The sequence below is a fragment of the Gastrolobium bilobum genome, unplaced genomic scaffold (assembly GCF_033153095.1).
Source record: "Gastrolobium bilobum isolate Gb01-03AN ecotype WA unplaced genomic scaffold, APGP_CSIRO_Gbil_v1 utg3150, whole genome shotgun sequence".
Lineage (NCBI taxonomy): Eukaryota > Viridiplantae > Streptophyta > Magnoliopsida > Fabales > Fabaceae > Gastrolobium > Gastrolobium bilobum.
In genome coordinates, this window is record NW_026897600.1 from 103,582 (window position 1) to 164,529 (window position 60,948).

The following is a 60,948-nucleotide window of genomic DNA, read 5'->3' on the forward strand; positions in this document are numbered from 1 at the left end:
TGGAAAATGAGCTCCAATTTGGGTTAAGTATTGCCTGTACTTTACATCTATTCGACCTCACTGATGCAAATAAAGTCAAATGGTTAAGAGTCAGCACCTTCATGTTCATTGAAGCATTGTACTTTTTTTTAGGTCTTGAGTTTCTTTACAACAAATCAGGGACACGCTACTTTTTTTCAAAAGATGCGTGTTGTACATCCACACGTTACGACATGCAGTCAATATTTTGGGACATGCGATTAACACTCTGATATATTTTTTTGACACGTAGTCAATTTTTTCCACAACGCGGTCAATATTCTGACACACATATGACACATTTTTTTTTTACTTCTTAATTTTATTTTATTAACTAAAAATAAAAATAATAATTTATAAATCAAATTTTTTCTGTTATTATATTTGATATGAAAAATTAACAAGGTACGAAAAATTATTTTTGTTTATATTTATGTTATGAAATTTGAATATTTAATTGGTTATATGTCTTATTATGAGCTGTTATGTATTAAATATAAATTATATTATATATATTAAAAATATTATTTAATATTAAAACGTGTCCCAATATGTCGAAATATGACATTTTTAAAAATTAACGTGTCGGCATGTCGTGTCGTATCCCATGTCAGTGTCGGTGCATCATAGTTTCTTTATAATTCCCTTGTTTAGTAGTATGAGCTTGGACTTGTTAATATTAATGCGGTTTAGGATTTTATAAGCTTTTTTTATATTTTCTCGTAATTGAATACCGATATAATAAAATGATTTATGGATGTAGCCTCACGTTGATTGAATCACGATAAATAGTGTCTCATTTTTCTCTCATTCTTTCCTTTACTTTAAAGTGTGTGCATGTGATTGCTTTAATCGTTACAATAGGTTGAGGGTTGAGGGATTGATTTAATCCAATAGCCGGCACTTGTAAATTGTAATTCCTCAACTTGATTTTGTTGCATTGTGGTTGTGTGTTTATTTGTGGATAAGTCTAGTTTTGTATGGGAAATGTTTTGGACCTCCATAATTTTAGAACACATAATGAATAGAAGTATAATATATGCATTGTACTTGAGGTGTCAAGTTCCAACAAGTCAATACGATTCAAACACTGATACAGAATTTTCATATTTATGTTAACTCGTATTCATTGTGGTGTCTTGTTTATATTAATAAAAAAACTCGTGTTATATTCGTATTAGTTTACTCGTTTAAATTAAATAGTTATTGTTTTTTCTAAGGACGGAGATGTTGTTAGAGTATATTATAAATCATTAAAAATGTCCTCACTCAATAGATTAAGCTTTTGAATTTAATTAATTTTTTATATGGTATCAGAGCATCACTTCTCGGGTTGGATCCTCACCCCTCACTTCCTTTTATGGAATTTCTTAGCACAGATTAGCTGAGCCTGATGCATCATCCATTCTTTAAGCCCAATGGACTCTCTTGAATATCTATGAATTATATACCTTTGAGTTTAGCACATAACTGACAATAATGACGTTAGCCTAAAAGGTGATGTGTGTGCACACTGACAGCATAATAGTAATAGAGAGAGAATGAATCATACATGTAAGTTTTACCTCTTATTTATAAGGTTTAATTATGGGTATTGGAATTTTGGACTTTAGGTAACTCTTCTGAGGGCCCGCGTTTAGGTTTGTTGCCGCCGTATTAGTATTAGCATCGTTAATTGATACTTTACTTTATTTGTCTTAACTTTCTCTTTTTGGGCCTTTCAGAGTATAAACCCTTTTTATGAGTTCATAATAATTATATTATATATTAACTCAATTTTAATTGTTAAGTTTAAGTTATTTATGTAATTTTCATTCAAAAAGTAAAATTAATAGATTATTCGTTTTGTTTCCACGAGTATAGTAAGGAGTTATGTTGGTGTATGGAATTTTATTTGTATCGTGTTTTGATTATTATTATTATTTATTTTATTTTATTTTTTGTATTATGTCAAATTCATATTAATTCAAATACGATCTGAGAACCTAAATTATTACACTGTCCTTTATATAGCATGTCCTTTATATCTTCAAGTCTTCAACTATGTTCTGATAAAATACTGCTAATTAAAAAAAAATTAGACATGCGTGAGTAATTTTATTTAGAAACAGAGAATTTGAGTCTTGTAGTCTATCACAATTTCTCCAACTCAATATATTGCAGAAGGTGCTCCCATCCACCTTGGTTTATGGAATTTTATGACGTGCTCTCCATTTGGGATTGAAAAGAGTGCTACAGACTACACGAAGAAGATTTTTGTTATTTTGGGAATTTGACTTTTGGTAAATATGACCTTTTAGCCTCATTTCTTTGTTTTGGTGGCTTTGTATGCATTACCCCAAGTAACGATAATCTAGTTGAGTCCCAAATATTGTTCAATATCCCAACTCTCCAAAATCATCTTCCTAATAATATTATAAAATAACTCCTCCCTAGAAGGCACTGTATGCGTTTTTTTGTCAAAATAAGAAATATGAAAGGCTGATTCAGATCACTAAATAATGTTGCCATTTGCAATTCAATTGAAGAAATTCACTGCAAAAAAACACATAAGCGGATTTTTTTTATTTTATTTTTATACAATTGTGACATTGAGATTTGAATTTATAATTTCATGCAAACTATCTAAACCTTTTATGACTATATCAATCCCACATATGAACACACAACATTGAAATGGTACACAGTGGATAAATTTTCATTACTCCACCCACTTCTTTATTCCCAAGTCCATGAATACTGAAAGTTTACTCCAATGAACAGCTCAAACACCACAGAAAGTGTGCAGAGGACTCTGATCTCCCTGGCATTTTTTAGAGTAAAGATAATTGAAGAATTCAATAGGATCAAAAGGCTTGAAGAGAAGAGGGTGCTCCTCGTCCACCAGCTCCTCTGGGGCTTTTACAAGGTTCCCTCCTTTGGGAGTAGAGAACAGCCCTACAGAGTACCTTGCCTCATTCCCACTCATCATCACTCTGTGAAACGGCGGATACACCCTGCCGTTTGACCATGCCTGCAAAATTCATATCACAACCTCATAAAAGATAAATCTTCAATATTGTAAAGAATTAATTCAACTCAAAAGTTTAAGCTGATGGGTAAGGCTACATTAATGGCTCTATTGGACTTGAAAAGAGGATGATGCATCAGGCTCAACCTACCTATATTAAGAAATTTCACAAAGAAAATGGGAGGGAGGCGGCGAGGATCGAACTCGGGACACGAGACTCTGATAACATGCAAAGAACCAATTCAATCCAAAATTTAAGCTGGTGAGTGATGTTATATTATTGGTTTTATATATCTCTAACAAATATCATTCTATAATAATAATGATTTTAACAATTAGTATGTTCTACGGTTTTTTAATAATGACAAGTGGGGAATAGAATTTAGAGTAAAGACCCAAATTGGTCCCTGACAAAAAACTCGGTGCCCAAATTAGTCCCTCACAAAATAAACTCGTTAGATAGTCCCCAACAAAGTGAAACAAGACCCACGTTAGTCCTTCTGTCAATCCAAAACTAACGGTGTCAATTACGGTGATGACGTGTCATGTTAAGTGACAAGCTGGAGGCCACGTGGGTTGAGGAACAACGTCGTTTTGAGAGACTCATCCACGTTGGTCAGTATGGTCTCTAACAGTTTTAACAAAGGGGACCAGTATGGTCCCTAACATTTTTATCGGGGTCCTTTTTAGTCCCTGCTAAAGTTCTGTTAACACCAGTGCCACCATTTGCTATTAACACACCAGCAATGTCATTTCCCTTTATACATGCTGATATTAGTCATGCATAACACAATCAACTTCTGCATAATTCACACCATGACATTCTTAGTTTAGTCTTTATACATTGTTCCCATTTCTTTTTTTATCTCCATCGAGTTTATACAACATTTTGTGCCAATAAACATAACTTCAAATACATAAGCCATGCTACATACATTGCGTGAACAACAATTCATTACACCAGCAAATCCACATGAGAAAATATATTACAGAAGTTATGAATTGTTGTAATGAATTGTATGTATTCCCATTACACCTTGCTACATACATACATTGCATGTACTCTTTAAATGTTGGAACCTGACACTCTTGATCAACATCATCCCCACCATTACCTTCAAAACCAGAAAACCAAACACCAAATCAAAACAAAAACTAAAAAGCAAAACTTTTTTCAAACCAACAATAAAACAAGAGGAACAGAACCATCCCCATGTAGGACTAGCAAAACAAATAAACCCAACCAAAAAAAAAAAACAGTTCTACTCAACAACATCATTGGAGAACACTCCCACCATAACTTCAAACCCAAAACAAGGTCAAAATCCAAGAAGGGAAACACAAGAGCATGTTGTTGCTCATTACAAGGCTATGAAAAATAAAAGAAGTACCAAAGAAAAGGTCAAGAGTGAAGAGGGTACCTGGATCGGGTTTCTTGGAGTCGGGTAAGGCGGTGGAAAGGTCTTCAGGAGAGTTGAGATGAGTGGTTTTGGAGTGTAAGCAACCCATGGTTATGATTAATATGGTTATGGTATATGTCTATATGATATATATAAAGTGTGTTGTCTACATAGAAACGAAGGTAGAAGAGTACAACACTAGATTCTATAGAGCCACTATATATAACGTGAGAAGGGTCAGAAGCAGGACCAGAAGAGTGTTGGTTCAGTGTTTTAAAACCGAAAATGTTGGGGTTTCCCGTGCTACAAGTGATTGAGTCACTTCTACTGTTGCTTGTTGCAGCGACGGAAACACAGAAAAGAAAGAGAGAGAATGATGAAAAAGGCCAAAACCAAAAAAGGTGTTTAAAAGAGGAGAATGAAGTGTGTGTATGTGAGAGAGAGAGAGAGAGAGAGAGAGAGAGAGAGAGAAAGAAAGAGATGAAGGGAAACAAGGAGCAGAGAAGGTCACATGACAGGGTCTATCATGGAGCACGTGCTTCCCCCAAGTGAGATACTGTGAGGCTTTTTCTAATGGCAGTTTTCTTTTCTTTACTTTTTTATTTTTCTTTTTTCTTTTGGGGGCATAGACTTGGAAAATTACAACGTCAGCTTGTAAGTTGTAACAGACATCAAAAGAATGCTTCAAACTCAAACATCATTACACAATTTGAAGTTATTGTGTAATGAACAACAATGTATGTATCTCAGCAAATCTCAACAATCCAACATTACACCAGCAAATACATAAGCCATGCTGGTGTAATAAATTGTTGTTCATGCAATGTATGTAGCATGGCTTATGTATTTGAAGTTATGTTTATTGGCCCAAAATGTTGTATAAACTCGATGGAGATAAAAAAAAGAATGGGAACAATGTATAAAGACTAAACTAAGAATGTCATGGTGTGAATTATGCAGAAGTTGATTGTGTTATGCATGACTAATATCAGCATGTACAAGGGGAAATGACATTGCTGGTGTGTTAATAGCAAATGGTGGCACTGGTGTTAACAGAACTTTAGCAGGGACTAAAAAGGACCCCGATAAAAATGTTAGGGACCATACTGGTCTTCTTTGTTAAAACTGTTAGGGACCATACTGACCAACATGGATGAGTCTCTCAAAACGACGTCGTTCCTCAACCCACGTGGCCTCCAGCATGTCACTTAACGTGACACGTCATCACCGTCATTGACACCGTTAGTTTTGGATTGACAGAAGGACTAACGTGGGTCCTGTTTCACTTTGTTGGGGACTATCTAACGAGTTTATTTTTGTGAGGGACTAATTTGGGCACCAAGTTTTTTGTCAGGGACCAATTTAGGTCTTTACTCTAGAATTTACATGGAATGAGTCACCAATCATAACAACGAAACTGTTCGGGGAAGGCTTGTAGGTTATCCATTTTTCATCTTTGGTCATAACCTCTAAACCCTCCACTTCATTTTGATACAATATGGTGATTATACTCTTGTCTGTGTGCTCGCTGAGTCCGACCTTTGTGTCATTATTTTGAGGACTTTCGTATTTCATAACCCTGAGAACATAATTGGATATGTTCACGTGCTCCTCCAAGTACTTTTCAACACCCAAGCTCTCCAAAATCATCTTCCTAGTAATCTGATCTAACTCTGATAGCTGCTCAGAGTAGGATTGTATAGTTTTGCTGCCAAATGAAAAGTCAAATAAAGTTAAGAGGCAAAGAGATATATAAGTTTATATAATAAACTACATGAAATTATAATGAGTACGTGCCTAAAACTTGGGTTTCCATTAGGCCACCAAGTGTTGGTCACGTAGTCTACTTTCTCATAGACATTTGCATCATCAATGCCCATGCTCTCATAAAGTGGGACCAAAGGATTTTGCCCCATATAACCATGATATGGCTTCTCAGACACATTTAGTTGTTTGGTTTGTAGAGGGAGATCAAATAGCTCCTTTATAGCAGCAAACATGGCTTTGAGAAGGTCTGCAGGAACTTTATCATAAATTGCTTCAAAGCAACCATACTCTACTACTGCCTCGTAGACTTGGGATTTCACTGCCTCCCACTTTGGACCGTTGACTTCCAAGCTGAGGTTAGTAACGTCAATGACAGGAAGCTTTAGACGGGTTTCTGATCCCATATCTTCACTTTTCCTTCTCTAATTTGATTGCAAGATGAGAGGTGAATGCTTAATTTAAGCTGGGTTTGAACTTCTGAGTGCCCTTGATCCGTTTTGGTGATCAAGTTTAGAAGTGGTATGCTATGATGCACCAACACGGGATGCGATATGACATGAGATCAAGTTAATTTTAAAAATTATTAAATTTTGACACACTAGTACATGTATTGATATTATAATATTTTTAATTTATGTATTTATATTATATTTAATATCAATAATTTAACAAAAAAATGAAACTAAACTTATGATACCCATTAATTTTACAAAGAAACATAAGATATAAACATTTACTATTATATTTTCAAATTAAAAACATCTTATACACTTCAATGAAATTTATTCGGTATCCATTTTAATTTTTATTATATCAGTTTGGTAAAATTTCGATTATTTTTTTTCATGATATGTAATGAAATTTTAAATATTATAAATGTTAAAGCGTGTGAGAGTATCGGGATGTCAGGGAGTGTCGGACACAATACTTCAAGTTTTTTGAAGTGTCGATGTAATATTGGTGGTATGCTCTGCAATGTAATGACGAAATTGATAAAATTAAAATGTTTATTTTATTAGAAAACTAAAGTAAATGTCCTAGAGACTAATAATTGATTTATTGTTGTAAACTTTTATCACCTCCTCATTATAAATTATAGTTTACTTTAAATAATTTTTTTGGTAAACAATTTTTATATATTTTTTAATTTCAAAAGGAGAGAAGTATATGTCATTTTAAAGGAAATGAATTTGTCACATTTTAAGTAAAATGACAAACATATTCCTAAAAGAGACGAAAGTTAGTAAACATATTGTGCCGATTAATATTGTTAATAAAATTCATATTTTAATTTATATCCATTGAATTTTTTTTTCTCTTTTATCTTTTAAATGGGACCCGCATGTTTGTTATATTTGTAGGAGAAGAATATCTTCTCAAGAGACATTAGAGGATATTAACTCTAAAAATAAAGGATATTTTAGGAATTTTATTTTTCTCTTGTATCATATATTTTATTAACATACCATTTATTTTTAATCCTAAACCCCTAAATAACGTCGTTTTGAGGTTACAGGAGGTAAATTTATCTCTTATGACAAGAGAAACGGTAATCACACACATATATATGTATACGACATTACTTTTCTGAAGCAATGACAAAAAAGTAATATTTGCCTCAAAGATAAAAAACAGGACCCACTAATTTAAAAAAAAAAAACAATTTATAAGGATCTAATGTCATATCCGTATAGTTTTGTGTTTGTGACAGACAAAGTATTTCTGCTACAACTACAAAAATACTTTTGCCATATATATATATATATATATATATATATATATATATATATATATATATATACATAGTCAAAAAATTAAATTTATAATATTACATAGTCATAATATTAAAGTTATGTTTTTTTTTCTCTCTTCAGAAATTTAACTATGTACTATCGGTATTACATATTTATAATATTAAACTTATTTTTTTCTCTCCTCAATAACTTTTCATATAGTTGTCGGGTGACATAAAAGAGAAAAAAAAATAACTTTAATATCATAACAATCTACTATTCGTAGTACATAGTTAAATTTTTGAAGAGAGAAAAAAATACAACTTTAAAATTATAACTATGTGCTTGTAGTACATAATTATAATTTTTTAACCGGACCAAACCTTAAATCCGGTTACAAGACAAATTATTTTGGCTAATTATATTTATAATTTTTTTGTTTACAAGCTACACTATGTACTGTGAATAGTACATACTACTTGAGCATATACTACCCATAGTATATAGTGTAATTTATAAATATAACCTACTCAAATATATATATATATATATATATATATATATATATATATATATATATATGGGGTAAGATCCTTTGACATCGATGTCAAAATTAAAGTTTGAAATCTCATCTCAGAGCCGTTAGATCAAAAAATATCAACGACTCTGATTTGTATACATGGGATACCATTGATATTTTTTTATCTAACGATTTTCAAATGAAGTGTCAAATGATCATATCCCTATATATATATATATATATATATATATATATATATATATATATATATATATATATGATTAACTTACACCGGTGTAAGAATAATAAATCTTACACCAAATCTTAGCTGTTGATTTCCGTGCATCTAACAGTTGAGATTTATTTGAAATTAATGAGTGAGACCTAATAAATCTTAACCGTTAGATGCAGAAAATCAATGGTTAAGATTTGGTGTAAGACTTATTATTCTTACACCGATGTAAGATGATCCTGCCCCTATATATATATATATATATATATATATATATATATATATATATATATATATATATATATATATGGAGCAAGATACTCTTACACCGGTGTAAGAGTTAGAAGTCTTACCCTCAATCTTGACCACTGATCCACTTGTATATAATGGCTCACATTACTAAAAAATTAGAGCCCTTAGATATAAGTGGGATCAAGGGACAAGATTGAGAGTGTAACTTACACTGGTGTAAAATGATCCTAACCTATATATATATATATATATATATATATATATATATATATATATATATATATATATATATATATATACCCGATTTCCTGTCATTATCAATTATAATAATTTACTTATTTGAGTCAACCCATGGATGGAATCTTTGGAAGTTTTAGAACTGGAAAATCGAAGATTGAATCACGGAGGACCATTTAGTAAAATATATAAAAACTAAATTAAAGAAAGCGAACCATACTTCCCTTGGTTTTTTATTTTGGTGAAACACTTTTGTTCGATTTTGATATCCTGTATTCGTGTACAAGTTAGCGTCAGGACCACTTGAAATTAATGAATTGCGGTCCAATTATTTTCACTAGACAACATAATTAATATTGGTGATAGGATGAAATCAGCTATATGGAATATGATTTGTGTTTTCTATTCTTACAAGGGATGTTAATCAATCGATCCAAATCGATTCAAACCGCGATGACCGAACTGAAAATTGATAACTGAATAGACCGAAAATCGAAAAATCAAAAATCAGAAAAAAAATCATAAATTTTAATTAGATTGGATCGATTTTCGGATTAGTTAATGAAAACCGATCCAATATATTAATTTTTCTCTACCTACTTGGGTCTTTCCCCAATCATAATTCACAAATTTCTAAACCAAGATCCCTTAACCCATCAACTAAACCCAAGAAAAAACATAGTCACATCTCATCAACAAAATTTCATTTTTGTAGAGCTTCATATTATATTATCATTTACTGATGTTTTTGTATTTCAAACTTTGTTTTTACAATGCCAATATATACAGAAGATGTTATTTGCACAATAATCATGAAAGAAATTTTAGAACTTTCAAAAAACCGAAAACCGATACAATCTAAACCGAAAAAAATTGGAATGGATCGGATCAGATTTGAAAAAAAATCCAAACTGAATGGATAATTACATGATCAAACCGAAAGGATTAAATCAGATGATTTTTGCTTCCAAAACCGATCCAATCCAGACTGCGAACACCGCTAATTCCTACGACATATATATGGAATATGATTTGCTAATTGAGAGTGTCCAGAGCACGATGAGCTGTGTATATATATATATATATGGGATTGTCTTTTCTCATGTTGCATAGGAGAAGAGCTATCTCCTACACACACATAGAGAAGAGAGAGGAGAGAGAATAAGGAAGAGAAAAAAAAATTAAAATGGGTCCCACGTTTACTTTGTATCTTATGCATAAGATAACAATCTTATGTAACATAAGATTATTATTTCTCTCTATATATATATATATATATATATATATATATATATATATATATATATATATATATATTTTCTGGAAATTTAACTTGTATTCAGTTGTAATTTTATAAAATGTAACGCAGCAATCTCGAAAAGAACATGTGAATTCGATTTTTGTATATATGTATTGAGGTCATTTTGGGTTAAGCATTGCTTGTACTTTAAGAATTTTTTCAATTAAGATAAAAGGAGTACTGAATTCGATACTAGTATAATACTAAAGAAAAATCGGTGCTTTAGGGGGCGTTTGGTTGAGGAAATTTTTTTGGAATAGTAAGGAAATGAGATAGATAGAGAAATGATTAGAAAGATAGATAAAGTGAGATAGTTAGAAAAATGTAAAAAAAAGTTGTTTGGTGGGGAAAAACTTTACTGGAAAAATTATGCAACTTTATGAAATCAACAGTGCATTAAAAGCCAGATAACCGGTTTTCCGAAAAATCCCACCTTCAAATTGGGTTTCTAAACAGTGCGGATATCTATGTTTCTCATAAATCCAGACAAATTGGATAGATGGGTTTTTGGTGAAAAACTTTGAAACAAACATGGTGTTTCTAAAAGCCATACTTGAGAAAGATAGATATCCCCTGAAAAGCTTTCAACCAAACACCACCTTATATCTATTGGACTTCACTTGAGCAAATAAAGTCAACTGATTCAGGAGGCAGTGCCATCGTATTTACTAAAGTTTTGTACTTTTTCAGGTGTTGAATTCATTTATAATTTGTTTTTTTATAGTATGAGTTTGAACTAATTAATAAATAACTAATGCAACTTAAAATTTTATGAGCTTATTTATATTCTCTTACAATTAAATTCTTGTAATGAGTATGATAAGGAAAATATAGTAAAATGATTTATGGACATTCACATTGGGGTGAATCGGGATAAGTAATGTCTCATATTTTTCTCTTATTCTTTCCTTTATATTATGTGCATGTAATTGCTTTGATCCTTACAAGTTACAATATGTTGAGGGTTGAGGGTTTGATTCAATCCAATAGCCATCTTTAATTGGGCACTTGTAATTCCTCAACTTGATTTTGATGCATTGTGGTTGTGTGTTTATTTATGGATAAGCCTAGCTTTGTCTCGGAAATGTTTTGGACCTTCATAATTCTGAAATACATAATTGAAGTATAATATATGCATTGTACTTGGGGTGTCAAGTTCCAACTCATCAATACCATTCAAATACTAACATAGAATTTTTGTATTTATAATTATGTTAACTCGTATTCATTTTGGTGTCGTGTTTATATTAAAAATAAAATAAAATGGAACCTTACCAAATAAATAAATAATAAAATGGAAAAAATCGTATTATATTTGTGTTAATTTACTCATTTAAACTAAATAATTATAGTATATATTACCCCAGCTTTAATTATTAATTTTAGGCTATTTATGTAATTTTCATTCAAAAAGTAAAATTAATAGATTATTCTTTTTGTTGTTTGTAATTGGTATAGTAAAGAATTATGTTAGTGTATGAAATTTTGACACAAATAACTAAGGCTTTAAAATTTCTAAAGTGAATGTAGATATGTTATCTATATTCGTTCCCAAAATGATGTCATTTTGGGTTAAAAAATTAAAAAATTATAATAAAAAAAACTATTATAACCTGAAATAAATTATAACTATAAAAATATCTTGATTTCCGTCTCAAAACAACATTGTTTTGGGCTCAATGTAAATAAGTTATTCATTGAGCAAACCCAATAACTAATTGTATCATGTTTTGATTAAAAAAAATTTGTGTCAAATTATATCAATTCAAATACGATTTACGAGGCAAAAAAATTAAAATAATGCATTTAAATTAAATAATTACGCATTTAATGCTGTTTTATAAAAAATTACACATCTGTTGCACAATGAGACGCCACCTTTGGGCGTCACATGTGACGTGTGACGCCCCAGTGAGGCGTCTCTCCCCTGAAGAAGACGCCCCATTGGGGCGTCTCATGTGCAACCTATATATACCCCACTTTTCTTTTTTCACTCCTTACTCATTTATCTCTCTAACCTCTCTCTAATCGCGGTTCGTAGGGAAGCTCTGCCAACGTAAGTAAGGTCATAATACCTCATATGTATACACTTAAATAACAGTGCTAGTTAGTAATACATGTTAGGATTAATTGTATATTAGAGACTTGGAACATTAGGATAGTCACTTAGAAATTTTGTGGCATGCTATGAATGTTGTAATGATATAGTAATTTTATTATTACGTAGTTTTTATTATTAATTTTTAATTATGCATTAGGGTTTAACATATTAATTAGTGATTTATAAATAGTGTTAGGGACTTCGTAAATTTCGTATGTATGATGTTATTAATGCGGGAGTGCATAACTTTGTAGTTAGTTAGGTGTGATGATTAGTACGTATTGGACAAGTTGGTAGTGACCTAGGGTTAAGTATTCAGTTAGTATAATATTATTTTTGTCCGATGTATTATTATTATTTAATTGCAAATAAATAACTGTTCTACGTTTTGGCGGGACTTCATAAATTTCGATTCTAGTTAAATAAATGACGCATATGCTTAATTTTTGTGATAATCAATTATGTCACTGCTTAATTAAATTGTAAATAAAATGGGTTGTTACATGTGATTAATTTAAATGTTGTTTTATATTATATAGTTGAGGATAATGGCTGAGTCATCATCTTCATTGGGATCTGAGTCGGATGTAGAGCCCACCGATCCCAACATGTGGATCATACATGGGCCGTACAGGTGGGAGGTCCTTCGAAAGAGGACGCGAAAAGCTCATATTTCAGAGCGAGTGTGGAATACAGAGCATGTACGAAAAAATAAGACCAGGCGTGGGAAGCCACAAGGGGGGCCACCTATCGGTGCTATTCCACAGGTTGTCGAAGAGTACCTAAGACAGGCGGGATTCATACATGTTGCCAGAATGCAACATATCCAGGTATGTTATTTACGTCGTTTTGTATTTATGTAATTATTCAATAAAATTCGTTTACACGTGATAACTGCGTAATTTAACACAAATCGATACATTTTTAATTAGTGCTCTGGTCGAGAGGTGGAGACCAGAGACACATACCTTTCACATGACCCAAGGTGAGATGACGATCACCTTACAAGATGTGGCAGGCATATTGGGCTTGCCGACTGACGGCACTGTCGTCACCGGATCGACCTCCGAGGATTGGCACGCTGCTTGTGCTGCTGTTTTTGGACATGTTCCAGAGGCCGGTGAGTTCCATCATTCAGGCGACCTCCGCATCTCATTCTTGGATCGACATTATACCCGGTGGACTAATCATGAGGGGAATCACGCTGCCGAGATCTACTTCACAAAAGCCCACATTGCCCGGATGTTGGGGACTTGGTTGCTAGCGGACAAGTCTGGAGGTAGCAATTTTGGTTGCCGGCTTGTCCCGTTGCTAGGTGGAGGATTTGAGGACATTGGCCGATTCAGCTGGGGATCTGCGGTTTTGACACACTTGTTCAGGAATTTGTGTGAATTGACAGATGCCCGTCGAACTGACATGGGTGGTTGCCATATTCTCCTTCAAATTTGGGCATGGATGCGATTCCCACCCATTGAACTTTCCACACTGACAGAATCTCTGTGGGAGGTTGACAGAATATGAACGCTCCCAACCTGCGTCAACCTCGAAGACAATATGTTCACTGGAAGACGAGGAGAATTTAAATAAACTGACCTCACCGGTAAGAGAGCATTCTCAGTTGCGAAGATGTCGACATACAACTCTAGAAAATCTGTCCTTGACTGGATGCAAAATTCTTCCATTGTCATCTCCAAGTCTTCATCGTCAAGCACTTTCAAACTAATGTATTTATCACCTTGCCACACCCTTGTCGTGATCTCAGTGATACATTGGTTGTTGGGAAGACTTAACTTCTGTCGAATTCTCTGATGCAGTTCGTCAATGGTTGTGTTGCGTTGGATACGTGTCGGCCTTTTTTCACCTTCGAAGATGACACCTCGTCGACCTTCTACCTTCCTACCATTGTAATATAACACAACACGAAGAGAATCAGGATTTGAGCTCATTTTTAAATAGAATAAGAAATAAAATTCAAATACTAAATTAAAGATAAAGGAATGTTGGTGGAGAAGAGAGATATGAAGAGTGAGAGAAGAGGTGAGAATTGAATGGAGGGGGTGGAGAAATATATAGAGCACACATGTGAAGCCACTTTTGGGCGTCACATGTGACGCCCCAAAGTGGCGTCACATTGTGCAGTAGATGTGTAATTTTTTACAAAACAACATTAAATACGTAATTATTTAATTTAAATGCATTATTTTAATTTTTTTGCCCGATTTACGAACCTAAATTATTACCCTAATTGTGTTAGAATTCAAATAGAATGTGCTTTATATCTTCAACTATGTTCTGCTAAATACTGTTAATTAAAAAAATATAAGATTTTACCCCACACACACCTCTCTCTCTCTCTCTCTATATATATATATATATATATATATATATATATATATATATATATATATATATAAAAGACATCTGTTAATAATTTTATTTTAAAACAGAGAATTTGAGTCTTGTAGTCTATCGCAAAAACGAGTATAAAAAACGTAAAAACGAGGAAATGTTAAAAATTGGCAGTAAAAACATAAGAAAAACGTTTCTTAGTAAAAACGGATAAAAACGTCGCGTAAAAAGTAAAAATGGCAGAAACGTAAGTTTTTACGTTTCTACTTAAACCCAAAAACTGAACTAGGTTAACTTTTAACCCATGACTCAATTTTTATTTTTATTTTTAAAAATATCCCATTTCCTATTTTTCCCAAATTAAAATGCACAACAACTTCGACTATCTTTTTCTACTAGCTATCTAACTCAAATCAAACTCTTCAGTGATCTTGTTTCCATCGCAACTCTTGATGCCGCCTGTCTCCTGCCTCCTACAGCACTAGCGATGTGGCCACCAAACCCTTTTAATAAGCAACGACACTAATAGTAAGTGTATCTCTATGATATTTTGCTCATTTTCTATTTTGGAACTTAGTTGTAGGATTTGTTAAACTCTTTTTGTGTTTTTGAAGTTGTCTTATTTATTAAGGGTTTAGTGTTTGTAATTTTAAATGACATAACTTTGTGTCATTTTTAACGAAACTACGTCGTTTTGGTGTGTTTTGTCATTTTTTCTAATTTATAAAATTAGAAATAAAAATAAAATGGAGGAGAGAGAATGTTAAAACACACCAAAACGACGTAGTTTCATTAGAAATGACATAACTTTGTGTCATTTAAAATGACAAACATTTTTCCCATTTAATTATGGGACTTATATATTTTAAGTATGAAGTTGTTCATTGAATTTTGACTAGTGACTTATGTGATTTATATATATAAGAAAAATATTTCTCAAGTTACTTGAAATATATTTATCTTCGGTCAGCCCAAAACTACGTCATTTTATTTATTTATTTCCTTATATTAATTGATTCACCTTTGAATGGTTATTATTCCCTTTTTCTCTCTCTTCTTTATCACCATTGATCCATCTTTGTACGGTTATGATTTAGTAGCTGGAGATAAAATTATCTCAAGCAGCTTGAGAAACGATAAGCCCTATATTTTGTTCGTGTTGTGTTATATTACAATGGTAGAAAGGTGGAAGGCCGACGAGGTGTAATGTTTGAAGGTGAAAAAAGGTCGACACGTATCAATAACAACTCAATTGACAAACTGCATCAGAGAATTCGTCATAAGTTAACTCTTCAAGGTAACTAGTGTATCACTCAAATCACCACAAGGTTATGGCAATATGATCAATACATTAGTTTGCAAGTGGTGGATGATGAAGACGTCGAGATGATAATGAAAGAATTTTTGAACTAGTCAAGGAAAGACTTTTTGGAGTTGAATGCGGACATTGCCCGAACAGATGATGTAGTTTTACCGGTGAGGTCAGTTGCTTAAATTCTCCACGTCAGTGGTAGAGCCGGGCTCAAATTTGAGTTCAGGCCAAAAAAATTTACGTGTATTTATTTTCTTTAACTTTAGTTAGTTCATCTCATAATATATTTAAATTGGGAAATGATTCATTTATAAAAAATTTGTGCAAATTATACTACATACTCCCTGAAGTACATAGTGTTACCTAGTGTACTTCTCGGAGTACATAGTGTATTTGTAAGAGTTTAAAAATAAAAAGTTTGTAAATATAACCCTCCTTATTTAAATTATATTAAATATAGAGCACCTGATCAGGCAGTACTAAGAAGAATTATAATTTTATTAAATATTTTTTTTATACAAGTGAAAATTGAACACATAACCTAATATAACTTACCCAAATCTCTTATCAAAAATATTTTAAGTTTTAGATAGGGCCAAATACAAATTGTAGCCTGGGCCAAATTATAATTTTAACTCGGGCCAAATTATAATTAATTATATAATTACGTATAATAAGTATAATTTGTTAAAATTTAGCTCGGGCCGAGACCACACTCACATCATGCATCAACGTCCGCTGCTTATGCTTCTCCAGTTATTAACATTTCTGAAAGAGATGAAAATAATCCTACTTGAGTTAGACGACGATGGCTATTGCAGAAGGTGTGCAATAGAAACAGAGAATTTGAGTCTTGTAGTCTATCACAATTTCTCCAACTCAATATATTGCAGAAGGTGCTCCCATCCACCTTGGTTTATGGAATTTTATGACGTGTTCTCCATTTGGGATTGAAAAGAGTGCTACAGACTACACGAAGAAGATTTTTGTTATTTTGGGAATTTGACTTTTGGTAAATATGACCTTTTAGCCTTATTTCTTTGTTTTGGTGGCTTCGTATGGATTACCCCAAGAAACGATAATCTAGTTGAGTCTCAAATATTGTTCAATATCCCAACTCTCCAAAATCATCTTCCTAATAATATGATAAAGGAAAATCTTCATTTTCACCTATTGTGATTTTGTGATTTACCATTTGACTTCTCGTGGTTTTAAAATTATCACTTAGACTCGCTGTGCTAAAATAATTTATCATTTAACCCTATATGGTTTTAAATTTTCACTTAGATTCTTTACGGTTACAAAATTTTCACTTAAACCCCTTGTGGTTTAAAAAATAAACATTTTAAAACATATTTAAAATAAATTTTCTCTCTTTTTTATTTTATATCCTCATGTAATGCATTTAGGGTTTGAAAATATTCTAAGTTATTTATTCTGAAATTAATTTATAAATTATCTTAATTTTTTTATTTTAAAAATATATTTGAAATTAAAAAAATTATTTAAGATGAAATTAAAAAAAATTATTTAAGATAAATTAAATATGTATTATCAAAATAAGATATTTACTTTCTTTAAATAGATAAAATAAAAATGTTTGATTTGAATTTATTTTCTTGATAAAAATAAGTGATTTTTTCCAGAATTTATTTTTTAAACCTTAAATTAGGTGAGGATATAAAATAAAAAAAAGGGAAATTTTATTTTCCTCTTATTTATTTGTTAGAATTTTTATTTTTGTAACAAGGGGTTTAAGTGAAAATATTTTTAACCACAAAGAGTCTAAGCGAAAATTTGAAACCACAAGGGTTTAAATGATAAATTATTCAAGCACAATGGGTCTAAGTGATAAGTTTAAAATCACAGGAGGTCAAATGATAAATCACAAAACCACAATGAGTGAAAATGAAGTTTTTCCTATGATAAAATAACTGCTCCCAAGAAGCAACTGTATGCGTTTTTTTGTCAAAATAAGAAATATGAAAGGCTGATTCAGATCACTAAATAATGTTGCCATTTGCAATTCAATTGAAGAAATTCACTGCAAAAAAACACGTAAGCGAATTTTTTTATTTTATTTTTTATACAATAGTGACATTGAGGATTGAACCTATAATTTCATGAAAACTATTCAAACCTTTTATTACTAGGTCAATCCTAATGGCCTATCAAGTAGAAGGTAAATTGTCTAGGGAACATTTGAACACACAACATTGAAATGGTACACAGTGGATAAATTTTCATTACACCACCCACTTCTTTATTCCTAAGTCCATGAATACTGAAAGTTTACTCCAATGAACAGCTCAAACACCACAGAAAGTGTGCAGAGGACTCTGATCTCCCTGGCATTTTTCAGAGTAAAGATAATTGAAGAACTCAACAAAATCAAAAGGCTTGAAGAGAAGAGGGTGTTCCTCGTCCACTAGCTCCTCTGGGGCTTTTACAAGGTTCCCTCCTTTGGGAGTATAGAACAGCCCTACAGAGTACCTTGCCTTATTCCCACTCATCATCACTCTGTGAAACGGCGGATACACCCTGCCGTTTGACCATGCCTGCAAAATTCATATCACAACCTCATATATAAATGATAAATCTTCATTAAAATCATTCTACAATAATAATGATTTTAACAATTAGTATGTTGTATGGTTTTTTTTAAGGGAAATATTACTCTCCTTTTACATGAGGTAATTTATCTCATTTACTCTCACTTCGATTTCCGCACCTCACTTTTTCTTCTTTTTCTTTTTTCTTGTAATGGTGGGACCCACCCATTTTCTCTCTACCACATAAGATAACTATCTTATGTGGAAGGAGATTAATAAAACTTTTTTTAATAATGACAAGTGGTGAATAGAATTTACATGGAGTGAGTCACCAATCATAACAACGAAACTGTTCGGGGAAGGCTTGTAGCTTATCCATTTTCCATCTTTGGTCATAACCTCTAAACCCTCCACTTCATTTTGGTACAATATGGTCATTATGTTCCTGTCTGTGTGTTCGCTGAGTCCTACCTCTGTGTCATTGTTTTGAGGGCATTCATATTTTACAACCCTGAGAACATAATTGGATGTGTTCATGTGCTCCTCCAAGTACTTTTCAACACCCATGCTCTCCAAAATCATCCTCCTAATAATCTGATCTAACTCTGATAGCTGCTCAGAGTAGGCTTGTATTGTTTTGCTGCCAAGTCAAAAATCAAATAAAGTTATAGGCAAAATGATATATCCTAGAAAGAAAAAAAAAAAAAAAGTTAGTTTAAAAAACTAGGGACAGGTTCGTTTACAAACTTTTTTGAATTTTTTTACAAATTACACTATATTCTCTCGGGAGAACATAATGTAGTTTGTAAAAGTTTGTATTCTCTCGGGAGAATATAGCGTAGTTTGTAAACAAAAAAGTTTGTAAATATAACCTGTTCCAAAAAACTATATGAAATTTCAATGAGTACGTGCCTAAAACTTGGGTTTCCCTTAGGCCACCAAGTATTGGTCATGCTGTCTACTTTCTCATAGACATTTGCATCCTCAATGGTCATGCGCTCAAAAAGTGGGACCATAGGATGTTGCCCAAAATAACCATGATATGGTTTCTCAGACACATTGAGTTGCTTGGTTTGTAGGGGAAGATCAAAGAGCTCTTTTATAGCAGCAAACATGGCTTTGAGAAGGTCTGCAGGAACTTTATCATAAATTGCTTCAAAGCAACCATACTCTACTACTGCCTCGTAGACTTGGGATTTCACTGCCTCCCACTTTGGACCGTTGACTTCCACGCTGAGGTTAGTAACGTCAATGACAGGAAGCTTTAGAGGGGTTTCTGATCCCATATCTTCACTTTTCCTTCTCTAATTTGGTTGCAAGATGAGAGGTGAATGCTTAATTTAAGCTGGGTTTGAACTTCGGAGTGCTCTTTATCAGTTTTGGTGATCAAGTTATATAGTGGTATAATGGTGCATCAGACACGGGACAAGACACAGCATAATGACACGTTAATTTTTAAAAATGGTAGATTGCAACATGCTAGGACACATTTTAATATTATGATATTTTTAATTTATGTAGTGTATATTATATTCAATATTCAATAATTTAACAAAAAAAAAAAAAAACTAAACTTATGATACCATCAATTTTGTAAAGAAATATAAGAGGTAGATATTTATTATTATATTTTCAAATTGAAAATATCTTATGCACTCTAATGAGATTTTTCGGTATCCATTTGTAATTTTATTTTTTATTTTTTTTTGATAACATCCATTTGTAATTTTTATTATATCAGTTTGGTAAAACATCGATCATTTTTTTCATTATATGTAATGAAATTTTAAATATTATAAATGTTGGAGAGTTTAAGAATATAGGAGTTACAGAGAGTGTCGGATACGACGTTTCAAAAAATTTGAAGTATTGGTGCAACAATGCTCTATAATGTAATGACGAAATTGATAAAATTAAAATGTTTATTTTATTACAACTAAAGTAAATGTCCTAGAGACCAATAATTGATTTATTGTTGTAAACACTTATTGTAATATTTTAAATTAAAAAATATAATAATAAATAAAATATAAAATATCTTAGATATTTAGAATAAAATATCTTAGATATTTAAAAAAGTAATGATTAGTTTTAATATTTTTATAAAAGTACTGATTAGATTTTTATAAAGATAATAATTAAGATTCTTTAGATTTTTATAAAAGTAATCATTAGATTATTTAGATTTTTATAAAAAAAGTAATCATTACGTTCATTTTTTAAATTCTATATAAAAACCCCTCCTTAAAGAAACTTAAGAAGAAAGGAGAGAGACAAAGAAGGAAAGAGAGAGAAACAGAGAGAAAGAAAGAAAGAGGAAGAGAAAGAAAAGGGGAATATAATATTTGGAGTAAACAACTCATTCTCTCCTTTATTTTTAAAGTTGATTTTTAGAGTTATTTCTTTAAAAGTTGTAAAGATGTCGTTACTCTGCCAAAATTATTTTATGAATTCTTTCTACTCTTTTACTTTATTTTTTATATTTGGCTTTGTGAATTTGATGAATTTACTTATATGAGAATGATCTTGAATCAAGTTTATAGAAATTAAAGAATTTCTTTGGTACTAAATGAATACTAATGAAAAATGTATTCTTTTACTGAATGATTTTGATGTGACTAACCTACAAGAGGATCAGAATGGTTATAGGGTAAGAGACGTCTTATCATGACTTGAGCTCCGCCATATAGAACCTTTCACATACAGCACCCACAGAATTTGAGCGCTCGCATAATTGAGCATTAGTCATTTCAATTAAAGATTACACGGTCCTATATATGTTTGTATCTTAAACCCACAAAGGTTTGGGCTTTTTCACCCTTTTGCCCCTTATTAATTAATTAATAACCATTTTACCCCTGATTCAAAACTATCTACCAATCTGCCCCTCTTTAATCGACTACCTTGCATTTTTAATCGCCTAAATGGCCAAAACAGGCAAAAATGGCTGTTGGGAGATTTAATCGACTAAATCTCCCTATTTAGTCGACTAAATCTCCCAACAGACAACAAAGGAAGACAAGTCAGTATGATTTTTTAATCGATTAAGTAGGGAGATTTAGTCGATTAAATCTCCCAACAACCATTTAGTCGATTAAAAATGCAAAGTAGTCGATTAAAGAGGGGCAGATTGGTAAATAGTTTCGAATCAGGGGCAAAATGGTTATTAATTAATTAATAAGGGGTAAAATGGTCAAATAGCCCAAAGGTTTGGGTATAACAAAATGAAGAACCCACAAACGTCTGAGCTTATATTTATTGTTAATGATATTATTAAAAATTTATTTTGTGAGAATGATATTTTCTACTAAAGTGGCTGGATTGGTTAGATTTTGAAAACTCCAATATTACTGAGATTTATAAACGTGTATGTGTTTTATGTTAACCTTTCCAGAACAAATATGTGAGTATATGTAGTTTGTGAGTATATGTAGTTTTAGAGTAGGATAAAATACTATCGTCAATACAAAGCTCAGTGGACCAATAAAAAAAAAATGTTTCTTTTCGGTGTGCGCTGAGTCCTCCTCCGTTAGTGTCATTGTTTTGAGGGCATTCATATTTTATAACCCTGAGAACATAATTGGATTTGGATGTGTTCACATGCTCCTCCAAGTACTTTTCAACACCCAAGCTCTCTAAAATCATCCTCCTAATAATCTGATCTAAAATCATTCATATTTTCTATACTCTACTAATGCCTCGTAGACTTGGGATTTCACTGCCTCCCACTTTGGACCGTTGACTTCCAAGCTGAGGTTAGTAACGTCAATGACAGGAAGCTTTGGAGGGGTTTCTGATCCCATATCTTCACTTTTCTTTCTCTAATTTGATTGCAAGATGAGAGCTGACTGCTTAATTTAAGCTGGGTTTTCAGTTTTGGTGATCAAGTTTATAAGTGGAATGTTATGTTGCACCGACACACGATGCGACATGAAATAACGACACGTTAATTTTAAAAAATATTAAATTTTAACACGCTAGGATATGTTTTGATATTATAATATTTTTAATTTATATATTTTATATTATATTTAATATTCAATAATTTATCAAAAAAATGAAACTAAACTTATGATACCCATTAATTTTCCACAAATATTTACTATTATATTTTCAAATTGAAAATATCTTACACACTCCAATGAGATTTATTCGGTATCTATTTTTAATGTTTATTATATCAGTTTGGTAAAATATTGATCAATTTTTTTTTATAATATTTAATGAAATTCAAATATTATAAATGTTAGAGCGTGTCAGAGTATCAGGTGTCGGAGAGTGTCAGACACGAGTAAATGTCCTAGAGACCAATAATAGGTGGTATGCTCTGCATTGTAATGACGAAATTGATAAAATTAAAATGTTTATTTTATCACAACTAAAGTAAGTGTACTGTTGTAAACTCTTATCACCTCCTCGTTATAAATTATAGTTTACTTTAAACAATTTTTATATATTTTTTAATTTCAAAAGTGATCCGGATAAAACATAGGCACAATAGTTAGAGGCCCATGAGGGACCCAAAGGCGGTGGGCGCAATACCTTCATTGCACGGACTACCTTTATTGCACATATCAGACTCAACGCACATGCTATCATACTAAGTCGCGAGGAAAAACTTAAGGACTAAGGAAAGACATAGAGATTCGATAAGGTTCACCGCACATGAGAACCAATATAGATGAGACAGCTCGAGCTTGCCACTACTCAAATGAAACAAACTAGTATCTAGACTTGTTCATCAAGGAATAGCCTGCAGGGTAAAAAATGTGACAGAAGGGCAGCCACCCTAAATTACCAATAAGGAGAGATGCCGCCTACAAAGAACAGCATAAAGCACACTATAAATATAGAGGGAACAATCCCTGGTACAAATATCTCTCAGTTAAACAATATACACCTCGCATTGATACTGACTTGAGTGTCGTAGTGTCTTTGCAGGTATCCTCTTCAGTCTCTTCCATTGCGCCCAAGTTACTACACAAACACTTCAAGGATAAGCCTGAGCCTCACCGTACGAGACTGATTGTTACAGCTTAAAGGCCCGTTATCTTCAATCTTTAACTGTGTGTAATTTCGCCTATCTTATCTTGAACAGGTCAGATCAAAAAGGAGAGAAGTATTTGTCATTTTAAAGGACATAACTTTATGACATATTAAGTAAAATGACAAACATTTTTCCTAAAAGAGATGAAAGTTGATAAACATATTGTGTCGATCAATATGCTAAAAAAATTCATATTTTAATTTATATTGATTGAAATTTTTTTTCTCTTTCCTCTTTTCAATGGGACCAACATGTTTGTTGTATGTGTAGGAGAAGAATATCTTCTCATGTGACATGAGAGGATACTAACCCTAAAAATAAAGGATATTTTGGAAATTTTATTTTTCTCTTGTATCATAAATTTTACTAAAAAAATACCATTTATTTTTAATCCTAAACCCCTAAACGACGTCGTGAGGATACATGAGATAAATTTATCTCTTATAACAGGAGAAACTATAATTACATATATATATATATATATATATATATATATATATATATGTATAAGGCATTACTTTTCTACAACAACGACAGAAAAGTAATATCTGCCTCAAAGATAAAAAAAAAGGATCCATTAATTTTTTTTTTTTAAAAAAATTATAAGGATCTGATGTCATATCCTGATAGTTTTGTACTTGTGACAGACAAAGTAATTATGCTACAACTGCAGAATACATTTGCCATATATATATATATTTATATATATGGTTTACATTTCTGCAGCTGCAGTATGTGCAGTAGTCAAATACTTGCCATATATATACGTGAAAACATTAAATATGAGAAATCATAACCATACAAAAGATAAAAACATAAAATGTGGGGATTGCTAGGTCAAGTATAGAGGTAGAATTTTGAGTGATGGTGTAAACAACCAATTCAACCTATAAGCTTAAGCTAATGGGTTGAGGCTATTTGACCATTTTACCCCTTATTAATTAATTAATAACCATTTTGCCCCTGATTCGAAACAATCTACCAATCTGCCCCTCTTTAATCGACTACTTTGCATTTTTAATCGACTAAATGGTTATTGGGAGATTTAATCGACTAAATCACCCTACTTAATCGATTAAAAAATCATACTGACTTGTCTTCCTTTGTTGTCTGTTGGGAGATTTAATCGACTAAATCTCCCTACTTAATCGATTAAAAAATCATACTGACTTGTCTTCCTTTGTTGTCTGTTGGGAGATTTAGTCGACTAAATAGGGAGATTTAGTCGATTAAATCTCCCAACAGCCATTTTTGCCTGTTTTGGCCATTTAGTCGATTAAAAATGCAAGGTAGTCGATTAAAGAGGGGCAGATTGGTAGATAGTTTCGAATCAGGGGTAAAATGGTTATTAATTAATTAATAAGGGGCAAAAGGGTGAAAAAACCAATGGGTTGAAATGGTTCTTTATGTGGTATTAGAGCCTCGATGTCATAGGTTTAATCCTCATCGCCCCGTATTTAATTAATAATTAATCAAGTCATGTGGAGTTTCTCAGGACAGGTAGGTGAGCTCGTGCATTATCAACCCTTCATACTTAATGGACTCTCGTGTGACTGAAAGTCAAGAAAGGCTGCAGCTTGGTCAAACCTTGGTGTGCCTCATGTATTTATATTTAGGATCTGGCCGTTAAAAACACATAGGGTTCATTGAATTCCTTCATCTCCATGGATGCTTGCTAGGCAATTGCAAGGTAGAAGCTTTAAATTTAAATTTAAAATAAATTTAATTCAAATTCAATTATATCCTAGCTCGTAATTTAAATTTGAATTTGAATTTAAAATTTTTAAATTCAAATTTCGAATTGGCTCAAAACTCATTTTGGCCAAGTCAATTATTTAACTTGTCAGGACTCATAGTGCAAGACCCTATTGGGCCTACTAACACATTTGGGCCTATTAGTAGAAAAACTAATCCTTCACTAATAGCCCAAATGGGGTGAATGATAATATTGGGCTTGGAGTCCAACTCCAATCGAATTACATCTATAGTCTTGAAAAAGCCCAATAACAATTATTAGCCCAAACTTACTAAATATAAGCAATTAAGAACAACCTTAATGTGTGACCCATTAGGCGCAATTAGTCACTTACATAAATAAACTTGGACCAATTAAACTCTTTTAACAGGCCCAAATTATTTAGTGACCATATAATTTTTTTTAAAAATTAGTGGGTCCCATTTTATTATCTCTGAGGCAGACACTACTTTCTTGTTGCTGCCGCAGAAAAGTATTGCTACATATATATATATGGTAAAATTATTTCTACAGCCGCTTTACGTACAACAATGACAGGTGTAGATCCATCATAATTGACATTAATATAAATTGGCATCAATATAAACTTCTAAAGATAGCTTTCCAACTCTTTTGAATAATAATATTTTGCTCGGTGTGACTCTTTATTTATATATATATATATATATATATATATATATATATATATATATATATATATATATATATATTATGTACTTCTGGGAGTGCATAGTATAGTTTGTAAACAAAAAATTTGTAAATATAACCTTCCCCTATACATATATAGAAAAATATTTCTACAGTTACTGCAGATAAGTTATTTGCATTTACTCTTAAAATGACGTCATTTTAGGATTGAAAGATTAAAAAATTATAATTATAAAGACTATATTAACCCTAAAATAAATTAAAATTAAGATTACCAAAAAAAATTAAAGTTAAAATTAAAAAAATATCATGATTTCCATATTGAAAGATTAAAAAATTATAATTATAAAGACTATATTAAACCTAAAATAAATTAAAATTACAATTACAAAAAAAATTAAAATTACAAAAATATCATGATTTTCATTCTAAAACAACGTGGTATTAGATTTACGGTAGAAAAAAATAAACCTATATATATATGTATGTATGTATACCTGATTCCCTCTCATTATCAATTATAATAATTTATTTATGGATTCACTTTTTCTGCAGTAAGCCCAATACGACATTGTTTTGGGGCCGAAATTATGATATTTTTATAATTTTAATTTATTTCAGGGTTTATTATAGTCTTTAAAATTATAATTTTTTAATCTTTTAATCCCAAAATGATGTCGTTTTGAAAATAAATACAGATAACTTATCTGCATTAACTTCAGAAATATTTTTCTGTTTATTTATTTGAGTCAACCCATGGATGGAATCTTTGGAAGTTTTAGAACTTGAAAATCGAAGATTGATTTTTTTATGTTGCATGAGAATTGAATTCTCATGTTATGACTCAACTAGTGGTGGACCTCATATTTATTAAAAAGTAACAAAGAAAAAAAAAATTGTACGCAAATCGAAAAGTCACAACATGATAATTGAATTCTCATGCAACATGAGCAAATGTTTTCCCTTTAATAAAATACATAAAAACTGAATTAAAGAAAGCGGACCATAGTTCTCTTGGTTTTTTGTTTTGGTGAAACACTTTTTTTGGATTTTGATATCCTGTATTCGTGTACAAGTTAGCGTCAGGACCACTGAAATTAATGAATTGCCGTCCAATTATTTTCACTAGACAACATAATTGAGATTGGTGATAGGATGACATCAGCTACATGGAATATAATTTGAGTTGTCTATTCTTACGATATATGGAATATGATTTGCTAATTGAGTGTCCAGAGCACGATGAGCTGTGTATATTTTTTTTTTCTTCTGGAAATTTGACTTGTATTCAGTTGTAATTTTATAAAATGTAACGCAGCAATCTCGAAAAGAACATGTGAATTCGATTTTTGTATATATGTATTGAGGTCAATTTGGGTTAAGCATTGCTTGTACTTTAAGAAAAAATTCTGGGTGTTCCTGTAGTATTTCCTTCGAAAATGATAAAAAAAACTTTAAGTAAGAGGATAAATGATTCAAAATTTAGAGAGGGGTAATAATTATGAGAAGAATTATAGGGATTTTTTTTGAAGTTTTTCCTAAATTTAAATGGAATAAGAATTTTTTCAATTAAGAAAAGAGGAGTACTGAAACTATAATACTAAAGAAAAATCCGTGCTTTGTATCTATTCAACTTCACTTAAGCAAATAAAGTCAACTGATTCAGGAGGCAGCGCCTTCGTATTTACTTAAGTTTTGTACTTTTTCAGGTGTTGAATTCCTTTATAATATTTTTTTTTATATAGTATGAGTTTGAACTAATGAATAACTAATGCAACTTAAAATTTTATGAGCTTATTTATATTCTCTTGCAATTAAATACTTGTAATGAGTATGATAAGGAAAATATAGTAAAATGATTTATGGACATTCACATTGGGGTGAATCGAGATAAGTAATGTCTCATATATTTGTCTCATTCTTTCCTTTAGATTATGTGCATATAATTGCTTTGATCCTTACAATATGTTTAGGGTTGAGGGATTGATTCAATCCAATAGCCATCTTTAGTTGAGCACTTGTAATTCCTCAACTTGATTTTGATGCATTGTGGTTGTGTGTTTTTTTTTTTTTGGTATAACTTGGAGGTATCCCCATTCAACCTCCTCTGGTCACCTTGCCATCGGGATACGGCCTTGTAGGCTAGCCCCTCATTAGAACAGCGGGTGTATTGAGCTTCGCTACCGGAGGAAGGATGAGACTAATCTCTCCATTCGAGGAGGGAGGCACATCCTCTGACCCCCAAAGATTTTTCAAGAATTTGCTTGAGACAGATTTTGAACCCCTGATTCAAACAAATCCTTGAGAGCTCAGTTGCCAACTGAGCTACCCTCGGAGGTTTTGTGGTTGTGTGTTTATTTATGGACAAGCCTAGCTTTGTCTCGGGAATGTTTTGGACCTTCATAATTTTGAAATACATAACTGAAGTATAATTATATGCATTGTACTTAGGGGTGTCAAGTTCCAACTCATCAATATCATTCAAACACTAATATAGAATTTTAGTATTTATGTTAACTCGTATTCATTTTGGTGTCATGTTTATATTAATAAAAAAATAAAATGGAAGCTTACCAAATAAATAAATGAATAAAATGGAAAAAATTGTATTATATTTGTGTTAATTGACTCATTTAAATTAAGGGGTTTATTTTTCTCATGTTACATGAAAAAACAAATCTTTTCTACACATACCATGAAAACGTGTGCCACTCATTTTTTTGTTTTTTGTTTTTTTAATAAGAGGATCCCACACTTGATGTATCTATGACATGGATTAGAATTCTCTTATAACATAAGATTTATTTTTCCCTTAAATTAAATAGTTATATTATATATTACCCCAGCTTTAATTATTAATTTTAGGCTATTGACGTAATTTTCATTCAAAAAGTAAAACTAATAGATTATTCTTTTTGTTTCGATTGGTATAGTAAAGAATTATGTTAGTGTATGAAATTTTTACACAAATAACTAATTGTATCATGTTTTGATTAAAAAAAAATTTGTGTCAAATTATATCAATTCAAATACGATTTGCGAACCTAAATTATTACCCTAATTGTATGTTAGAATTCAAATAGAATGTGCTTTATATCTTGAACTATGTTCTGCTAAATACTGTTAATTAAATAAAAATATAAGATGTTACCATTATATATATATATATATATATATATATATATATATATATATATATATATATATATATATATATATATATATATATAAAAAACAAAAATTCAGTCACTGGACCATCCAGTGCACTAAGTTCTCCCGCGAGAACTTAGTACACAAAATATTATAATGGTGTTATTGAGGTGTTCTCCTAGGAGAACACCTCAATAACACCATTATAATATTTTGTGTATTATAGTATTTCCTACAACTGTGTTCTCGCAATGCACTGGATCAAATTTTACATCCAGTCACTGTACACTCACTAAATCCATATATATATATATATATATATATTGTAGTCTATCACAATTCTCCAACTCAAAATAATGCAGAAGCTGCTCCACTGTTGTTAAAAAACGAGTATAGAAATGTAAAAACGAAGAAACGTTAAACACTGATAGTAAAAACGTGTCAAAACGTAAGAAAAAAAATGAGTAAAAACATCGCGTAAAAAGTAAAAATGATAAAAACGTTTACGTTTTTACTTGAACCCAAAAACTGACCCGGTTTAACTTTTAACCCATGACTGAATTTTTTTATTTTAAAAAAAAAAAACCTATTTCCTATTTTCCCCAAATCAAAATGTGCCATGATTTCACTATCTTTTGCTCGCTATTTAACTCGAATCAAACTCTTCAGTGATTTTGTGTCCATTGCAACTCTTGGTGCCACCTGTCTCCTACCCCTTACAGCACCGACGATATGGCCACCAAACCCTTCTAATAAGCAACAACAATAATGATAAGTGTATGTTTATGATATGTTGCTCATTTTTTCGTTTTGGCACTTAGTTGTAGGAGTTGATAAACTGTTTTTGTGTTTTTGAACTTATGTTTTATATAATTATGTCACTTATATATTTTAAGGATTTTATGTTTGTTATATTACATGATGTAACATAACTTTCCTATATACACAATTTTATGTGGGTAACATCATTTGATTTTTCTCTCTGCTTTCTTCTCTCTCCTCTTTCTTCTCAATTGCATGTGTAGGAAAGTTATGTTACTTCATGTCATCATGTAACATAACTCTTGATTTACTCATATTTTAAATATAAAATTGTTCATTAAATTATAATTAGTGACTTATATATATATATATATATATATATATATATATATATATATATATATAATGACTTTAACGTTTCTAAAGTGAATGTAGATAAGTTATCTACATTCGCTTTCAAAATGACGTCGTTTTGAGTTAAAAAATTATAATGAAAAAGACTATTATAAATATGAAATAAATTATAATTACAAAAATACCTTGATTTTCGTCACAAAACGACGTCGTTTTAGACTCAATGTAGATAAGTTATCTACATTGACGGTAGAAAAAGCGAACCCATATATAATATAGAAAAATATTTTCTCACGTTTCATATGTTGTGATCCTTCAATTTGAATGCAAAGATTTTTTTTTTCTCTTTTTTTAATGAATGTGAGGCCCACCACTAGTTGAGTCACAATACCAGAATTCAATTCTTATGCAACTTGAGAAAATCAAACCCAATATAATATTGTATTTTGATCTCGAATAATAGAAATTTTACTTTTCGAGTAATTTTTACCATTTATGTTTCTACTATCCCCTTATATTTCTCCGTAAAAATTCAAATTTGACAGGATTGAGCTGCTCCCATCCACCGGTGCCTATGGGTTTATGGAATTTTATCACGTGTACTCCATTTGAGATTGAAAAGAGTGCACGAATATATTTTTGTTTTTTTTTTTCGGAATTTGGCTTTTGGTAAATATGACCTTTCAGCCTTATTTCATTGTTTTGGTGGCTTTGTCTGCATTACCCCAAGAAACGATAATCTAGTTGAGTCCCAAGTATTGTTCAATATCATAACTCTCCAAAATCATATTCCTAATAATATGATAAAATAACTCATCCCTAGAAGCATTGTATGCGTTTTCTGTCAAAATAAGAACCATTAAAGCCTGATTAAGATCACTAAATAATGTTGCAATTTGCAATTCAATTGGAGAAATTCACTGCAAAACACACACACAGCGAATCTTTATTAAGTACAAAGGTAAATTGTCTAGGGAACATTTGAACACACAACATTGAAATGGTACACAGTGGATAAATTTTCATTACTCCACCCACTTGTTTATTTCTAAGTCCATGAATAATGAAAATTTACTCCAATGACAGCTCAAACACCACAGAAAGTGTGCAGAGGACTCTGATCTCTCTGGCCTTTTTCAGTGTAAACATAATTGAAGAACTCAATAGGATCAAAAGGCTTGAAGAGCAGAGGGTGTTCTTCGTCAACCAGCTCCTCTGGGGCTTTTACAAGGTTCCCTCCTTTGGGAGCAGAGAACAGCCCTACAGAATACCTTGCCTCATTCCCACTCATCACCACTCTGTGAAACGGCTGATGCACCCTGCCGTTTGACCATGCCTGCAGAAGTCATATAACAACTTCATAAATGATAAATCTTCAACATCATTCAATAATAATAAAGATAATAATGACTTTAACAATTAGTATGTTGTATGGTTTTTTTTAACAATGACAAGTGGTGAATAGAATTTACATGGAGTGAGTCACCAATCATAACAACGAAACTGTTCGGGGAAGGCTTGCAGCTTATCCATTTTCCATCTTTGGTCATAACCTCTAAACCCTCCACTTCATTTTGGTACAATATTGTCATTATGTTCTTGTCTGTGTGTTCGCTGAGTCCTACCTCTGTGTCATTGTTTTGAGGACTTTCGTACTTCATAACCCTGAGAACATAATTTGATGTGTTCATCTGTTCCTCGAAGTACTTTTCAACACCCAAGCTCTCCAAAATCATCTTCCTAATAATCTGATCTAACTCAGATAGCTGCTCAGAGTAGGATTGTATAGTTTTGCTGCCAAATCAAAAGTCAAATAAAGTTAAGAGGCAAAGATATATATAAGTTTATATAATAAACTACATGAAATTTTAATGAGTACGTGCCTAAAACTTGGGTTTCCATTAGGCCACCAAGTGTTGGTCATGTTGTCTACTTTCTCATAGACATTTGCATCATCAATGCCCATGCTCTCATAAAGTGGGACCAAAGGATGTTGCCCCATATAACCATGATATGGCTTCTCAGACACATTGAGTTGCTTGGTTTGTAGGGGGAGATCAAATAGCTCCTTTATAGCAGCAAACATGGCTTTGAGAAGGTCTGAAGGAACTTTATCATAAATTGCTTCAAAGCAACCATACTCTACTAGTGCATCGTGCACTTGGGATTTCACTGCCTCCCACTTTGGACCGTTGACTTCCAAGCTGAGGTTCGTAACATCAATGACAGGAAGCTTTAGAGGGGTCTCTGAGCCCATAACTTCACTTTTCCTTCTCTAATTTGATTGCAAGATGTGAGGAGAATGCTTAATTTAAGCTGCGTTTGAACTTATGCGTGCTCTTGATCAGTTTTGGTGATCAAGTTATATAATGGTATGCTCTGAATTGTTATTTGACATTGATAATATTAAAAGGTTTATTTTATTAGGACTAAATTATATGTCCTACAGACCAGTAATTGATCTATAGCTGTTAACACTTGTCACTCCCTCATTATAAAGTATAGTTTACTCTAAACAATTTTTATATTTTTGTTATTTTAAAAGAAGTTAAAGTTGATAAACATACTGTGTCGATCAATATGCTAATTGATGTGTTTCCAATATATTATGTATTAAGGGTCAAATTAAACATGTAATTGATCTAAATATAACCAAGGACACGAAAAATGTGATAAAAAATTGGTAACCCACTCGCAGGCTTATTTTCAGCCCTACACTAGACAACACTGCGGCTTAGAGGATTCAAAGAGAAGATCAAGACAAAGAAACTCTAGAGATCAATCACCTTTCTTCCACCATTGATTCATCGAGTTCTTCTTCCCTTTATTATTTTGTTTAAGCTAGATATATTTGGCTAATTTTTCCATTGTGGTTACTGGTTAGGGATATAGATCTAACGTTAATCCTTGTTTTGATTTAGTTTCTTTTTGTTAATAAATTGTCTCAAATTATTTGTGTTTACCTTGAATTACATATTTAAATTTTTGTATGACTTGATCAATTATATAGGAATAAAGAGGATTAAGGTTCGCAATAGACATATTAGGATCTTAATCTATACAGAAGTATAACATCAGTTCTTGCATGTTCTAGACATAGGCTTGTAGGAATTGTGAACTTCTGTAATTCATCGCACTTAAGGCTTAATCTAAAAGAAGTTTATTAGATATTAGGATTCCAATTAGGTTAAAGAGTTAAAAAAAATAAGATATTAAGACTTAACCAACTGAATATTTGATGGTGAATAGCTTAATTGAGATAGAAAGTTATTGAATTGAATTAAACATCGGAAGGGAAATAAACTATAACTGTAGTTTTTGTTATTGAATTTTAAAATCCATCTTTAATTATCTGATCTTGTCTCTTTGCAATTAGTCATAACTTGTTATTGTTCTTTATTTTATTTAATTGGCTTTTTCATATTTGAAAATCACTTTCCTTCAAAACATCTCTTGAATTGTCCAAATTAAGAGGTATAGTTAAAATAATGCTCGCAGTACTTAATCCTAGTAGGAACTATATTTTTTCTCATCACTTTATTACTTTTGTGATGGATATATTTACCGTAGACGCAACACTAATAATGATAAGAGATTTTGTCAAAATTCATATTTTAATTGTTAATTTGATGTAGTTCCGTTGTTATCTAGTTGAATAATAATAAAAGGTTTACTTTTTCTACGGTCAATGTATATAACTTATCTACAGTGAGCCAAAAACGACGTCGTTTTGAGGCGGAAATCAAAGTATTTTTGTAATTATAATTTATTTCAGGGTTATAATAGTATTTTTCATTATAATTTTTTAATTTTTCAATCCAAAACGACATCGTTTTAGGAGTGAATGTAGATAACTTATCTACATTCAATTTAGAAACATTAAAGCCAATAATAAAAGAAGGGGTTTGCATTTGTCATTTAACATGACACAACAAACTTTCCTACACACAACATTTTATGGGGCCCACACTTTTTGAAAAAAAAGAAATTAGCACGCAAAACGAATCTCTATAACATTACACAATCATTTTTCCTACAACATAACTCTTATAAAACCCATAAAAGAAAGCTACTAGAATTGACCTAGTGGTGAGAAATTTGGATAATTTGTATGTGATTATATTGTATAAAATTAATAATAAAAGAAAAAGAGTTATAAAACTGGCCAATTTTAATATCTAAAACAAAAGTGCTCTAATGTTGAAAAAGTACGATGGATTTTGTAACAAAAAATAAAATCTGTATTATTTGAATCATTGATTTTTTCCTTTCGTGACCCATTCAATCATTATACCAGAATTAGAATTAGAATCAGATTTCACATATATTTATTTTATATTATTTTATTTTTGAAATATTTAAATCGATTCTTTATTTCGCGATAAGTCTGATTTAGAACGGATTCTGGAATTAAGGTTTTAAATCCTTGGGAGACATTCCTGTAAAAGATCGAATATATACTCTCACTTCTGCTCATTTCTCTGACACTAACTGTAACTAAACTATTATCATTTGACAAATTAAATTTCACATATTAATATGTATCATGAACAACGGTATATGCCGGCAGAAATATCTTGAAACGAATATATACTTATCTTTCTTATATTATGGGTTCAATATATTTTTACAAGTTGGAGATAAAGTCAATTTCTTGCAGATAAAGTCAACTTTTTTTTTTTGGTAAATAAGTCAACTTGTTTTAAAAACACAAAACTGGATTCGTTTTTTTTATAGTTAATATCGATAAGTTATCTACAATATTGAGTTTAAAATGACATCGTTTTAAGACAAAAATTAAGGTATTTTTGTAATAATTTATTTCAGGATTATAATGGCTTTTTCATTATAATTTTTTAACTTTTTAACTTAAAATAATATTATTTTGGTAATGAATGTATTAAAACTATATAGCTTTAGGTAATAGGTTCTTCTCTGTCATTTTCAAAAATAATAATTTATTCAAGTCAATGCCTTGCTGATACTGAATTATGGATGTAATCTTTGGAAGTTTTCGAACACGACGATCAAAGATTGATTCGCGGATATAGGACCATTTAGTAAAATACATAAAAACTAAGGAGTTTTAGTTTCTCCTTTAACATGATTAGAAAAACTTTCCTACATACACAATCTTTTGTGAGGCTCACACTTTTTAAAACAAAAAAAACTATGGCACGCAAAACGAATCTCTATAACATTACACAATCACTTTTCTTACAATATAACTCTTATAAAACCCAAAAACTAAAGGGATAGGAAGTTGTTATTAACAAATAATGTTATTATCAATATTACTATCATATCTTAACCGTTGATTTTCGTCAATCAATGGTTATTATTTATTACGAATAAATAATTAATTAATGAGTTTGATTTGTGAAAATAATAACCGTTAATTTGCGAAAATCAACGGTTAAGACATGATAGTAACATTAATTGGTAGTAACGATATCTTATCCCAAAACTAAATTAAAGAAACCGAACCATACTTCTGGGTTTTTTTTTTAAATAATTTTGTTGGATTTTGATTTCCTGTCGTGTACAAGTTGCTCTGGACTATGGACCACTTGAAATTAATCAATTTTCGTCCAATTATTTTCACTTTATGATGTATTAGACAATGTTGTGAACTCGGCAAGTGTACCGATCGTTCCAAGTAATAAGTGATAAGTAAAGTATCGTCTCCACGAGAATTGAGGTACCAAATTTATTATAACTATTTTTTTCTTGTTGGATTAATAAAATTAATTTTAGAGAACAAATGTTGCTTATGCAAAATAAAAATAAATCAAGGAAATAGAGGATGTTTCAAGATTTTCAAAAACACAAGAGTAATGATTGAGAAAATAGATGGGAAATATTGCGGAAAGAGAAACAAACACTTTTATGATCCCCACCTTGTAGCATGAATTAATGTTTATATTTAATTATTCGATTGGTCAAACGATTCAATATCTTTCATTTAGTTGGTTAAGCCCTAATTCCTTAATGACTTTAACATTATTAACTCTATTAGAATCATAATCCCTTATAAATTCTTTTTCAAGTTAAGACTTAGAATCAATGAATCCTTAACGTTTGCGGTTCATGTAACCTATCCCTAGTGCATACATAAACAATTATTTTACCTTTTGTCAAGAATTAGAATCTCAATATCCCTATTGAAAACCCTAATCCTCGCAATCCTAATAGATTGATCAGTTCTAGAAGAATTAAAAGATGAAGAACAAGGTAAAACAAAACACAATTTGAATAAAAAATATATAAATTTAACCAAACTATAAGGGGTTCACATTAAGAGTTATGATCCTTACCACAATAATAGACACTAGCAAGAACATATTCATGTCTGACGATTAAAATGTAAAAAGAATAACTTTCAGAACCTAATGATAAAAAATAGAGTAAACACCATTTTTGGTCCCTGGCAATATCTACGAAATCCTTTTTAGTCCCTGGCAATAAAAAAGGACCAAATTGGTCCCTAACAGTATGTAAAAAGGGCCACGTTAGTGACGGGGGAGTTGACATAAGGACTAATGTGGCCCTTTTTTCATAATTTTATGGACCAATTTGGTCCTTTTTTATTGCCATGGACTAAAAAGAATTTCGTAGATATTGCCAGGGACCAAAAATGGTGTTTACTCTAAAAAATAAGATGAAAGTCTTCAATCTTGATCTTTAGATTTTTCAAAGGCTCCAAGAATTCTCTCTCTATCTTCCTTGTTTTTCTGCTTGTCACTGAATGTCCTCTTTTTCGTTTCTGTTCTCCCTTTTTAGGTTTAGGAAAACATCTTCCAAATCTACCCCCAATTGGGCTTCCTCCGGTGCAATTCGCATCCAATTAAAAGAAATAAAGGACGCCCGCACGAACCGAACCAAATTCATGCGGATCGCGCGGCAAAACAATGAGCTTTTGGTCTTATGACGCGGATCGCGCTAGTTACCGTGCGGATCACGTTGCATTTTTGCTTTTTCACTTTTCACTTTTGTCCGGTGCTTCCTGTTATCAAAATATATAAATTGAGTAAAAGAATGACTGAGATGGAATATTCAATATTTTATAATATTTATGAACAATTTTTGCTTATTTATGATTAATTTCTTGTTTCTTTTAGCTTGAAAAGCATCATATGCTAGACACGTACCAGCCACGGTAATTGAGATTGGTGAAGTTGCGTATTCTGCATTCCTACAAACATGATTAATTAATGAAATTGCATATTCTGCTTTCGTTGGTTGAATATCTAATCCTCGAACGTGATTCGGTAAATATGATCTTGGACCTTAGTTTGAGTTTAGGCCAAGCCGAGTTTCATTCGTTTGGGGCTTTCATAGTAATACCCCAAGAAATGATAATCAGCTAACTTTATATTTGTAAATAAGGCTTATCTGACTGAAGTTAGATACTGTTTGAAATTTCTTTCTTTTAAGCTACAAATTAAAAATAAAATAAAATTTATTTGATGATTATATAAAAAATTTAGCTTAAAAGTTCAAATTAAAGATAAGTTGATACAACTTAAAAAAAGTTCATCTTAGGAACTTTTATCTTTTGACTTTTTTTTTTTCATTATAATTTTTTCTTTTGTTATAAGAGTTTTTGTAAAAAGCTGTTTGACCTAACTTCTACTTATAAGGGGAAGAGAAGCTAAAAGAAAGACTTCACAAACAAGCACTTAGTACTATATTTAATAAAATAAAATAAATTTAGGCCTTAAAAAATGGTTTTAAGCCTTCTTTTGTAAAGTCGGATTTACAAGTGTATATTATATTATTTATTTTAATAAAATATAGTAATTTTTCAAATAAATTTAAATAATAAAATAATATTTTTTTAATTCTTGATATATCTTGAAGGTTCAATAGGTTTTAACATACTAAAAAGCTCAAATTATACTTTTTATTTTATTTTTAAATATAAGTTAGGTCTATAATTTAACTTACACTAAACTTAAAGATAATATCATACTCAAAATATTTTATATGAACCTAACATATTTAGGCCATAACTCAAAATATTTATATACATATTTAGGCCATAACTCAATCTAACCCAGCCCATTTACCACTTTTGTTGAGTCTCAATTATTCTTCAATATTTTAGCACTCCTAAATCATCTTCCTAATAACTTGACCCCAATCTAAGAACTATGAAAGGTTGATTAAGATCAAAGCAAACACAAAAGGAAGTTTTATTTAGTCCAAAAGGGAACATTTGAACACACAACAACATTATTATGGTACTCAATGAACGACAGCTCAAACACCACAATAAGTGCGCATAGCAAACTGATCTCTCTGGCCTTTTTCAGTGTAATAATACTTGAGGAACTCAACATGATCATAAGGCTTAAAGAGCAAAGGGTGTTCCTCATCCACCAGCTCCTCTGGGGCTTTTATAAGGTACCCTCCTTTTGGGATAGAGAATAGCCCTGCTGAGTATCTTGCCTCATTCCCACTCATCATCACTCTGTGAAACGGCGGATACACCCTGCCGTTTGACCATGCCTGCAAAATTCATATCACAACCACATAAATTATAAATCTTCAATATCATTCAATAATAATAATGATCATATTTTTTAACTATAGTTGGTATATACTACGGTTATTTTAATAATAAAAAGTGGTGAATAGAATTTACATGGAGTGATTCACCAATCATAACAACGAAAGTGTCTGGGGAAGGCTTGTAGGTTATCCATTTTCCATCTTTGGTCATAACCTCTAAACCCTCCACTTCATTTTGGTATAATATGGTCACTATGTTCTTATCTGTGTGTGTAGTGAGGCCTAGCTTTGTGTCACTGGTTTGAGGTCCTTTGTATTTCATAATCCGGAGAAGGTAATTGGTTGAGTTCATGTGCTCCTCCAAGTACTTTTCAACACCCAAGCTCTCCAAAATCATCTTCCTAATAATCTGATCTAACTCTGATAGCTGCTCAGAGAAGGATTGTATTGTTTTGCTGCCAAATTTTGAAAGACAAACAAAAGAAAAAGGAACAAAAAGAATATAAGTTTCCAAAATAAAAGTGGTTTAATTTACACAATTAAGTATTTGAAATTTTAATGAGTACGTGCCTAAAACTTGGGTTTCCCTTAGGCCACAAGATGTTGGTCATGCTTTCTACTTCCTCAGAGACATTTGCATCATCAATGCCCATGCTCTCATAAAGTGGAACCATAGGATATTGTCCAACATAACCATGATAGGGCTTCTTAGACATGTTGAGCATCTTTGTTTGTAGAGGGAGATCAAAGAGCTCTTCAATTGTAGCAAACAAGGCTTTGAGAAGGTCTGCAGGAACTTTATCAAAAATTGCTTCAAAGCAACCATACTCTACTAGAGCATTGTGGACTTGGGATTTCACTGCCTCCCACTCAGGACTGTTGACTTCCAACTTGAGGTTATTAAAGTCAATGAAAGGAAGCTTTAGAGTGGTTTCTGAGCCCATATCTTCACTTTTCCTTCCCTAATTTGATTACAAGATTGGAGGATTATGGTTAATTTAAGCTGGGTTTGAACTCATGTTGATCAAGTTATATAGTAGATATGCAATGACAACATTGATAATTTTAAAATATTTATTTATTTTCTAAAAATATTTATTTCATTCTCCCATATACGACTAAAGTATATGTCGTAGAGATTCCATGGTCACATAAGCAAAATATATATTCTTCGGATTTGAACCAAGCAGAGTTACTTAGCTTGGCAAACAAAATTATTCAGGTTTTGCCTCTCTTTTCGTCTTATTTTGTGTCTCATATAATTGATGTCGAAGGTAAAAGAAAAAAAAATTAGATATCAAGAGCAACTTTATTGTATTATAAACAATTGAAAAAGACTTATAGACAGAGAGGTTGATCTTTCTTTTCTTTTTGGCATTGAAACTTTTTTATGCCTAAAGAAGTTGCAGATATTTGTGTTTGCGCAATATATACAAGTGATTCTTATTTCTATGTATTTCAAATATATATTATGTTAATTAGTTTTAACTTTTAACATATATTGATAAAGTATTAAATAACTGTGTAATAACGTAAAATTTTATAGATATTGTCTCTATCTATGATAGAAATTTTTAATTTTATGATTTTGATTTAATTGGTGTCTCTTCTCTCTCTCTTTATATATATATATATATATATATATATATATATATATATATATATATATATATATAGATAGATAGATAGATAGATAGATATATTATTTATTAGTTGATTCATTTTCATTTTCATTTTCAATAATAATAATTTATTTAAGTTAATCCTTTGATGACACTGAATTATGGATGTAAATCTTTGGAAGTTTTAGGACTTGAGAATCAAAGATTGATTGGTGGAGGACCATTTAGTAAAATATATATATAAAAAAAAAAATTAAAGAAAGCCAACCATACTTCTGTTGGATCTTTGATATCATGATGTATTCATTTACAGGTTGCGTCTGGACCATTTGAAATTAATCAATTTCCGTGCAATTATTTTCATTAGATAATGGTGTTAGACAACATAATTTATTTATTTTCTTTTAATAAATAGACAACATAATTTTAACTTATATAACAATTGCGCAAAGAATAATTGCGGTACCACACAATGTGTCACAGTCCATGTTCCGTGTCTCTACCCAACGAATGAAGTTGGATAGATTTGTTCATGGATTCAGAGTTTGAATATGGTTTCTAAAAATAATTTTTTGGTTTTCATAATAAAAAAATAAATAAAATTTGTTTAATAAGATCTGTTTTGTAAAAAAAATATTAAAACGTGTATCTGTTTTTTTGTTTTTTGAATCAAAGTTAGAGAATATGTCTGATTTATTTTTATTTTGTATTTTAACTTTTAACTTTCAAAACAAGAAAAATACAGAAAATACTTGTGTCCATAACAAGGGATAGGATATTGTGACAACCAAATAATGTTACTACCAATGTTACTACCACATCTTAACCGTTGATTTTCGTCAATCAACGGTTATCATTTATTGCGAATTAATAATTAATTAATGAATTTGATTTGAAAAATGATAACCGTTGATTGGCGAAAATCAACGGTTAAGATGTGGTAGTAACATTGGTAGTAACATTATTTGGTTGTCACAATATCCTATCCCCCATAACAATACTAGGTTTATGTTAAAGTGTGTAAAATATGCTTAAAGTCATAGAGTTTAATCAAGCTTTTGAGAATAATCTTGGTTTGATGCCTCGGAGAGAATATGCGCAAGTGCCCGTTAGCTGGAACCCCCCAATGGAAGGCTGGATTAAGCTAAACACTGATGGTGCTGCAAGAGGTAACAATGGAGGGTCTACCTGTGGTGGTGTTCTCAGAGATGCGTCTGGTCACTGGATCCAAGGTTTTGCATATCATATTGGTCACTGTTCTGTGTTTGTGGCGGAGCTTTGGGGAGTTCTGAAAGGTTTGGAACTTGCCTAGGTTGGAGGTTGGAAACACATCATTATTGAAAGTGATTCAAGTTCTATTATCACTTTACTCACCAAACATGGAGGAGCAGTTCGAGAGCTACAACTGGCGGCTCGAATTTGAACATGGTTACAGAAAAATTAGGAGGTTCACTTATGCCACACATACAGGGAAACTAATGCTTGTGCAGACTGGCTTTCAAAGTTCCCACTCGATAACCATATGGAGGAGAATTTGTGTATTTTCCCAAATCCACCTCCTGCTATTCGTTTTCTATTTTTTGCTGATTTCATTTCTTCTTGTAAGTTTCATAATGTTTTGTTGTCTTAGCTTTTTGTAGGGTGTTTAACCCCTACAGACTACCCAAAAAAAAGTGTGTAAAATATACACATTTTGCAAACAACGAAATTCAAATTTGAGTCCCTTTGTTTGAAGATTGAAAGGTTTATCACTAAATCACTTTTTTTGGTTGCACGTAATGTTCATAATTTAATATTTATTATATATTATTTTAAAATCTAATTGAATCCAATTGAACTACTCACTCGGTACTTCGATGAGTCGATGACTGGTCTAAATTTTAAAACACTAATTCAGACTAAGGTTTACACTAAACGAAGTACAAGAATAAATAGGTTCAAATATGGTATATACTTCAGGTTCCTAAAGATAAATAAACCCTTGAAAGAAAATAGTATGAGTATCAAAATGATTATAACAACAATCTTGTACAGAATATCTCTCTAACACATAGACATGCATTAAGAAATCCTCGTATGGCCTGGAAAATATTTCCCAAGTAACACAACTTTAGTTGAGTGGTATGGTACGTGCACATGCCTATGCGTAAGAAGCGTTACAAGCTACAGGGCCCTCCAAATGCCAATGGAGTCCAAAGTTACTTGTTGTCGAATATATATATATATATATATATATATATATATATATATATATATATATATATGATCGAAAATATAAGAATTATGTTGTAGGAATGATACTGTTTATTTTTGTATTATTTTTGTAACTATTTTTTAATTATATACTTTTAAAAATACATAATTAAAAATGAGCTATAAAATCTCTTGTAACAAAATATCCGATGCGATGCACTCATATATGATATTACCCATAAGCTTTTCTTTATTGTTCTTGCCGATCCATTATGGTCCTTGAGCCATTCACAGACACACTATGTGCTCCAATGACACGCGCGGTGCCCTATTCACTAGGCCCGGACGACTTTGAATAGGCTTAACTGTTTTAATGGCAAGGAACCAAACCAACGAATAAGCATACAAATTGAACGAGACGTTTTGTTAAGTTTGTATAAAGTTTGTCCATTATGATTGATTTATTTATAGGGAAAGTATGTGTTCTTTAAAAAAAACACGTATTTAGGTCATTTTAAAAAAAAGATAGTTATAAAAAAGTGTGGATCTTATTGAAAAAATAAAAATAAAAATATGAATTTCACTTTTTATGTCTACCTTTCTCCTAAAATAACTTAAGTGTATCCTTTAAAATGACACATAATTTTTCCTTTATTTAGTGATTGATATCATAAAAATTCTACATAGTCCGAGCAATTCTTGTCTTTCTGACAGGGACGTGATAAATTTATGAGTTTTTCTATTAAATACTCTTTTCTTTTCTTTTTTGGTTTATGAATGCGTATTATACCATGGGAAGTACTTCTAATTTTTCTTCTTTAAACCTCTGGTCTCCAATAAACCTGAGATTCAACCCCAAGTTCTTACACTAATCTGATAAGAAATTTTCACATGAAATCTTCAATATTCTATTTTTCAGCTTTGTCCAGAGGTGTTAAAGTAGGTTAGGACACGCGGATCAACCCACGACACGACATCAAAATTTGTGTTCGAGTTAATCCGTAAAAAAATTTATGTTGTATTCGTGTTGAGAAAAAATGACAAGCAAAAAATTTGTGTCATATCGTCTCAATAGGAATTTTATTCATATATTTTTTATTTTTTATAATTTTGACCCATTTTTTTATCAATTACCGTTTTAACCCATTTTAAACATCATTCGTGACGTGTCAACTCGCAAAAAATTTATATTGTGTTCATTTTGAAGATTTTGACACGAATAAAAATTTGTATCATGTTCCTATTGCATATATTCATTTTGTATCAAATTCGTGTCTCATCGTGACGATCCATTTTGACACCCTACCTTTGTCTATACTCCTTGTTGCAAAGAATAAGTGAACATGTTACGCCACACTTAATTTGACTTTATACTTTCATCATTTTCTCTTTTATTGGGTCTAATTAACATTGATATTTGAGTACCATCCAAATTAATTGAAAAGGCTATAATTCTTATTAAACACAAGATATGATTGATTACATAACAAATTGAAATCGTCGTCAAATCAACCAATTCTCCATTAGCAACTAGAGGCACATTAAAGGCTGAAATTATTTTATAATTTTCTTTCCCCGAATTATTGCCCATCTTCCTACCCATCTTGAGATAGAATTTTCTTGACAGGCCTACAACAGAGAGAGGGGGAGATAGGTAAGTATGTAAATAACCCTTTTCTTCAAAAAAATTATGATGAAATTATGAAGTAACCAGAAAAGCAAAGGCCTAAGCTTGTAATCGTAGTTGCTTGTTGGAAAAGACTAGAAATATTATTATTTTAGGATCATGGGTTCCCAAACAGCTTGCAAGGTTCCTGTTGTGGACTTCACTGATGAGAAGTTGAAGCCTGGTACAGAAACGTGGGCTTCAGCATGCCATGTGATTCGGAGTGCACTTGAGGATCATGGTTTTTTTTATGCTCTGTGTGATAAAGTTCCCATGGAGCTATACAACTCTGTTTTTACTCTAATGGAAGAACTATTTGATCTTCCATTGGAAACAAAAATGCAAAAGACCAGTGATAAGCCCTATCATGGTTATTATGGACAAAGTGTCCATGCTCCTCTATATGAATCCCAAGGAATCAATGATCCATTATCCATGGAAGGAGTTCAAAAGTTCACCAAACTTATGTGGCCATCAGGATATGATCATTTCTGGTACTGCTTTGAATTTAGTTATGTTCTTTATTATTATTATTATTATTTACATTCCTAATTATATATATGATATGTTTATATTATTGTTATTGACTGTGGTTTCTAATTTTCATATTGAGAATAGTGAGACACTCAATCTCTATGCAAAGCTGCTAATAGAATTAGACCATATCACTAAGCGAATGGTGTTTGATGGCTATGGTGTGGACCAAAGGCACTGTGATTCCCTACTTAAATCAACCAATTACATGCTTCGGAGCTTCAAATACAAACTGCCGCAGAAGGATGACAATAATTTGGGATTGCATGCTCACACGGACACTTCTTTCTTTACCATTTTGCATCAGAATAATGTAATTGGTTTGCAAGTAAAATTGAAAAATGGAGAGTGGATTGATGCTGATCCCTCACCCTTCATGTTTCTGATCCTGGCTGGCGATGCATTTAAGGTGGGTCATTTTTCACTTGTGCATCTTTGAGAACCTTTTGTTAGTGAAAATGTTTTGAATTATTGATATATTGATTCAGTTAACCATAAATCTTTATCTTACTTACTATTCAGTTAAAGTGTTCATGACTTTTAGAAACTGGGCTGATTTTATTAACTTAATGGAAAAAGAAATTTTCAATATAGATTTACAGAAAGGGACTCTTGTTTTCATGTCTTAGGTTTGGAGTAACGACAGGATACGATGTTGTGAACACCGAGTCATAATAAGTGCAAAGAAGGTAAGGTACTCAATGGGACTGTTTTCACTTGGCGATAAGATGGTTCAAACACAAGAAGAGTTAGTTGATGAAGAGCATCCAAGACGTTATAAGCCATTTGATCATTATGATTACCTACGTTTCTATGCCACAAAAAAGGCCTTAGAATCAGAGTGTCGAATCAAAGCATATTGTGGCATAGACTATGCTGATGAAAAGTGAAATTTATTGTGTTGAGTTCCTGTGTGCACATCCAGAACAAAACTGGGGTTTAATTTGTAACTTGTTTCCTTGTATGGTATTCCAATGTTTCCTGCTGGATACAAAGGTGCAGCTCGTGACATGGTCATCTTTTTTTGATTTTTTTCTTTTCTTTTCTGTTATGACACATAGCATGAATCTAGGCATAGCTAAGGTACTTTCTCTGCCTACTATATATCTCATGTTTTAGAATTATTCTCTTTCTGTGCCTTCTGATTAATTAGGAACCTGTCTCTTTCTTGTGTAGTATTAATTACAAATATTTAGTTGCATCCGATAAGGTTGTGTTACATGTTTTGGTTTTTCTATGTAGTGTTGTGGCCCGGCACCATCGAAAGAATGTCGTCTTATTTGTATACTTCATTCTATCAATAATTATTCCTACAAGAACCTTCCATGCACTTCCCAAGTGAATGCCCTACTCTACAAATCCAATTCTATACTCTCAAGTTGGATAACTGTTAGAAATATATAAAGCTATTAAAGAGGCATTCACTTAATAATTTAAACTTTTGAGTTGAATTGATTCTTTACATGATATCAGATCATCATCGGTGTCCTGGGTTCGATCATCGCATCCCTCACTCTACAAATCCAATTTAGATATATATAAAGCTATTAAAGAGGCATTCACTTAACAACTTAAATTTTTGAGTTGAATTGATTTTTTACATGGTATCAGATCCTCGGTGTTCTGGGTTCGATCCTCGCATCCTCCATTTTCTTTGTGAAATTTTTTAGCACATGTAGGCTTATATAAAATCATTAAAGAGGCGTTCAGTTAACATATATCAAAATTTTAATTAATCCGTCTTTCAAAATAATTCTCATTTAAGGTTTCGAATAAGACTTAAAAATGTCATAAAATTCTTTTAATTTTTAAAAAATATAATTTCATTATCCTCTTACACAATCAATGTTTAAATAAGATACCAAAAATAAGGATAAAATTAAAAAAAATAATGAATGACTTTTAAATTTTCTAAAGTGACAAATAACTTAAAATAAACCAAAGATCGGTTTGTTTTTTATTTCTTAAGAATTAATTTCACTTTCCTATTTTTAAAGTATTTGCACATGAAATGGAGAAAAAAAAATTGTCCAAACATATTTCATTTAAAAAACTGAAAAGGAAAAAATAGAAAATTCAATAGTAAATTAAGAGTTTAAAGTTAAAAAAACAGCATATGATTTAAAAATATAAAAATGCCACGTGTAAAAATAAAATTAGTAATAGGTAAATAATTGAAACAACGTTTGTTCACTCCTCACTTTGGAGAAAATTTAAAATGATGACCATTGAATGATGGGTGTTCTCTCTCATATGGACAAAAATATTTTCTAGTTTTATCCACACACAAAAAAAAATAAAATTCTCTTTTTGCTCTCCCGATTTGTGAGAAGGGACCACAAAAAAAGGGTGATCCAAGTGCACCAAAAATGATATCCTCACTTTGGTTTCATTCATGTTACAAAAATAAATAAATAATAATAATAAGAGGAAGAAGAAGAAAGAGAGTTATGCAAGAATTAAAAAATTAAGGACCTGTTTGGTATGATGAAGTGATGATGCTTCTTTTGTTTTCATTTGATTCAATGATATTCCATGATGCCTTATATTTGATATTATGCATATCGATTTTTTAATTTAATATATATAATAGGCATAATTTAAAAAAATATATATTGAAGATTTTTATTTCAACAAAATTAATATATTTTTGACTCATTGATATATTTTTATAAAAATTAATATCATATGACATATTTAGAAAAATTATATAAATTTTATATTAAAGGATATTTCTGTCAAAAATATTTACTTTTATCTTATCTAGTATTATACAGTGCATTATCAAATATTGGATAGTATTATTTTATACAATTCATTATCTTATACAATATCATACCAAACGCTGGAGAGTATTAAAATTTAATCAGGTCTTATACAATCAAATCTTATACTATCAAGTCTTATACTATCAGGCCTTATCATATCTTGTGTACCAAACGTGCCTTAAGGCACAACTGATTAGGTGAAGCTTGATTGACGACATATGCTGAATAGAATAAGGAAAGAGTTTTAGTTCGATTTTCATCAACTATACATTTGGAGAAGGGTGAAGATGACTAAGCCCCGACTAGAAATTAATATCATAATTAGAATTGGCAAAACGGGCCAATCCGGCTCGACCCGCATGCAACCCGAAAAGAATGAGCCGGGTTAGGGTTGACTCGAAAAAAAAAATGAGCCAGAAAACTCAACCCAACTCGATCCGAGTCGGGTTAGGGTTGGCTCGCAGGTTGGCTCAAAACTATGGCTTGTGGGTTGGCTTGAAAAAATAGTTCGCGAGTTGGCTCGCGGGTTAGCTCAAAAATTGCGATTTAAATGAACATGTAGTATTAATGCCCGAGCTATGTGGCTTCCATCAACTTAAACAAAGGGTTACAAAATGAGAAATAAAAGCAAAATATTCTAGTTTCAAATTTTCTTCACAACAAATTTGCACCAACATCAAAAAACAATCAGAGCCACTTGTTACCAAAGTAGGGTAAGATATTTGAACCAGACAGAGGCAGCACAACCTAACAATATAAAAATGGCAGGTAGAAGATTAGGGACTTAGATTTAGAGAAAGAAGAAAAATGATGACAACATGTGTGGGTTTTGTCTATTTTTGTATATTATATTTTGTATTTTTTTATAAAAAAAAAATTTCAACTCACAAACTGGCTCATTTGACCCGCGGGTTAGCTCGGGTTGACAGCTCATTTTTGCCAATCCAACCCAACTCATTTTTGATGAATTACGAGTCAACCTGACGGGTTCTCTCATTTTTGACAACCCTAATCCTGAAAATATTTAAGCTTGTTAGAATAATGGGATACCCACTGACCTAAAAAAGATAATTAACGTCGTTATACTCAAATATATATATATATATATATATATATATATATGAGGTAGGATCCTTTAACACCTCATCTAAAAGTCATTAGATCAAAAAAGATTAATGGTGTCACATGTTTACAAATCAGAGTCGTTGATTTTTTTTTTATCTAACGGCTCTTTGATGAGGTGTCAAACTTTAAATTTGACACCAGTGTCAAATGATCCTGCCTCTATATATATATATATATATATATATATATACACACACGTTAAGGCCCAAATTTTATTAGATGGGTTGGAGTGTCCTTTCAATTTTGGGCCCAGTATATTTCGTATTTTCCAAACCACTAACTTTTTTTTTTTTTTGGTACATAACCACTAACCTTTTAAATCCCGCAAAATTGATGGGAAATTTGAAACAGACTATAACAACCACCCCATCCTCACCTTCGCAAGTTGTCGTTCCCGGCGATTCGGTGAGTTCGACATCCAGTTAAGTTTATTATGTTTATAATCATACTTAGATTCAGTTTAGCATGCATAATTAGTTTTCTGAGTTTAGACCTAGTTTGCCACATTTATTTGCTAATATTACAACTGTATATATAGGGTGTGTTTCCAATTCTTGTTTGGTTGATCTATATTTTCATGTCATATGACCAAGAAATTAAGAATCATCATGCATGACAGCACTTTGCACTTCAAGGCGTGTTTGTGAAAAAGAAATAGCAAATTTTTCCTTATTTTGTGTTCTAATGACAAATTAATTTCTTATTTTCAAGTGCCTGATCGTTGAGAAGATATCACCGTGAGGATTTGATTACTATTTTTGCTGGTTGATGCGCCTTGTTTGCTTACTTTTGGCAGGTTTGTCTTTGTTTGCTTCCATTTATGTTATTCTGTGATTTGATGTTATTATTTGTGCTTTTGACATTTAGCATTTTACTGCTATATTTGGATTTGATATTACTGTATTCATGGATAATTCGAGGCAGGAGGCCTATTAGATTTGTGTTATGGGTAATATATCATTATATCATTGTTGAATGTTGACTTGTTGGATAATTTGATGCCTGAGACTTTTTGGATTTGTGTTACAGTACTATATCCTTGTTGACTTGTTGGATAATTAAGAGGCCCGAGGCTTATTTTATTTGTGTCATAGTGCTTGATTATTGGATAATTTGAGGCTTGTTATATTATCTTATTGTAGTGAATGTGTACTCAATTGTCTTGTAACAGTATAGTTATTGGCCTATTTAAAATGTAACACCCCGTTCTAGAACCGGTTTGTTAACATCGCCTTATGATATTAAGCGCAGTTACAATCACATGGGTTCAATTAAAATCCGGATAAATTTTTCATTTTAAAACGTACCGAACTTATAATACCCAATTTCGTGATCATAACCATATTACCTTGCGGAAACAGATAAATTAAGCTTAACATCATGTTCTTATTCCATTTTTAAATCATTAATTTACTTCTTATTTAGTTCACATCTTCTACTATATTGTAGGTTTCTTCATTAGCTACCTGTGGCTTCAAACCGTGCTCAAATCGGGGCACTGTAGCCCAAGTTAGGACAATTTGGAGCAACACAAGAGAGTGTTGGTCACAGGCCCAGCGCGCTTCAGCGCGCTACCGGGCGCTCAAGCACGCGCTATCGGGCGCTAAAGCCTCCATCTGGGCGCTTAAGCGCACGGAGGCAGTAAGCATCAGGCATTCCAGTGTGGAGGGGCGCTTAAGCGCGCAACAGGGTGCTCAGGCGCGCTATCCTGGGCGCTCAAGCTCCCACGGGGACGTTTTAGCGCGCAGGGACAAAAGCATCTCCTCCTTCAGTGACGAAGGGCGCTTAAGCGCGGACCAGGGCGCTCAAGCGCGCAACCCTGGGCGCTTAAGCCCCACCCTGGGCGCTAAAACACGAGGGGGCAGTAAGCCACCCAACTTTCTGCAGCAAGGGGCGCTTAAGCGCACGCCAGGGCGCTCCAGCGCGCAATCCTGGGCGCTTAAGCCCCCACTTGGGCGCTCCAGCGCGAGGAGGCAGAATGCATAGGCACTCGCAGGGGCAGCAGGGCGCTTGGGCGCGCTCCTGGGCGCTTAAGCGCGCTGCCAGGGAATTCCAATTCCCACATTTCTCAAGTCCAAGCCTAGGGGAAAATGCATCCCCATTACAAACCCCAAATGTCCATGCCCCAAAACTAAATCCTAGCACTCATCCAACCTCTCCTCATGAGATTTAGCTAGAATTTGGGCAACATGACCTTTGTTTTCTCATCGTTTACCAGTTTAAACAAAAGGGTACCTAATTGATTTTCAGCCCAACCAATTCAACAACTCAATACATAACAAGCATGCATATATTGAATTTCAAGTAGGCATCATTTACATTACATATCCTTTACAAATCAAAGAACTTAGCTTACAAAACACTATGATCATTCCCTTGGCTCCCATCAACAAAAGGTGTAACCAAAGGCATGAGCATAGGCTAAGTTCATCCAATGAATCAAGATATACAAATGATCATGGGCTTTCAAAATAAAATCCTATACATGTCAACTACAAAAGGCATGCATAAACTCAAAGAAGTGCCATATTTCATGCATAATCTAGGTATGGCCACTTGCCACCAGAGGCTCCTGCAGCATCCTTACCTGAAAGGGGGTCCCCACAACACGGGGTGAGATATACGAATATATCCAGTAAACCAGGGGTCCTTGGAGCATCTCTCCACCCCACAGTTCCATATCAGTGTAATAGCAATAACAATAATAATGCAGTAAATACATATCTATGCAAAGTGCAATACATCTCCAGGAGAAATCCCTCGAGCTCTCAAGCTGTCCTAAGGAAACTCAGATGCAAATAGTCCTACTGGCCAGCTAACTACCAAGTATGATTTACGCATCGTCATGCCACATACCAACATAGGGAAACACCATCCTATGCCACACCAAATGCATACACATACGTATAACAAAGCATTACACTATTTTATTGCATTTATATACACAATCACAACCTCCACCCTTTCAGGGCTTGGTAGAACAGTCAAGGGAATTACACCCAAGGTCCGAAGGCTTACCTCAATGCTTCAGTCAACCTTTGTTCTTCACCAACAGTTTCAGCAATCAACTTTTACAAACATACACCTACACATGGTGTAGTGCAATCAACACATTGCATCCAAGAGTATTTCACAATCAACCATCAAATGTTCAATTCAAAACACCACACAAGTGTGAGCTTACCAATTCCAATGAGCTATTCAAGCTCCATAGCTTGTTCCAATGGTTGATCACTCACGGTTGGTCCAAATGTCTCAATCCTAGACATCACAAGGATCCAATCAATCATTCAACTCACTAATTGTTCAACATGCTAGAATACTAACCAATCCAAGCATGAATTTTCCAATATTATGAACAATTATCAAATGACTATCTAGGCTCATTTCCACCGATTAAATGACATTCCTAGCATTTTCCATAACATGCTCTAAGCTCCATTCTTCCTAGAACATAGCTAATTCAACTACATTTCATAAAAATCCCAATTTACTATTCACAAACCCTAACTCATGCAAATTTCAAGGGATCATGAGGTTCAAGGGTTAGAATCTTACCACCAATGGTCACACAACCAAGGATTGATGGCTCCTCAAGCTTCAATGGAGGTAGAAACTCTCAAAACCCCAATTTTCACCAAAGGGCCGAATTTTTGAGAGGTAATATCTCTCTCCACAATGCTCCCCACTCAAAACAAAGCTAGGATTATGAAAGAGGGCGAGATTCTAAGCGATTTAGGCTTTTGAATCACCCAAAACCGTTGGGATTTGCTCTCTCTCTCTCTCTTTCCCTTTTCTTCTTCCCTCTCTTCTCCCTCTCTTCTCTTCTCCTTTCTGGTTCGACGGGTTGGGTGGGAAATGAGGGGTTTTTTTGGTGTTTTACCACTTAACATTGGTTAAGTGGTAACATGTGGGTATTGGTTCGTCTATCTATTCAACTCCAATAATTACCAAACTTTACCCAAAAGTCTGGAATATTATTCTAGGAATATTACTATTTTTATTTTTATATTTTGGGTACTTTTGCCAGTACCCATTTATACCCCTTAATTTTCACTGAGTACACTTTTTAACTCCAAAGTGACTCAGATTCATTTAATTAAGCCTTATACTTAATTTCACTCACTAAAACATGTTTAATTAATTAATTACACTTGATTTACTAATTAATTAAGATGGGCTATTATAGGCCTAGCTTGTTGTAATATTTAGAGGTCTATATGCTTATTTAAAAGTGCTAGCTCATTGGCCTCTGACCTTTTTAAAAGCCTTAATGCAGAGGATATCTTTAAATTAGCTTTTAGGTCAAGCCAAGCCTAAGCAAAAAAGGCTTTATCAAGTAATAGTTCAGGCCCGAGCCGTGGGTTTGAGAAATAGACAAGGTGAACTGAAGACTAGCTTAGTCCAGTGTTTCCGTGCCTACTTAATGGGACTATATGGATCTTTATGTGAAATCACACAAATATCAAAGAGCTTGTGAATGAAGACTATCCCTTGAAATTCAATTCGTTTCGGTTACCTTTATTTCTCTTAAAATCAGACAAAATGAAGAAGTGATTTATAGGCTTGCCTCAATATATTCTTTTACATTGATTGATAAATGAGTAACTCAGAAGTCATGTCTTGATGACATGCTTCTACATTTATAAAAGAATCTTCGGGCCTGTTTGGAGAACCTGGTAAAGAAAATAGGATAGGATAATTTATCATATCCTACTTTTATCTCTTCTTTGGTGGGTCAATAGGATATGGAGCACCTGATAAAGAAGATAGGATAGGATAACTTATCATATCTTACTTTTATCTCTTCTTTGGTGGGTCAATAGGATATGATTAGCTTATCCTATTGTCTCATTTTATCCTATCCAATACATGATTTCTTATCCTATGGGGGGAGCTGGGTTAGGATTCAACAAGATAGGATACCCATATTGGATACCCAATATATCCTCACGCACCCAATATATTTTTATTTATTGCATTATATTTTGTTTCTTCTTTCTCCTTTCTCTTTCTACATAATCTTATCAAATTGCTAATCAGGTGCTCATCAAACACAGGACATGATATAGGCTTATCAGTCCCATATCATATCCTACCCTTATCCTATCCTGTCCACCAAACGAGCCCTTCAAGTTGGAACTAGAGGGGAACTAAGCTTCCTAGGAAAATGCAGCATGAATATGATAGATATAAGTATTAATAGGGCACAAAATAGTAAAAAATCAAATTGTTTAAAGATGTGAAGAATCCTTGGACATGGATGAAAGAGTCTAATTTATCGCCTTTGGAAGTTGAAGACCTTGATTGAGACAGCAAAAATAAATGCAAAGAGCACTCCGGTCCCAAAAACCACAACTGCACAAACTCCTATAAAGTCATGCTTGAAGTCAAAATAATTTCTTATGAACTCTTGCACTGACATATTTTCTGATTCCATCATGTTGGTTATATCTCCATATTGTGATGCAACCAACCCATATATAGTCCAGGCCATAGGACATGCCCAGTAGTACCACCTCCACCATATAGGAATTCGCTGTTGTCAGAACGGTAAGAAAATGGAAAATAACAGTAAGCATCAACATAAATACATCTGTTGTATCCATGCATAGATATTATTCAATGCATTCAAAGGTTGGCAACACTTACAGGTCGTGGGATGACAAATCCTGAAAAGAGGTTCCAAATGGCATAAAATGCAGCAGCCACAATTGAAGCAACATGGTGATTTGGGGTAACTGCCACAGCCATCATGCCATAGAAGGTGAAGTAGCACAATGTGAAGTACATGAAAAACATATACCAAAAGAATTTCTCTGAAGTCCACTCAAATCCAATCATGGCATAAACTATGACACCATATGTTGCAGATTGGGCAAAAACATAAGGTAGCTCTATTATAACCTGTGGCAAAAGGGAATGAGTAGTGTTAACATGGATATATACGCAAACTTGTACAATTGCTTTTTGTGCGATGGTGATTTTATTACCTGTGCAAGTGCATAGGGTAAGGCAGAATACATTCCCGCAGATCTTTCTCTATAAAAGACAGTTCTTTCAACTGCTACCACTGATTGTACAGAGGCAGAATTCTGGATCCCAAGGAAGAGAACAGCATTATACATTGAACCGATGGAATTAAACAGGTCTTGTCTGTTTGAGCTGGAAGTCGCCAAAAGGAATTAAATTCAAGTGGAACAACAAAATTTACTAATTGATGTCTTATTTCTAAATTACTAAGGTTTGACTTACTGTTTGCTTCCGAGGTCCCAGAACATTGTTCCTAAAATCACGGCTATGATAGTAGTGGAGAAAAACCTCACAGCAGTGTATGGTGGATTGCGCCAATATGACCAATGTTGTTTCCATAAGCAAGCCAAGCATTGGACCAAAAGTGACTGGGAGTATTTAGTTGGGAAATGAAGATCCTTTGAACCAAGAGCTGGATTACTCTGTTCTGCTATAAGTCGCTTGTTTCTCCTGAAGAACAATGTACAACAATCTAAGACTTTTATGAATACGGTCATAGGTATTGTAGTTAATAAATTCATAACCTAACATATTAACTTACCTATATAGCTCAGAGTTCTTATATATCTCATGAAAATCAACACCTAAAGTAAGTTCTTGAGCTGAAGTTGTAACTTCCAACATCCAAGTTGCTGGGTTATACCCATCTTTGATTTTACTAACCCCATCAATGCTCTGGACAAAAGAAAATATTAGAAAAGAAGTGATTACCAAGAAGAATTATGGCTAAATAATATTGAATTTAAGTTGTATCCAACCTCAAAATACTTGATCAATTGATTAGAATGACGGCCCAATGGCCCAACATATATTTCTTGCCCTCCGCGCTTCATCAAGAATAACTAGAATCACATGTAACATGTTTCAGATTCAAGTCCAACAAAGGAAGAACTATAGAACACGTCATTTTATCATATCATCTCTCACCTCATCAAAAGCTTCAAATAAGTCAATGCTTGGCTGATGGATAGTGCAAACAACTGTTCTTCCCGTGTCAACAGTGTTTCTGACAGTTCTCATAACAATTGCTGCAGCTCTTGCATCTAATCCAGAAGTTGGTTCATCCATAAAAATTATGGATGGATTAGCCACTAATTCAACTGCAATAGTTAGCCTCTTGCGTTGTTCAGTTGAAAGACCATTTACACTTGGCAAACCAACCAGTGAGTTCCTCAACAGGTTCAGCTCCACGAGTTCCATGACTTCCTCAATGAACATCTACAACAATTTGTTTCCATGTTTAGGAAATCAGTTATCTCAATTAATGAACAGCTTAAACTTTGCAAATTAATTTGGACCTTACTAAATTAAGTAAAAAGGAAAACCATTAGGTGTCTTATGCTGCAAGTACTAACCTTCCTGGTATTGGAATCAACTTCTGCTGGTAAACGAAGCCATGCTGAGTAAAGCAAAGACTCATGGACAGTAACATGAGGAGAATGGATATCATTCTGCTCACAATAACCAGAGATCCGAGCAAATGTTTCTTGCTTTTTAGGATAGCCAGAAACTTTTATGCTTCCATCTATATACCCACCAGTTTTCCTACCAGCTAAAACATCCATCAAAGTAGTTTTGCCAGCTCCACTTACACCCATCAAGGCTGTAAGAACACCAGGCCTAAATGCACCACTAACACCTTTCAAAAGCACTAACTTGTCCTCCATTACACCTTGATCCTTCATTTCCTGTGAGTTGAAATCCCAAGAGTTAGGCTTAAAATTGTTTTGGACTAAAGCTGAGTTGAACTAAAAACACTATTAGAAACCCGAATGTTAATTATAACTTTAAAAATGACTTACCTGTGGCATGTCAACGGAGTATGAAATTTGATCAAAAGTGATACAATATGGTTCAAAAGGAAGAACCATTCCTCTTCTATCTCTCTTGCTGGAAACCACAATAGCATTAGCTCTTCCATATTTTTCTGCATGACAGTAGAAAAATATTTCAACATCTAAACGCATATTAGGAATCATTAACTAACTGACTCACACTCTTGAAAATAGTATGCATGCACTGAGTGTTCATAAGAGATATAAATAAGATGGATCACCTAGTTGCGGTAATTCAACTTCTCTGTCTCTTTCATTAGGCGTATTGCCTTCTAATTCCTCAGTTATTGTTGCCTGTGGCTTATCAAATGCTGCAAAAGTTATGTACATTTGTTAATAAACTTCTGCATCGCCACAAGAATCTTAAATAACCAAACGTCAAGATACTTACGATTGAGGTAAGTGAGAGCCACAGTGTATATAATGTTGAAAAGGAACATAAATCCAATCAATGCTCCAATCCCTATCCAATACCAATATGCATGTGTGAAGAACCCACGGGACTCCAAAACTTGAATTCCCAGTGTCACATTTGAATTTGGGGTTAACTGTAATTGAAAAGCAAATGAGTTAGGTATACACATTTCTGAACTGAAAGTAAATTAAAGTTGCAAAGATTAAGAAATTACATGGTTCCAACTATTTCCAAGGAATTCATTCACCATTATAGCATTTTGCCCATACATTAAAGGTGAAATCCAGTAACCCCAAATCCACCATCTCTTTATATCCTCTGTTTCGTTGCCAATAAAATGATAGAAGCATTAATATCAAATTCTATCATGTGATAAATGCAACAAATTTGTTACATCTGTTGCTTGCACTCACTTCTTGACAGAATAAAGCCGCCTAATGCAAAAAGTATGAGAAGTGCAAAGGACCCAAATGTGTTAGCCACAGTCATGTCCCTTCCCAATGATGCAATAGCTCGAAACAATCCAGAAGCCATTTGGTTAATCAATACTAGCACAAGGTACTGCTTTAACAATCTGCATAAAAAACGAGACTTAACTTAACACCATAAGTAACACTAAAAGCAAACAAGCAGAACTAGTGTTCATTTGTTGCAAACATATAAAGAAAGCTTCTTTACCTGCCAACATTTGGATCAAATCCAATCACATAATAGGTGAGAAATACCCAAACAGCAGCTTCTGCAAATGTAATAGGGATCTTGAGGATCCATGAGGGAATGGCATATGCCCATGAAGGAAAAAATAAAAGGTCTCGTTGCTTGTAGAAAACAGGAAGCTTTACGATGGTCATTGAATGCTCAGCCATTCCATTAAACATGAGCATTATTACTGAGAAAAATAGAGCACCAGCATAAACACCTCCATCATTCAAGGAATCCCGGTGCATCTCAGTTCGTAGAAAGAGTGTCATTGACAATATTGCCATTGTAGCAAGCTAAAAAGCATTGAGAGAAAAATCAAAAGTCAAAACCATGTATGCCAAACAATTATAAGTTCAAAAGCATTTATTTATATAAAGCAGCTAGAAACCCACTTGGAATAGCTTGAAGATGTAAACGAATGAATTCCTTTTCATAAGCAAATACTCTCTTGAGAAGTTAGCCTTTAGTAGCTCCTTCTTGTTAACACCATACTTTTTTGTGGTTAATGCAGCTGGGTGGTTCTTAGTCTTGTCAAATGGAATTGCAAGCTCATCTCCAATTGCCATTCCAATGTGGAATGATTGAAATGCCTCGGCAAATTGAGTTACAGTTACAAACCTGTATGGTTCATCTCTGCGCATCCAATACTGTTCTTGATCCTTTCTTGAAGTTACCTATTGGAAGATTAAGATTGTATCATATATTTACATAACCTGCATCAAAAATATCAAATGAGGGAAACATGAGATAAACTTTGGCTTACTTCTTGAAGGAAGTCAGCAACACCTTTCCTCTCAGGACACTTAAAACCCATAGATTCAAAAAAGTCAAGAACATGTTCACGGGGTCCTTGGTAGACAATTTCACCATCAGAGATAAGAATAATATCATCAAAAAGCTCGTAAGTCTCCGGTGCTGGCTGGAGCAGAGAGATAACTGCGGTTCCATTAAAAATGTGAACATATTGCCTAAGAGATTTCACAATTTGAAAAGTTGTCGAACTGTCCAAGCCAGTAGATATTTCATCCATGAATAGAGCATTTTCTGGTCCAACCAGCATCTCCCCTGTAGTAACTCGCTTCCTTTGTCCTCCAGAGATACCACGCAGCATTTCATCCCCTACCATAGTATCAGCACATATATCCAACCCCAAAATCTGCAAAATTTTGAAGTAAATATCTTTCGGCTTCACTACATAGACAATCTTAGAAAACTGTAAAGCATGAGAGAACCTTATTCTTTTATTACCTTCAGTACATAATCTGTTACCAGGCTTGCCTCTTGGCCTTCAGCTGCAATTGCCTGGTATATATATCAGATGCAAAGACATTATATCCAAAACTAAAGAAATAGCTTATTTTAGTGCAATGAAGATTGATAATATCTACTCAAAAAAAAAAAAAAGATTAATAGTAGCTTCTGTATCACCTTCATGAAGACATCAATATCTGAGTTTGGCTTAATATTAGCTTCTTTTTCTCTTCTAGACAACTCAGATAGCATGTCTGTGGATCACAGAAAATTATTAAACAGTTAGACTAAAGTTAGACCCCGAATATGATATGAAGAAATTACCATCATGAAAAAAAGAAGGCAAGGATTGGAATAAATAATGGCTAACCATAACGTGATCCAACTCCTTGGCACCTTGCTGAGAAAGCCAAGGTTTCCCTTACGGTCATTTCTCCAATATGAACATCATGCTGGCTAATATATGCAGCAGTTCTCTGAGGTACAAACTCATCCATTCCATGCCCGTTATAAGTCACACTCCCAGACACCTGGAGGACACAAGGGCATCCAAATTGGATGAAAACTATCACTTTCTAATAGACAACAAATTAAAACAATAAATAGTTATAAAATTAAGTGGAATGGTTTCTCACCTTCAGATTTGGATCAAGCTTTCCTGACAAGGCCAAAAGGAGTGTGGTCTTTCCAGAACTTGGAGGACCAAGCAGCAGTGTCATCCTGCGAGGTTTGATGATTCCACTAACATCTTTGAGGATAGTCACATGTTTCTTTTTGCCTGAGAGAATATGGAGAGAAGCAAAGAATTTCTAGAAGAGCAAAGAGAAAAAGATTGTTAGAGAATGAGACTAATTGTAGAACAAAAAAATACAACAAGAAGACTAACTTAGAAACACAAATTTTCAGGAGCTAGAATGTGCCAAAAATTACCTCCACTATATTAGTAGCAAAGTTCAGGAAAGTGGGCAAAGCTCTGCTTCCCACATAAACCAATGCCTCAACATTGAGGTGCTGAAATCGAACTTCAATTGTTGGAATATCAATCCCAACTCTGACAGAATTTGAAAAAGAAATGTCGCAGAGAGAGAGAGAGCTGATTATGTTATGAGAAAAAAAAAAAAAAAAACTTTGAAGAATCAAACAACAAAGAAGCAAGAGCAATGCATCCTTATTCTTTACCTATCAATTCGTTGCTTGAGCTCCAACAAAAATTTCTCATTGTCTTCTTCAATGACGTTGATCAACCTATCTAGCAGCTTCTGTCTTTCTTGAAACCCAAGTTCAGTTATATCAATCTCATTGGAGACTCCACGTGATGTGGTCAACAACCCTTTCCTCAAACGGTTGTAAGTAGGAAGCTTTTCAAGTGCAGCCCATTTCAGAGATTCTTCATCGTCTTCTTCATGTTGCGAGGACCTCGAGAAAACATCCATGTTTCTCCTAAGACTACTTCCTCGTAGACTATTACTTGCTCTGTATATATCACTTCCCTCCATTGCTGTCACCAAGTCAACAATTATCAAAGCCAACAACTTTTGCAACTTTAGCTCAAACCCACCAAAACCCAGAAGCCTTTTTCTTCTTCAAAGCTAATGCAGTTACAAACTGCTATTGTGGAAATCAGAGAAGAATGCTATTTGCAACAACTGCAAAAACCCGGAATATGTAACATTACTTTTCTTCTAAGAAATATACAACAGAGAGAGAGCTAAAAATGAGAACCCTGTTTTCTCCACACAAAAAAATGAGAACCCTGAAGAGGATGAAGGGGGGGGGGGGGGGGGGGG

At 32.7% G+C, this 60,948-nt stretch overlaps 7 protein-coding genes and 2 long non-coding RNA genes across 11 annotated transcripts; 3 read left to right on the forward strand and 6 right to left on the reverse strand.

Moving 5' to 3' along the window:
* Positions 1-2,782: 2,782 nt before the first annotated feature.
* On the reverse strand, positions 2,783-6,599 carry LOC133308447 (probable 2-oxoglutarate-dependent dioxygenase AOP1). Its single transcript, XM_061509067.1, has 3 exons — positions 6,226-6,599; positions 5,815-6,136; positions 2,783-3,031 (listed from the first exon to the last, which is right to left on the reverse strand). The coding sequence occupies exons 1-3, from the start codon at positions 6,597-6,599 to the stop codon at positions 2,783-2,785; spliced, it is 945 nt and encodes a 314-aa protein (XP_061365051.1).
* Positions 6,600-13,560: 6,961 nt separating this feature from the next.
* Positions 13,561-14,091, forward strand: LOC133308459 (serine/threonine-protein phosphatase 7 long form homolog). Its single transcript, XM_061509082.1, has one exon. The coding sequence runs from the start codon at positions 13,561-13,563 to the stop codon at positions 14,089-14,091; it is 531 nt and encodes a 176-aa protein (XP_061365066.1).
* A 4,449-nt stretch (positions 14,092-18,540) lies between these two features.
* On the reverse strand, positions 18,541-20,069 carry LOC133308450 (probable 2-oxoglutarate-dependent dioxygenase AOP1). Its single transcript, XM_061509069.1, has 3 exons — positions 19,696-20,069; positions 19,102-19,423; positions 18,541-18,789 (listed from the first exon to the last, which is right to left on the reverse strand). Exons 1-3 carry the CDS (start codon positions 20,067-20,069, stop codon positions 18,541-18,543), a joined length of 945 nt encoding a protein of 314 aa, XP_061365053.1.
* An 11,518-nt stretch (positions 20,070-31,587) lies between these two features.
* Positions 31,588-32,757, reverse strand: LOC133308448 (probable 2-oxoglutarate-dependent dioxygenase AOP1). The gene is made up of 3 exons (XM_061509068.1): positions 32,384-32,757; positions 31,973-32,294; positions 31,588-31,836 (listed from the first exon to the last, which is right to left on the reverse strand). The coding sequence occupies exons 1-3, from the start codon at positions 32,755-32,757 to the stop codon at positions 31,588-31,590; spliced, it is 945 nt and encodes a 314-aa protein (XP_061365052.1).
* A 6,008-nt stretch (positions 32,758-38,765) lies between these two features.
* Positions 38,766-39,967, reverse strand: LOC133308471 (probable 2-oxoglutarate-dependent dioxygenase AOP1). Its single transcript, XM_061509101.1, has 3 exons — positions 39,588-39,967; positions 39,151-39,472; positions 38,766-39,014 (listed from the first exon to the last, which is right to left on the reverse strand). The coding sequence occupies exons 1-3, from the start codon at positions 39,959-39,961 to the stop codon at positions 38,766-38,768; spliced, it is 945 nt and encodes a 314-aa protein (XP_061365085.1). The 5' UTR covers positions 39,962-39,967.
* Positions 39,968-44,618: 4,651 nt separating this feature from the next.
* LOC133308478 (probable 2-oxoglutarate-dependent dioxygenase AOP1) lies at positions 44,619-45,922 on the forward strand. Its single transcript, XM_061509108.1, has 3 exons — positions 44,619-44,992; positions 45,117-45,441; positions 45,662-45,922. The coding sequence occupies exons 1-3, from the start codon at positions 44,619-44,621 to the stop codon at positions 45,920-45,922; spliced, it is 960 nt and encodes a 319-aa protein (XP_061365092.1).
* Positions 45,923-49,253: 3,331 nt separating this feature from the next.
* On the forward strand, positions 49,254-54,713 carry LOC133308458 (uncharacterized). The gene is made up of 3 exons (XR_009751166.1): positions 49,254-49,330; positions 49,637-49,721; positions 54,580-54,713. It is a non-coding gene; the product is annotated as an uncharacterized LOC133308458 (long non-coding RNA).
* Positions 51,311-52,140, reverse strand: LOC133308449 (uncharacterized). Its single transcript, XR_009751164.1, has 3 exons — positions 52,110-52,140; positions 51,944-52,010; positions 51,311-51,512 (listed from the first exon to the last, which is right to left on the reverse strand). It is a non-coding gene; the product is annotated as an uncharacterized LOC133308449 (long non-coding RNA).
* Positions 54,204-60,663, reverse strand: LOC133308457 (pleiotropic drug resistance protein 1-like). 3 transcript variants are annotated; one of them, XM_061509081.1, is made up of 22 exons: positions 60,341-60,663; positions 60,092-60,212; positions 59,797-59,970; positions 59,532-59,691; positions 59,339-59,415; positions 59,159-59,212; positions 58,674-59,066; positions 58,303-58,584; positions 57,887-58,203; positions 57,622-57,782; positions 57,423-57,526; positions 57,185-57,341; positions 57,015-57,104; positions 56,761-56,885; positions 56,314-56,646; positions 55,886-56,176; positions 55,717-55,800; positions 55,500-55,633; positions 55,181-55,408; positions 54,919-55,090; positions 54,578-54,832; positions 54,204-54,464 (listed from the first exon to the last, which is right to left on the reverse strand). In XM_061509081.1, exons 1-22 carry the CDS (start codon positions 60,655-60,657, stop codon positions 54,204-54,206), a joined length of 4,290 nt encoding a protein of 1,429 aa, XP_061365065.1. In that variant the 5' UTR covers positions 60,658-60,663. The 3 variants fall into 3 exon arrangements, with proteins under 3 accessions (XP_061365065.1, XP_061365064.1, XP_061365063.1); XM_061509080.1 differs by having other exon boundaries at positions 57,063-57,104; positions 60,341-60,657; XM_061509079.1 differs by having other exon boundaries at positions 56,761-56,870; positions 60,341-60,657.
* Between the last annotated feature and the right edge of the window lie 285 nt (positions 60,664-60,948).

Excerpts from the sequence above, each read along its gene's own strand:
- LOC133308471 (XM_061509101.1), bottom strand. The coding sequence starts at position 39,961 with ATGGGCTCAGAAACCACTCTAAAGCTTCCTTTCATTGACTTTAATAAC. Across the intron at positions 39,473-39,587 it reads AAGGGAAACCCAAGTTTTAG|CAAAACAATACAATCCTTCT; the intron begins GCACGTACTCAT and ends AAAATTTGGCAG. Across the intron at positions 39,015-39,150 it reads TGATTGGTGAATCACTCCAT|GCATGGTCAAACGGCAGGGT; the intron begins GTAAATTCTATT and ends TGAATTTTGCAG.
- LOC133308478 (XM_061509108.1), top strand. The coding sequence starts at position 44,619 with ATGGGTTCCCAAACAGCTTGCAAGGTTCCTGTTGTGGACTTCACTGAT. Across the intron at positions 44,993-45,116 it reads TCAGGATATGATCATTTCTG|TGAGACACTCAATCTCTATG; the intron begins GTACTGCTTTGA and ends TATTGAGAATAG. Across the intron at positions 45,442-45,661 it reads TGGCTGGCGATGCATTTAAG|GTTTGGAGTAACGACAGGAT; the intron begins GTGGGTCATTTT and ends TTCATGTCTTAG.
- LOC133308450 (XM_061509069.1), bottom strand. The coding sequence starts at position 20,069 with ATGGGATCAGAAACCCCTCTAAAGCTTCCTGTCATTGACGTTACTAAC. Across the intron at positions 19,424-19,695 it reads AAGGGAAACCCAAGTTTTAG|CAAAACAATACAAGCCTACT; the intron begins GCACGTACTCAT and ends TTGACTTGGCAG. Across the intron at positions 18,790-19,101 it reads TGATTGGTGACTCACTCCAT|GCATGGTCAAACGGCAGGGT; the intron begins GTAAATTCTATT and ends TGAATTTTGCAG.
- LOC133308457 (XM_061509081.1), bottom strand. The coding sequence starts at position 60,657 with ATGGAGGGAAGTGATATATACAGAGCAAGTAATAGTCTACGAGGAAGT. Across the intron at positions 57,105-57,184 it reads GGCTCTCACTTACCTCAATC|CATTTGATAAGCCACAGGCA; the intron begins GTAAGTATCTTG and ends TAACTTTTGCAG. Across the intron at positions 54,833-54,918 it reads TACCCTATGCACTTGCACAG|GTTATAATAGAGCTACCTTA; the intron begins GTAATAAAATCA and ends CTTTTGCCACAG.
- LOC133308447 (XM_061509067.1), bottom strand. The coding sequence starts at position 6,599 with ATGGGATCAGAAACCCGTCTAAAGCTTCCTGTCATTGACGTTACTAAC. Across the intron at positions 6,137-6,225 it reads AATGGAAACCCAAGTTTTAG|CAAAACTATACAATCCTACT; the intron begins GCACGTACTCAT and ends TTCATTTGGCAG. Across the intron at positions 3,032-5,814 it reads TGATTGGTGACTCATTCCAT|GCATGGTCAAACGGCAGGGT; the intron begins GTAAATTCTAGA and ends TGAATTTTGCAG.
- LOC133308459 (XM_061509082.1), top strand. The coding sequence starts at position 13,561 with ATGACGATCACCTTACAAGATGTGGCAGGCATATTGGGCTTGCCGACT.
- LOC133308448 (XM_061509068.1), bottom strand. The coding sequence starts at position 32,757 with ATGGGCTCAGAGACCCCTCTAAAGCTTCCTGTCATTGATGTTACGAAC. Across the intron at positions 32,295-32,383 it reads AATGGAAACCCAAGTTTTAG|CAAAACTATACAATCCTACT; the intron begins GCACGTACTCAT and ends TTGATTTGGCAG. Across the intron at positions 31,837-31,972 it reads TGATTGGTGACTCACTCCAT|GCATGGTCAAACGGCAGGGT; the intron begins GTAAATTCTATT and ends TGACTTCTGCAG.